This window comes from Balaenoptera borealis, assembly GCF_965194805.1.
Source record: "Balaenoptera borealis genome assembly, chromosome: 1".
NCBI classification, from domain to species: Eukaryota; Metazoa; Chordata; class Mammalia; order Artiodactyla; family Balaenopteridae; genus Balaenoptera; species Balaenoptera borealis.
The window spans coordinates 74,569,778-74,641,866 of record NC_138860.1 but is presented as its reverse complement, the minus strand read 5'-3'; the positions used below and the strand labels follow the sequence as shown (position 1 = coordinate 74,641,866).

The 72,089-nt window shown below is 36.8% G+C and overlaps 1 pseudogene across 1 annotated transcript; it reads left to right on the top strand.

Annotated features, from left to right (window-relative positions):
• Positions 1–34,352: 34,352 nt before the first annotated feature.
• LOC309618313 (transmembrane emp24 domain-containing protein 2 pseudogene) lies at positions 34,353–58,794 on the top strand (annotated as a pseudogene). Its single transcript has one exon. The product of its transcript is annotated as a transmembrane emp24 domain-containing protein 2 pseudogene (transcript).
• The last annotated feature ends 13,295 nt before the right edge of the window (positions 58,795–72,089 follow it).

Sequence of the window (72,089 nt, the reverse complement as noted above, 5' to 3'; positions counted from 1 at the left end):
ATATTTTTCCTTTTTCTCTTTCTGTGAGTGTGTATGTATATGCTTCTTTGTGTGATTTTGTCTGTATAGGTTTGCTTTTACCATTTGTCCTAGGGTTCTGTCTGTCTGTGTATTTTGGAGTATTTTTTGCTGTTGTTTTCTTTCTTAATTTTCTTCTGAGCCATGTGGCTGGCAGAGTCTTGGTGCTCCAGCTGGGTGTTGGGCCTGAGCCTCCAAGGTGGGAGGGCTGAGTCAAGGACACTGGACCACCAGAAACCTCCCAGCCCATGTAACATCAATCGGTGAGAGCTTTCCCAGAGGTCTTCATCTCAACACTAAGACCCAGATCCACCCAATGGCCAGCAAGCTCCAGTGCTGCAAACCCCATGCCAAACAACTAGCAAGACAGGAACACAACCCCACCCATTAGCAGAGAGGCTGCCTAAAGTCAAACTAAGTTCACAGACACTCCAAAACACACCACCAGATGTGGCCCTGCCAACCAGAAGGAAAAGATATAGCCCCACCCACCAGAACACAGGCACCAGTCCCCTACAACAGGAAGTCAACACAAGTCACTGAACCAAACTCACCCACTGGGGGCAGACACCAAAAATAATGGGAACTACAAACCTGCAGCCTATGAAAAGGAGACCCCAAATATAGTAAGTTAAACAAAATGAGAAAACAGAGAAATATGTAGCAGATGAAGGAGCAAGGTAAAAACCCACCAGACCAAACAAATGAAGAGGAAATAGGCAGTCTACTTGAAAAAGAATTCAGAGTAATGATAGTAAAGATGATCCAAAATCTCAGAAATAAAATGGAGAAAATACAAAAATAGTTAAACAAGGACCTAGAAGAACTATAGTGCAAACAATGATGAACAACACAATAAATGAAATTAAAAATACTCTAGAAGGAATGAATAGCAGAATAACTGAGGCAGAAGAATGGGTAAGTGACCTGGAAGATAAAATAGTGGAAATAACTGCTGCAGAACAGAATAAAGAAAAAAGAATGAAAAGAATTGAGGACAGTCTCCGAGACCTCTGCGACAAGATTAAATGCACCAACAATAGAATTATAAGGGTCTTAGAAGAAAAAAAGAAAGTGTCTGAGAAAATATTTGAAGAGATTATAGTTGAAAACTTCCCTAACATGGGAAAGGAAATAGTCAATCAAGTCCAGGAAGCAGACAGTCCCATAAAGGATAAATCTAAGGAGAAACACACAAAGACACATATTAAACAAACTATCAAAAATTAAATTCAAATAAAAATATTAAAAGCAGCAAAGGAAAAGCAACAAATAGCATACAAGGGAAACCCCATAAGGTTAACATCTGATCATTCAGCAGAAACTCTGCAAGCCAGAAGGGAGTGGCAGGGCATATTTAAAGAGATGGAAGGGAAAAACCTCTAACCAAGATTACTCTACCCAGCAAGGATCTCATTCAGATTTGACACAGAAATTAAAACCTTTACAGACAAACAAAAGTTAAGAGAATTCAGCACTACCAAACCAGCTTTACGACAAATGCTAAAGGAACTTCTATAGGCAGGAAACACAAGAGAAGGAAAAGACCTACGATAACAAACCCAAAACAATTAAGAAAATGGTAATAGGAACATACATATCAATAATCACCTTAAATGTAAATGGATTAAGTGCTCCAACCAAAAGACACAGACTGGCTGAATGGATACAAAAACAAGACCCATATATATGCTGTCTACAAGAGACCCACTTCAGACCTAGGGACACATACGGACTGAAAGTGAGGGGATGGAAAAAGATATTCCATGCAAATGGAAATCAAAAGAAAGCTGGAGCAGCAATACTCATATCAGACAAAAAGGACTTTAAAATAAAGACTGTTACAAGAGACAAAAAAGGACACTAAATAATGATCAAGGGGTCAATCCAAGAAGAAGATATAACAATTGTAAATATTTATGCACCCAACACAGGTGCACCTCAATACATAAGTCAAATGCTAACAGCCATGAAAGGGGAAATCAACAGTAACACAATAATAGTAGGGGACTTTAACACCCCACTTTCACCAATGGACAGATCATTCAAAACAAAAATAAATAAGGATACACAAGCTTTAAAAGACACATTAGACCAGATAGGCTTAATTGATATTTATAGGACATTCCATCCAGAAACAACAGAACACACTTTCTTCTCAAGTGCTCATGTAACATTCTCCAGGATAGATTATATATTGGGTCACAATTCAAACCTTGATAAATTTTAGAAAGTTGAAATTGTATCAAGTATCTTTTCTGACCACAAAACTATGAGACTAGATATGAATTACAGGAAAAATTCTGTAAAAAATACAAACACATGGAGGATAAACAATATGCTATTAAAAAACCAAGAGATCACTGAAGAAATCAAAATACCTGGAAACAAATGGCAATGAAAACACAATGACTCAAAACCTATGGGATGCAGCTAAAGCAGTTCTAAGAGGGAAGTTTATAGCAATACAATCCTACCTCAAGAAACAAGAAAAGTCTCAAACAACCTAAGCTTAGACCTAAAGCAATTAGAGAAAGAAGAACAAGAAAACCCCAAAATTAGCAGAAGGAAGAGATCATAAAAATCAGATCAGAAATAAATGAAAAAGAAATGAAGGAAACAATACCAAAGATCAATAAAACTAAAGGCTGGTTCTTTGAGAAGATAAACAAAATTGATAAACCATTACCAGACTCATCAAGAAAAAAAGGGAGAAGATTCAAATCAGTAGAATTAGAAATGAAAAAGGAGAAGTAACAACTGACACTGCAGAAATACAAAGGATCATGAGAGACTACTACAAGCAACTATATGGCGATAAAATGGACAACCTGGAAGAAATGGACAAATTCTTAGAAAAGTACCACCTTCCAAGACTGAACCAGGAAGAAATAGAAAATATGAACAGACCAATCACAAGTAATGAAACTGAAATTGCGATTAAAATTTTCTAACAAACAAAAGACCAGGACCAGATGGCTTCACAGGTGAATTCTATCAAACATTTAAAGAAAAGCTAACACTGATCCTTCTCAAACTCTTGCAAAAAACTGCAGAGGAAGGAACACTCCCAAACTCATTCTACGAGGCCACCATCACCGTGATACCAAAACCAGACAAAGATGTCAAAAAAAAAAAAAAAAAGAAAGAAAACTGCAGGCCAATATCACTGATGAACATAGATGTAAAAATCCTCAACAAAATAATAGTAAACAGAATCCAACAGCACATTAAAAGGATCAAACACCATGATCAAGTGAGTTTTATCCCAGGAATGCAAGGATTCTTCAATATACACAAATCAGTCAATGTGTTAATGTGTATTAACAAACTGAAGGATAAAATATTTTGACAAAATTCAACACCAATTTATGATAAAAACTCTCCAGAAAATGGGCTTAGAGGGAACCTACTTCAACATAATAAAGGCCATATATGACAAACCCACAGCCAACATCATTCTCAATGGTGAAAAACTGAAACCATTTCCTCTAAGATCAGGAACAAAACAAGGTTGCCCACTCTCACTGCTATTATTCCACATAGTTTTGGAAGTTTTAGCCACAGCAATCAGAGAATAAAAAGAAATAAAAGGAATCCAAATCAGAAAAGAATAAGTAAAACTGTCACTGTTTGCAGATGACATGATACTATACATAGAGAATCCTAAAGATGCTACCAGAAAACTACTAGAGCTAATCAATGAATTTGGTAAAGTAGCAGGATACAAAATTAATGCACAGAAATCTCTTGCATTCCTATGTACAATGAAAAATCTGAACTAGAAATTAAGGAGGTTAAGGAAACAATCCCATTTACCATTGCAACAAAAAGAATAGAATACCTAGGAATAAACCTTCCTAAGGAGACAAAAGGCCTGTATGCAGAAAACTATAAGACACTGATGAAAGAAATTAAAGGTGATACCAACAGATGGAGAGATATAGCATGTTCTTGGATTGGAAGAATCAACATTGTGAAAATGATGATACTACCCAAATCAATCTACAGATTCAGTGCAATCTCTATCAAGCTACCAATGGCATTTTTCACAGACCTAGAACAGAAAATTTTACAATTTGTATGGAAACACAAAAGATCCCGAATAGCCAAAGCAATCTTGAGAAAGAAAAATTGAGCTGGAGGAATTAGGCTCCCTGGCTTCAGACTATACTACAAAGCTACAGTAATCAAGACAATATGGTACTGGCACAAAAACAGAAATATAGATCAATGGGACAGGATAGAAAGCCAGAGATAAACCCACGCACATATGGTCACCTATATTTGACAATAGAGGAAAGAATATACAATGGGGAAAAGACTCTTCAATAATGGTGCTTGGAAAACTGGACAGCTACTTGTAAAAGAATGAAATTAGAACAGTCCCTAACACCATACACAAAAATAAATGCAAAAGGGATTAAAGACCTAAATTTAAGGGCAGACACTATAAAACTCTTAGAGGAAAACACAGGAAGAACACTCTATGACATAAATCACAGCAAGATCCTTTTTGATCCACCTCTTAGAGAAATGGAAATAAAAAAAAGATAAACAACTGTGACCTAATGAAACTTAAAAGCTTTTGCACAGCAAAGGAAATCTTAAACAAGGCGGAAAGACAACCCTCAGAATGGGAGAAAATATTTGCAAATGAAGCAACTGACAAAGGATTAATCTCCAAAATATACAACAGCTCATGCAGCTCAATATCAAAAAAACTAACAACCCAATCCAAAAATGGGCAGAAGACCTAAATAGACATTTCTCCAAAGAAGATATACAGTTTGCCGACAAACACATGAAAGGATGATCAACATCACTAATCATCAGAGAAATGCAAGTCAAAACCACAATGAGGTATCACCTCACACCGGTCAGAATGTCCATGATCAACAAATCTACAAACAATAAATGCTGGAGAGGGTGTGGAGAAAAGGGAACCCTCTTGCACTTTTGGTGGGAATGTAAATTGATACAGCCACTATGGAGAAGTATGGAGGTTCCTTAAAAAACTAAAAACAGAACTACCATGTGACCCAGAAATCCCACTACTGGGCATATACCCTGAGAAAACCATAAATCAAAAAGAGAAATGTACCACAATGCTTATTGTGGCACTATTTACCATAGCCAGGACATGGAAGCAACCTAATTGTCCATCAACAGATGAATGGATAAAGAAGATTGGCACATATATACAATGGAATATTACTCGTCCATAAAAGGAAACGTAATTGAGTTATTTGTAATGAGGTGGATGGACCTAGAGACTCTCATACAGAGTGAAGTAAGTCAGAAAGAGAAAAACCAATACCGTATGCTGACATATATATATGGAATCTAAAAAAAAAAAAAAGTTCTGATGAACCTAGGGGCAGGACAGGAATAAAGATGCAGACATAGAGAATGGACTTGAGGACAGTTGGAGGGGGAAGTGTAAGCTGGGACGAAGTGAAAGAGTAGCATTGACATATAAACACTACCAAATGTAAAATAGATAGCTAGAGGGAAGCAGCTGCATAGCACAGAGAGATCAGCTCGGTGCTTTGTGACCACCTAGGGGGTGGGATAGGGAAGGTGGGAGGGAGATGCAGGAGGGAAGGGATATGGGGATATATGTATACATATAACTGATTCACTTTGTTATACAGCAGAAACTACCACAACACTGTAAAGCAATTGTACGCCAACAAAGATGTTAAAAAAAACCCAAAAAACAAAAAATCCAAAATCACAGAGCTAGGAATTTATAGAACTAGAATTTGAACCAAGAATGTCTAGCTTCATAGCTGGCTCTAAGTCACTATGACCAGCTACCTCACTCAAATTTGTATGACATGCAAACCTGTAAATCACATATAGCATATTGAATAACCACCAAACAATGAATTATTAAAGAATGTGTCCACTCCTTTTCCTGCCTGTAAGCACTGTTAGGTTTGGATGTCCCTTGTCTGTTAGGTGGGGTTTGATCTTCTTACAGGTAAGCATTCCCCCAGGTGCTTTCAGACAGTGGTGAGCCACACTGATTTTCAGTAGGCGAAGCCCTTAACCCCTAATTGTCCTTGATATGCCTCAGCTCAGCCTTTGGAAAGATTATAGAAAACAAGAGGAGCTATAGCATCAGTTCGCTCAGTCAGGGTGTAAAACTATAGGGTCACCTTTCCCTGAAGTCTGGAGAATTAGCACTGTCCTGACTGAAGTTCTAAGCTTAGAGTCCAAGGTATTTCCTTGCATTTCCCCAGTGCCCTCAGCCAACTGCCAGAGTATATTTCGATTCCTATCTCGGAATTTCTGGAATAGCCTTTGCAGAGATCATTTGATATTGAGATCAAGCATTTCAAGAGAGGACAGCAATGAAATTCTGGTGGCCTTGCCATGTAAATGCTGAGCATAGTTTATTATTCACAATATCCACACTCATCCTATTGAAAATTAAGAGTCATGTGCTGCAGGGAGATCAGCTCGGTGCTTTGTGACCACCTAGAGAGGTGGGATAGGGAGGGTAGGAGGGATGCACAAGAGGGAGGGGATATGGGGATATGTGTATACATATAGCTGATTCACTTTGTTATACAGCAGAAACCAACACAACAATGTAAAGCAATTATACTCCAATAAAGGTGTTAAAAATAAAAAGAGTCATGTGTTGGAGTCTTGTTTTTTTAAACTCAAATATTGACAGGTGGTGAACAGGTGGATCCATGCAGCACTTGTCAGGGTTGTGTCTGAGCGGTAGGCAGAGGAGGAGTGAAGATCTGAGAGAATGATAGTGGCACAGTAGCTCCTTTCCTGTTGTTGTTGAGTGACACTTGGATATATCACTAAACATATAAAAATAGAAGTTCTGTGTCAGCCTTCTTGTACAGGGTGCTGTGCTGCAGCATTTAAATCTGGATGTCAGTATGCCACTATCGTTATTTATAGAGGAGACCCGTATTAACATTTTGAGAGCGACAGAGGAAGAGGGAGAAAGAAAAGTGCATGTGAGAGGGAAAGTGCTCTGAATATTGTGTTGCAGTAATTGAACATTTAACATTTATTTTGAAATAATAATTCATATTTGTATAGGAATGTAAATTTTGCAAGGCACTTTCACATACATCACCATATTGGAGTCTCATAGAGACTCTTTGAAATACAAAGTAGTATTTCTCTTACTGCAGATGCTCAAGAAGATGGAATGACTCCCAACATGTTGCTCAGCTGGCTGGTAGAAGAACTGGATTTCAGTGCTGCATCTTCAAAATGTAGTTATTCCTTCCCCGTATGTGGTTTATAAATTAGTAATGTCCCCATACAACCGATGAGGAAATTGAGATATGGAGTGATAATCTGACAAAACTAAGGCATGGTATAAGTATGGGGAATGTCATGAGGCATTATTCTGGGCACTGAGGATGCAGCAGTGAAAAAAATAGATAAAAAATCTTTGCTTTTGTGAAGCTAATGTCCCAGTGGTTGTGTTAGATGACCTTTGTGATTCCACAACTCCTTAATGCAAGTGGAGGTACAGAGCCATCTCATCATATTTTAATCGTCATTTGGAAATAATTAACTGGTTAAAAACTCAAAACAATAAAGCATTTTGTATTTTAAAACATTCAGCTAACTTATAGAAACTCTTAGTTTACTCTCAGATATTGACTATTGTAGAGATTCTGTAGTGGTATGATGATATATTTCACGTTATGTTCAAGTCAACACTACATCATAAAACATTTGTATATGTGCTCAGTGAAACTGAATGGACCAGAGGATCCCTGTGGACTAGTAATGAAATAACTCAATAGACTCTGCTAGCATGGCTAGTTGAACCAATAGCTAGAGTAGTCACCCCCAAACTTCTCTGTACCATAGAATCACCTGGGGGGATTCAAAAAATACTGACTCCTGTGTTCTCCTCAGTGAGTGTAATATAAATGATCTAGCATGGGATCAGAATGCTTAAGGTGATTCGAATATGGTGACATGTTTAGGAATCACTGACCTATGGATGGCTAATGAGATGATGACCATCACTTCCTTACCCGACAGCCATTCCTAATCACTTTCTTCCTTACCAACAGAACTTCAGTTTTGTTCAGGCACTAACTGACCACGCGCACAAAAAGGCAGGGACCCTTCCAGTTCAATGGGGTGAATCTTAATTGTCCTTAGCTGTATTCTCTCTGGCAATAATTAGTTTGGGGAGTAGTTATGCAACCCAACTCTAACCAATGTAATAGGGAAAAATATCTATGGGTGGGGGGAAATTATGGGAAAGGTTTCTTTGCTATTAACAAAAGAGACTTCTGTGAGGAAATAGTTCTCTTTTTTTTCTACCTCTGGACATAACTACGTGGAGGAGATATGGTAGCTCTAGAGACCTTGGGAGGAGCTAGACAGAGAAAGGATCAAGGCAGCACACTAACAATGGCAAATGACAGATGAAAAGAAACTTTTTTTAAATTTAAAAATTAAAAAAAATCTTTTTGAAGGATAGCTGATTTATAATGTTGTATTAGTTTCAGGTGTATAGCAAAGTGATTCAGTTATACATACATATACATCTATTCTCTTTCAGATTCTTTTCCCTTATAGGTCATTACAAAATATTGAATATAGTTCCCTGTGCTGTACAGTAGGTCCTTATTGTTTATTTTATATACAGTAGTGTGTATACATTAATCCCAATCTCCTAATTTACCTCCCCTACCTTTTCCCCTTTGATAACCATAAGCTTGTTTTCTATGTCTGTGGGTCTGTTTTCTTTCTGATAATCATTGTACCACCAAAAGTTAATGAACCCTAATACCAACATATCTCCTGACTTTTTGTTATTTATCATTTATGTTACTTTACTTGGAGTTTCTGGAATTTATATCCATATATACTAAATGATACATGAACTCTTAATTTTAGATTGAGTCTCATGAGAAATATAGTATATGCTATCCTAGGACAAAATGATGATTGATCTCAAATTTTTATATTGTCCCTGAAGAGAGATCTGTGGACATTTTGGGAGAAATTATGACAGTTTTCTTACATGGCCACAACTCAAAGATTATGGATTTATTTCAAAATTTCCTATTTTTTAAATTAATCTGCTTCAGACCTATCATATAAAATTTAGTAAAATTCTTCTTGAACCTCTTTATATTTTTCCTGTGCCATATAAAATATTAATGAGAAGACCAGAGACAGGAGAACTACAATAAGAAAAACTTACCCATTAGTTAGATTATCACTGACATAATGATATGGAACTTCTCAAAAAGGGTCCAAGTATATTTTTGGTACCAGCTTGTGGGATGGAGTTGTTGAGAGCAAGTGACAAAATGCCCTTTACTCTGCTTCCTAACAACTCTCCTCTAGAAAGAGAAGTCAAAAGAAAGGTATGTGGAGATTAATTGGGGCCTCAATCAATTTTTATGGGTGATAGCCCACTAAGTCCCTGTGATTTCAAATTCTGCTTTTCCCTTAAGGATTCTGTGATACCAGTTTTCTGTTTCCCCCTAGGATAGTTTTTGAAGCTGTTAATAATTATAAATAACATTTATTGTATGCTCACCATGTGCCATCCATCATGCCAAGCTTTTTATGTGCATCATCTCAAATAGTCCTCACCACTGACCTTTGAGGACCACGGGTCTTAGGGAGTTTAAGTGCCTTGTGAAAAGGTGCACAGTTACTGAGTAGAAGTGTTGGGATGGAAGCAAGCCTGTGCTCTTAGCACAGTATTGTCTTATATCCACTGTGGAAGGTTGTGAAAAGTAAACAAACTTGTCATCTAGCTCTTCCATTTACTACCAGTGTGACCTTGGCCATTTTCACAAGGTCCCTGTGAAGAATGAAGCATGCTCTTTGTAAACTGTCCAAATGTCCAAATGTAAAAAAAAAAAAAGGGTTCATAATGTCCCTTTTCCCAGTGTCCCTGTCCAAATGTAACACATTATTCCAACATCTTGGACATTGAGATGTGTTCAATGAACATTGATAGAGTCCCTACTATGGGCCAGATCTTTTGCCAGGTTCCGGGAATAAAACAATATGTAAGACACAAGAGTTCCTTCTCTGTCATTCCTGGACTTTGGTAGTCAGTGTGAGGCCACACTTCCCTTTGCAGACAGGCCCGGGGCTGTCCCATCTCTGGCTGTGTGTCGTTAAGCCATGCTGGTAAAAGCCTGATGAGAATTGATGCCAACAGCTGCCTCATGTTAATGTAATCAGCAAGAAGCCTGCACACCTGATGGTAGTTCAGAATATGAGGTGAATGATTAAAGTTTAAAAGGTCCTATACCATTGTAATACCGAAAAGAAACTTTGATTCATCATTCCTGATGTAATGTCATCTGTTTAATAAAGCCGTGTTTCACTCACAGCTCATTTTTAATAGGCCTATTTAAGTAATGGCATAGGAGTTGGGGTTTTTTTTTTCTCTTCCAAGCTAAGAGTGGTTTGTGTGGATTATGCTTGAAAACAACACAGTAGTTTAGGACTTGGATATTTACAATATCTTTCAGCCTTCAGCTGACTGGGTATTATTTATGGCAAACCCCTATACTTGGACAGAAATATCAAGCAAAGGCAAACAAGCAGCTGGATATGCTAACACACAAATAAACCATGTCTCCCTTAATTGTATTGATGGGAATTTATATCATGGGCAAATACTGCTATCTGTAAACTACTTTGATGAGCAGTGGTCAGAAGGCATGATGCCCAGGGTGGCATTTCATTCAAGCAAGGGAGTGGAATCCATTGGACCTGCTTGTCTTAAATCAGAGGTTTTCCACTGGAGACAATTTTATAGCCCAGGGGACATTTGGCAATTTCTGGAGATGTCTTTTGTTGTCACGACTGGAGGGGATGGGAAGGGTATTGCTGCTGGCATCTAGTGGATAGAAGCTAAGGATTCTGCCAAACATTCATTCTATAATACACAGGACCCCCCACCCCCCCGCCCCCAAAAGAGAATTATTTGGCTCAAAATGTCAATAGTGGTGAAGTTCAGAAACACAGTCTTTGATGGTTAGTTGTGGGGTGGGAGGGGTTGAGGTTGGAAAGGATCAGATCCTGCAGTATCTGGCTGATGTCTCATATAGGAAATTCAAGAAAAAACCTTGGGGAGAAGTGGTATAGGAGGTTTGAACTTTTAGGATAAGAAGACTCTGGGAGTTTTTGTAATCTCCTGTGAGAGTGAAGACGGGTACGATCTCATTTTCTTGGTCCTCCTTTTTTTGGATGCCATTACTATCTTCCTAACTGAATGTGTTGAAATAGTTCCTCTTCACTTATTAACTTGCATCTTCATGTAGGAGGGGCTCATGTTATGAAGTGAGGATGAGAGAGTGGGAGTGGCTGTAATCTAGAATTTATATAAATGTTGAAGGCGGAAATGTTGTAAAAGGTTATCTAATCCAAACCTTATCATTAACTGAAGCTCCAAAAAAGAAATTATAATTAACTGAAGCTCCAAAAAAGAAAATAACTTTTGAAGGTAACCAACAAATCATGATGCTCTAAAATTGAACACTTTATTTTGCTATCTTTAAGAACAATAGATTCTAATTCACACATCACTCTACTTTCTAAATGCAGCACACAAATTAACATCTTCTTCCCTAATCTTCATTTTGTTTTTCTTTTGCCACCCCTAAATTTGCCCACACCAAGATCTGTTTTCAAGTGTAATGCCACCAAACCCAAATTGCTCTTTGCCATTTTCTGCTACTTTTCTCAACAAATTTAACATTTGGCTTTTTATTCGTAGAGGCAATTTTATTTCTGCTCTGTGGCTTTCTCATTTTCTCTTTGTGTTCTTAAATGTTTTTCTTCTTGAGCTTAAGAGGTGCTCATTAAAGTTGGTTACCATGGTATAAACTTCAGTTCATTATGACCTGTTAGAGTCATAAGATGGAGAATTACTGAAGATTCTCAGAAAGATCAGGTATAAAGAAGAGTGTGTATGTATTCCTATAACTCATTAGATTGGTGAAGACTGAACTCTTGATTTTCTACCACCTCAAATGTCCCTTTTCCCAAGTTTTCCCATTTGACTAAAATGGCTATTGTACTCATCTAGATGCTCAGGCCAAAATCCTTGGAAGCATTTGTGACTTCTTTTATTCTCTTACTTCTCATACCCAAAGCAGTGATAAATCCTATTGGATCTACCTTCGGAATATACCCATAAACCATGCACAAACGAACGATTTTTTATCACTTCCACTGCTTGCATCCACCCAAGTCCAAGCCACCATCACCGCTCACTTCAAATACTGCAATAACCTCTCAACTGGTCTTCCTTCTTCTGCCTGGCCCTTTGTAGTCCAATCTCATAATGCAACCAGAGTGATCATTTAAGGTGTTAGTTCGTATCTTAAAATGTCTCCTCATCTCTTTAAAAATAAAATACAAATCCTTACCAAAACCTACACGACAATATCTACTTTTGCATCTGTGTGACTCTCTTATCTCAGTTCCCAGGACTTTTCCTTTTATTCTCTCTACTTCTCCTTTCTGTCCCCCAAATGTCAAGTGTGTTCTCATTTCAGGAGCTCTGCACTTTCTGTTTCTTATACCTGGAACATCCTTCACTACTCAAGCCACCTCATGGAGAGGTTTTCCTTCATCCTTCCATCTAAAGTAGTACATTTCATCCCCCACTCTTCCATCATTATATATTGTGTGATTCTGCTTTACATTACTTCTTGGCACTTACCATCTTCTGATAAAGTGTGTCTGTCTGTGTGTGTGTCTGAGAGAGAGAGACAGGGAGAGAGAGAGGGAGATCTATGAGGGCAGCGTCTGTGCCTGCTTTGTTTGCTGCTATAACTTTAGTACTTAAAATTGTGACAAGCACATGACAGGCACCCAGTAAATAGCTTTTGAATGAATGAATGAATACATGAATAAATGAATAGTTCTCTTTTATTGTTTAACTGCCAATCTGCCATGCTGCTCACAAATTCTTCAGCTTCACAACTGGGATAGAGATGAGCTGCACCCAATTTTTCATATTCAGTAGTAATAACTCTAACTTCCAATTCAATATTTTTGGTGTTCAGTTATTTCTGGGTCCCTGAAATTTGGAAGAGCTGATTCTGTGGTAAACTTTTGATTTATTTATTTATTTCCATGGATTGTCATTTGGCTGTGTCCATGAACATATATCTACTTTTATTTAATTCCTTTTTCTTATTTGCCTGAACTTCCTTGGGATTTTCTTATATATTTGTGCACCACCCACATATTTGATGACCCTGACCTTATTGTGCCCTATTCAAGGCCAATTATGATATTACTTAATAATCTCAGAGGTGCCACATCCATGCCCAAACTCCTTGCATTGACATTTATCATCACTCTTTTTTCAGTCTACATGGAAGCATTCAAGCCCATTTGAATTGGCAAAGACTGATATAAAATAGCTTTGCCACTAACATTTTGTGAGAGAGCCTGTCGCAAGTGTTTTACTAAAAGGCAGAGATATAAGATCCCTTGCCTTCCTTTCATCTGCTAATTTGAAATTACATTGTAAAAAGCTATGAAGTTTGTCGGGTATGATTTGTTCCTTAAATACCTTTGCTGCTCAATCTTCGTGAAATCCTTATTAGGATGCTGAATGATCCTTAAACAGATTTTTTTAAGGCACAGAAAGAGGATGTGTAAGAATAGCATATCTGATGAGCAGATTGACAGGTATCTGGGATAAGGGGATACAGAGGCCATGGAGGACTCAGTGAACTAACAAAATTCATCTTCAATTCTTGGCCTTAGTTAAAGCCCAGTTTAGGATTGGTAGGTTTAGAAGGGTCTCCTGATATCAATTACAGTGGCAAAAAAAAAAAAAAAATTATAATAATAGAAATATCTCAGATTCAGTCACTTCTCTTATTTGGAGGACCCCAAGTATTTATATACATTGTGTTTTTCATTCTTACAATATTTCTCTCTTCTGGTGTGATGCAAAAGATAAGCCACTGGATCAAGATTCAGAAGACCTTAATTCTAATCCTGGATTTGCTTCCAATGGGTCATGTGGTTTTAGATCAGTTGTCAACAAACTTTTTTTCTGAAAGACCAGATAGTAAATATATTAGGCTTTGAGGTCCATACGTCTTGTCAACCATGAGTCATAGTTGAGCAACTCTTACTTTAGGTAATTGATTCAACTTCTCTGGGCCTTACTTTCTTTGTCAAATATAGGAATTGAGCTAAAAAGAGTTCAAGTTATAAAGTTATTTGATTCTTCATCCAAGGACTCATCTGCCAGGAGTTGTTCTAGTGCTTGAAACTGTGATATGCTGGAAGTCTTATTAGCAACCCCAACCAGGGAGCAACTCTTGAGCAGGGAGCTTCCTTTGAAATTCAAAGACACAGTGGACTTGGTTCCCAGATGAGTGTGCCAAAAGTGTCAAGAGTCCCAACATGCTACCTCCATCATAAGATGAAGAGTTTTAGAAGTCCTCAGGGATTGGGGCAAAGGGATAATACAAGAAGAGCCCCTGTACCCTTTTTCCCACCCAAGACCCCTTCCTTACTTGATCCTATCCCAACCTCCACGCCATCACTTGGCCAAGTCCCATCATTCTCCAATCAAACTCATCAACTTGAACCAAGTCTCCACATGCTCAAAGAAGAAATCTTTTGGAGACTTCTCTACACATTAAATTATGAGCACAAAACTGTCACTCAAAATTTTCCCTTTGTGGAGAAGGTAGGAGAGTATGGCAGGAGCTTTTCTCACCTATCATTCATTTGGAACATAAATATCTTTGAAAATCAAAAGCACATAATTTTCTAAAAACTATACATTCTTTATTCTTCTCTAATATGTTGTTTTAGTTAAGGGACCACCTGGGGAACAGTCCTACTGGGAAACTTTGAGGAAATGTATTTATTACAGTCAGACCCATGTTAAGCAGCCAAGGGCTACTTCCATTCAAATTATGTCACATTTTTCAGTTTTCCAGACTCTTTCAGCTAGGGAAAAATATTCATGAAATCTTTCTCTGCACAAAGACGTTAGAATCTCTAGAGTAACCCTGTGTTTTGGTCATACAAAACTTCGGTGGGGAAGGAAGGAAAAGTGTTAATGGAGATACTTGAATATATAATACAAATTGCTATCACTTTCGAATTCCCTACTGGCCAGGTGCATTGCATGTAACCTCATTTAATCTTATGTTGATGAAGTAGTTAATATTCTTCCATTTTAAAGATTGGGAAACTAAGCCTTCGTGATTATCCAATGTCACAAAGATTTTAAATGATAACGCAAATTTTTAATCCCACATCTGTCTAAACCCAGTGCCCCCTAAACAATTATTTATACTGTTAGTTTTTCTAACATGATTCTAATGGGGGCTAATTAGATTTATAAGAATCTGATTTTTTTCCAGTGGATACCTATTGTAAAATGGATGACACTTTTGGTGGGAGGGATCTCAATAATAGAAAATGTCATTAGTTTAATAAGTGAAGGTGGTGACTCTGATCTTCAAATGAACAGTATCCTAGAATGGGCACACGCACAAGTATTTGGACAGTAATTCAAAAAAAAATTTGAATGTCATTAAAACTTTAAACTGAATGAGTTAGATGAGCAGTCTCCAGTACCACTAATGCATCAATTCACATATTAGGAAGCTGGTCCAGATTGATCTGCTACTATAGGGTAGAACCAGGACTGGACCCATAGCTTTTGATTCAAAATTCCAGTGTTCTTTCCACTGAAGCGTAAATACATATCTCTTACAAAAGGGATGAGAAAGAAGGTTAGGAAAGCAAAGAAATCATAATAGAGTAGTGTGACTCCCTAAAGGTTGGAAGAGAAAGCAACCCGAATGGAAGAATAGCCTTGGACTGAGAGACAGAAGGCCAGGCAATAATTCAGATTCACCTTCAATTGGCTCTATGAATTGTAGCTCCCTATGCCTCAGTTATTTATTTACTTTTTGTTTAGTTAAATCTTTAGTAAGTTTTAAGAGTTAGATTAGGGATAACAAACTGGTGACCTACAAACCAAATTGGGCTCACAAATGAGTTTTTTTAAGCTACACAATGTTTTAATTTTTTTCCAGCTTTTTTGAGATGTAATTGACATAATATTTTGTAAGTTTAAGTTGTACAATGTAATGATTCCATACATGTATATATAGTGAAATGATTGCCACAAGAGGATTAGTTAACACCTCCATCACCTCACATAATTCCTTTTTCCTGCAGAGGGTGGGTAAGAATATTTAAGATTTACTCTCTTACTAACTTTCAAGTATTACCAGTATTACTAACTAAAGTCACCATGCTGTATAATACATTCCCAGAATTTAACTTATAACTGGAAATTTGTACCCTTTGACCAACATTTCCCTACTTCCACCATCTTTTCTAACCTCTGATAACCACCATTCTACTCTTTGTTTCTGTGAATTCAGCTCATTTAGATTCCATGTATAAGTGAGATCATACAGTATTTATCTTTCTCTGTTTGACTTATTTCACTTATTTCACTTAGCATAATGCCCTTAAGGTCCATCCATGTCATCATAAATAGCAGGATTTCCTTCCTTCTCATGGCTGAATAATATTTTATTCTATATATGCCATACACACACACACACACACACACACACACACACACACACACACACTACATTTTCTTTATCCTGGCTATTGCGAATAATGCTGCAATGAACATGGGAGTTCAGCGATCTCTTCCAGATCCTGATTTTGCTTGTTTTTTTGTTTTGGATATATACCCAGAAATAGGATTTCTGGATCTTATGGTAGCTGTATTTCTGAATTTTTGAGGAACCACCAGCAGAGCAAAAGAAAAAATCAGCAAACTAAAAAGGCAATGTGGAATGGGAAAAAATATTTGCAAACCATCTATGTGATAAAGTTATCGATAACCATCTATAAGATTAATATTCAGAATATATAGAGAACTCATACAACTCAATAACAACAACAAAAAAATCTGATTAAAAAGATCTGAGTAGATATTTTTCCAGAAAAGACATATAAATTGCTAACACGTGAATGAAAAGAGAATAAACATCACTAATCATCAGGGAAATGCAAATCAAAACTTGATATCATCTCACACTTGTTAGAATGGCTATTATCAAAAAGAAAGAGACCACAAGTGTTAGCAAAGATGTGGAGAAAAGGGAACCCTTGTGCACAATGTTTCACCTTTTTAAATGTGGATGAGTTTAGGGAATTCCCTGGTGGTCCAGTGGTTAGGACTTGGCTCTTTCTCTGCTGTGGCTTGGGTTCAATCTCTGGTTGGGGAACTAAGATCCCACAAGCTGCATGCATGGACAAAAATTAAAATTTAAATTAAGAAAAAATGCAGATGAGTTTAAGTATGGAATGTACTCGCCAGTCCTCATCGCTCTCACTTGTTTTAGACCCCACTGACCACTTCACACATCTATGTTATCTGCCTGGCCACTTTCAATCCTTTACCTGTGACCAAGGTTTTCCAAACAGCTATTACAGTCTATCATTCTCTAACTTACCTGGTTGGTGAGAAAAGGTCTCAGGTCTAGATTCTAAGAATAAGCTACCTGGAAGTTGGTCTCACAGGAAAAATGTCTTCATTAAGAAACAGAAAAAATCTACTCTGAACATGCAAAATGTAGACATACTCTCCTACTAGTGGCAATTTCCAAGACAGGAAGGAAAGGACAGTGTTCCTGATGAAGTTGAAGCTAGAATGATGAGAAGCTTAATGGAATTATCCAAACCGGAATTTGGCCAAGATTTAGGGCTACCACCTGTGCAAATTAGGGTCACTAGACTGAGGAACTGAATGGAGTTTTCTTCTGATAAATGGGCATCCTGAAAGCTCAGCAATCTGGAGCCCACGCTGGGCAGATTTGACAGAACACTTTCCTTTGAGCAAGTGCCACTTAGCAAATATCCTCTTCAGAGAAGTTTCATCCTCATGGGTCAGGCCTGCTGACTTCAAGGCAGTGTGTGATTTTCATTTTCATTAGCTTTCTGTCAGTGAATGACTTCAAGTCTAGTTAAAAGGCCAAAGTACCCCTCCAAATTCTTGGGTTAGAAGAGCCTGTGGATCTGTCCTATCTTGCTTCTTACGTTTGTGTAGTTTTTAGATGCATAATCTCATTCAACCCTCACAACCAACTAATGAAGTAGGTAGGGGAGTAGCTTTCATCTCCAGTGTAAAAGTGAGTAAATGGGGACTCAGAGAGTTTCAGAGCCAAAACTCAATCCAGGTTTCCAAATTCCCTATGATGTTTCCATTGTACTTTGGCACAAGTAAATGATGTTGTTCCAAGCTTCATGGCAACAAGGCAGGCTGTGTCTACTGGAAGCCAAGGCAACTGGGATAATCTGAGCAAACAAACACAGTTAAATTAGTTATTGGGATTAGTAAACACTGCCACAATATTATGACCTCTTGTGACTGGGTTCTCATGACCCAAGGTGACTGGTCTATCATGACCTCCGTTCTTTTCTTTGCCCTGTATTGGTAAACCATGTGATTAATGATCCAATCACTAGTGCCAGAAACCTAGAGGTCATCTTCTCCTTTTCTTCCCACCACTTCATCTTAGTGGTTGCTGAATTTTGTGGCATCACCACTCTCTTATCTTTTAATGCTGTCTCCTCCTTTCTGCCCCACTGATCGTGCCCTTATATCAGACCCTGGTATTTCTCCCAAAGGCGGTTGAGATAATGTCTTAACTGGCCTGTGTGGCTCCTGACTTGTAATTGTACAGTCATTTCACTGGTGATGTCTTTCTTGATTCTCCCTTCCCTTCCCCAGTAGAGTGGACCCTCCTTAATTATTGCCCCCAGTCGAAGCCTGTACATCCAGGACAACATCTACAATATTTTACTGCAGATGTTATTGTTGTATATCTGTCTCCCCCACCAGATTATGAGCAACTTGAGGAAAGGGACTTTAACTTATTCCTCACTGTATCCTCTCTGGCTAGCTTTATACTCAGCAATAGTAGGTGCTCAGACCACATTTGATGAATAAACAACCAAATATTTAAAACACTATATTTCAGGCACTTAGATGTGAAGGATACAGTCACTGCCCCTGTGGAGTTTCTAGTCTGGTGCTGACATTTGAGCAGATAACCATGATCAAGTTTGATAAGTGCTTTCACAGAAGTATGAAGCGCATTCTGTGGGAAAACAGAGTGAGAACTGGAGTCTCTCTCTTTCCACCATTGGTCCAGAGGGAAGAAACCTGAAGGAGCATCTTCCTGGCAGGATCTTGGCTACCTTTTCTCTCCTCATTCCCCAGCTCTATGAAGCACGACCCGAGACACATCTCTAACAAGTTAAGCAGAAACATTTCTCTGGAACGTCAGCATCTACTTTGCTGAAGTCCATTAATTCTCAGCTTTAACACCCTTGGTCAGCAACAGCTCCGAACCTTATGGGGAAATAAGAAAAGCAGACTGTCTGGCCACAGTCACAGGAAGTATATTAATATTCCCCTTCACGGGTATCTCTCTTTCTCTACATCCTTTCTCCCACTGCCTGCACCTCACCCCCACCACCAAAATAAATATTTTCCAAGAATCTACGACAAGAGATTTGAAAGTAAATCAAAACCTGGACAGAGGGTCAACGAAAAAGGATAAAGCTGCCACTTATATGTGTCTAAGGCAGTAAACGGGGCAGCTTGTTATATTATTTACAGTATCCATAAAGACGAAACCCTCCTTGCTCAGACAAAGCCCTGAGCTTATTAATTGCCAGGGAGGTCTGTCCCACTCCTAGGGTTTCTGCTATTGATGGGGGAAGGTAGGGAGAGAGTTAACTCACTCTCTTTCTCGCTCTCTCTCTTTCCAAGGGAGCTTTTGGGACAAGCGGAAGGGTTTGTTAAACCTCCAGATTTCTCTGCATTATGTCCAGGTGGCATGACGTGTGAACAGACGAAAGATTAAAATCACCGAGGAAATCGCTCCGTCTGAGCCCAGATCACGACGCCTTTTAGTGACCCGGCGACCCAAATGCTATCTGTCAACTTGTCCTTCCAGCGACTTTTCACCCCATGCTCTGCGGCTGCTACTCCAGGAAAAAGAAGAAAAAGAAAAAAAAAAAAAAAAAAAGAAAAAAAATCAGGAGTTGGAAGGAGGGGGAAGGAGAGAGGGAGGAAGCTAAGATAAAATACTGCCTTATTACTAAGCACTCTCCAATGCAGGTCAACTGAGGGGCGCGGGAGTCTTTTTAACAAACCAAATACTTTTTCCAGACCCTCACTCGCAGTGTTTCCTCATTCTCTCTCTACTGAGAAGCTCAGCTCCCTCAGGAAATGTCACACCAAGTCATAGGACCTGGTCCCCCAACAAAAACTAGGTCCTAGAGAGTCCACTGAGGATGGAGTTTTTCCTAGTTTTCAAAAGTCTTTCCACAAAACCTGTCTGGCATTTGCTTGGATTCTTGATGAGTTCGAAGTGTCACCAAGTTTGCTCTAGCCTCCAGGTATTGCCAGAGTTAGGTTACTTATTTTGAGGGTGGGAGGTGGGTTTCGGTGAGATGAGAGAAAGGGGTGGAAACAGACACTATGCAGATATCTTATAATGTTGACCACTCAAATTAAGAGCCTGCTTATTAAGAGCCTGGCTGGGCAGCAGAGCCAGATAGAGACCTTAGATGCCTCCAACAACAGAAAGATAAGGCTGCCCATTCCTTAAAGGCACTAGATCGAATCATATGAAGTTACCTTTTTCTTTTCCAGGTCGAAATTGGCAATTTCCGTAGGGCTCAAACTAATCCAAAATCTAAGTAGCACCTAACCCTAATGAGGTTGATAAATATCATCTTCTTTTAAAGAAATGGTTCTGTTTTGCTAGCATCCCTGCTTTGCTAGCATCTTGAGCATGTGCTTTATCTCCCTATGGAGCTACTCAGCACTGGGGGGTCAACTTCTGCATTAAAATATGAAAGAAAATAGAAGTCACTTAGCACATTTTTAAACAGACCTCCAATATTTTTCTGAAAGACTTTGACGTGATATTTTAAAAATATGTGATTTTAAGGAGACTATGTATGAAAATTCAGGACTCCGTTAAACTTTCAGATGCTTAGGAATTTGCATAGAAATAAATGTTTATATGCTCTTTCACTTGGTGCTTTTTCTGTTCCAGGATTCCATCCAGGATACTACATTACATTTAGTCTCCTCTTGACTATGACATTTTTCTCAGACTTTTCTTGTTTTTGATGACCTTGACAGATTGAGGAGGATTGTTCATGTATTTGTAGACTCTGCATACCATTTTGTATATATATTTTTTAATTTATTTAATGCAAGAAACATTAAATAAATATTTCATCTGTTTTTTTCAGAAGCATTATTTTTAATGACTTCATAATATTCCACTGATGACTATGACACTGATTTTTTCCTAAAGAAAATAAAATGGCTTCTTACTGCATCTTTAAAACTGCTGGAGGTTAACATGGAAAGGACAGAATTCAATGAGGAAAAGTATACATTTAATCTACATAATCTTGTGGTGAACATTTTGCCACACCTGTTTGACTTCTGTCCCAGGGTAATGTATAAGTGTGGGCACACATGTACACACAAAAAGACACAATCCTGGGACATATTATCTTTAATCCAGACCCTAAATATCTATCCATCAGCACTGCTCTCCTTCCTTGCCTCCTATTCTCATGATTATAGAGTGCCAGAGTTGCAAAGATAGATTATTAGATCCTTCCCTGTTTGCAAAGTCTTAGTCTATGGAAAAATGATACTTGTTTATTTTTGTAGACTTGTTAAACTTCGGGACTTGAGGTCACTCCATTGTAGAGATGCTGGTTCACTTTCATATTAAAGGCTTGCAAACAACTGTTTTAAAATATTCTTACCTATTGGGTTTATATTATCATCACCATCCACCCAATTTCCTCATCTCACAGTAATCTTTGATGGTTCTCTCTTTCTCACTTTGCATTGTCAAGTTTGTCAAGTTTATCTCCTAAATATATTTTCTGTCACTCATCTCATTATTTTTACCTGCTGCCTTTGTTCTAACTGCTGTCATGTCTTGCCTGGATTATTATATCATATTTCTAATTGGTTCCTCCGCCTCTCCCTAGGTCCAAGCTTTCTTAGGTCCATGACAATATATATATATATATGATGTATACTCACACAGAGCTGGCTCTTCTACTCCCTTGCTTAAGAATATTTTGGTTTTCTCACAATGTCTTTTGTTGCTCAGATTCTGAACTTGCTCTGTATGTGACCTTGAGCAAATAACCTAACTTTTCTGTGTCTCAGTTTTCTCATCTGTACAATGAAGACCAGAGTACCTACCTGACAGTGTTATTGTAAGGATTAAATGTGACAATAAATGTAAAATTCTTAGAATGGTGCCTTGTCTGTAATACACACTCAATAAGTGCTATATATTATTTCTTCTACTACTACTACTGCTACCACCAGATAAAGTCTAAACTTCTCATTATGGCACTAAAATCTCAACCACAAAGTACTATCTCCCTACGTCTTGTATTCTTTCTTAGTCATGACTTTGCTTCTGAATTTCCTCTGCCTAAAACATCCATTCTCTACTGCCCCCTTTCCCACAGCCTCAACCTGTCTTTGATGAACAGATTAAAATGCCCTTTTTATGTGCCTTCTCCAAGTAGAGCTAATCATTCCTTCCACTTAGCTTTTTCTACAAGGTAAGGATCACTATCTAGACTTTATGGATAAAAAAAAAACTGAGTTTCAAGACAGATAAGTGATTTTCCCCACAACCACACAGCTCAAAATAGGTAATGAAGGTGAGATTCAAACGCAGGTATTTCTGGTACTCTGAGCTTTTCCTCCCCATCACCTATTTTCTACTTTGGAGTAATCCACAAATAGCTGCCCTGAATAGAAGGCTTTCATAGCTTTAGAGTCTGGTTTCAATTCTGTCATTGGGCCAAATATTCTAATTTTATTTTCGGAGAGTAGGGCAGGGGTTGAGCAGTGAGAACTCAGTTTCTTCATCTATAAAATGAAAATAATGAAACCATTTTCCTTTGAGTTCTTTCTGTTCTAATAGTCTAGGATATTGCCATACGCCTGGATACAGAAATGGAGATTACTTGAGATTTGCTTGAACTTTGGGCTGACCAACTTTTCTTTGTCACTCCTTGGTTCTGTTCTCTTATTCTCAATTTTAAATGATGGGTTTAACAGGAATATCACCTCTGGGGAGTCAAAGAGACGCTTCCAGAGCCAGGTCCTGTCAATAATCTCATCTAATTCCATTAGAACCATTTCTATCCCCTGCTGTTCTGATATTTATAACACCCCGTTCTCATAGCAGATTCAGCCTTAGGTCATTCCAAGAAACCACTTCACACCCTGCTGGTGTTTATCTGGCTCAAAGGATCAGTGCATAGATCTTCTTTATTCCTCCAAGTGAATTCAAACACTAGCCCTCCTGATCAGATAACAGGCAATCTGTATCTTGTCACTCTCTATCCCTGCACTCTCAATCAAGCTCCCCTCTCAGGACCCAGAGATAATATTAATTATAATCTCTAATTTAAAGGGGTTCCTGCATGAAGGTCTCTGTGCAAAGAAAGCATTTCTTTTTTTTTTTTAAGAAGGAAGAGCCATTCCTGGTTAAGTCACAGAGCCGAAGAGACTCTAAGTATGCTTTGCACTGCTGGTCCAGCCAGCAACAAGTGGGATACACAGGAGTTATGAACACAGATACTGCCTTGCACTGGAAGGAAATCTATAAATCCAACGTTTTCTGAAATGCCTTCTCAGACCATTCTGACCACAAGTAACTTTCTTGTCCTCTAAGCATTTAGTACATGTCTGTTACTGCCACTCCTCTTGCCCTTCTTTATCTTCTAAAATTATATTATATTGGAGCAAAGAAACCTTTGAATCAAGTCACTGCTCTGCCCTGTTTTACTTATGTGACTTTCCACCATTCACTCAACCTCTCTGAATCTGAATCTTCATGGTCTCTAGTGTTTAAAATGCAGATGACAAAAATTCAAAGTTCTTGGGCTGTTGTGAACATAATGTTAAACTAGTGCTTATTTTCTCATATATTTTAAACCTTCACTGAGGTCATTGACTATAATATTGTTATTCTTTAGAGTTTGAGTGTGATGCCTTCTTGAAATAATAAGTTAACTAAATATAGCTATTGCTCAAAAGGATTTCTGGTGCTCTTATTTTTAACCTAGGCTAGTTGGTGCATTGAAAACCAATGGACTTTTCAGCCTTGCCTACAGCCTACAACAAATCTAAGTAGAATGCAAGAGAACTAACAATTTACTTCCTCCCTATTTTCTTTTTTATCAATTTATCTTCCTCTTTGGTGCTTTTTCTCTTCCAGCTTGTTCATTTCTTCTTACTCTCTCAAGGGAGACGTCACCCTGCCCTCAACCTCCTGCACTTTTCTACCTATCAAATCAGAAGGTTTCCACACAGCAAAACAGAAAGCATGTTAGGAAGTGGTAGGTGGCAAAATACTTCCCATAAAAGGGTTAATAGACAGTAGTTAGAAAAAGTGTGTTATCTCTAAATACAAGAAAAAAATTACTAAAGTCTTTGCACCAAAGGGTAATCAGTGATCTTTACTTTCACATAGATTAACTCATTTAATTCTCATAAAAATCTATGAGAATCTTCCAGGTCCATAAGATAATGACAGCAGCCTAACTTAGAATCTCTCCACACAGCCTCAAAAAAAAACAAACAAAAAATACAGATGAACAAGGGGAGCAAATAAAATCACCCATATCTTGTCTTGCAACGTAACATAAAGACAAAGAACTTTGTAAACTTTAATTTACAACTAATTGAGAAAATAAGTGGGGAAAGCAGAGAAGAGAGAAGAATGAGGCAGAGTAGAATCGGAGAATATCATTTAAAGCTGACAAGCAGAGTAGTCAAAATTAGGTAAAGAAAAAAGAGACTCTGGACATTATATAAAGGCATCAGTATGAGGTAACAACTTGGAAATGAATCCAAGCCTTCTTAAATAACAAAAGAAACACAAAACAAAATACAATGTTAAAAAAAAAGATAGAGAGGAAAAAAAGATCACACAGTTCAAGTCACTTTGTAATGAAACTATATGATGATACAATAAAATAATTGATTGAGCTGAAATGAAACATATTATAATCAATAAATGCAAATAAGCTTAACTCAGGTGTTAAAAGAAAATATTTTCAAATTGGCGCACAAAGCAAAACCAACCTCTCTGCAGTACACTGGAGACACAACTAAAACAAGGAGGTGAAGAAAGCTGAAAAATAAAGAAATGAACAAAGGCAAATGAGAGGAAAATGAAAGCAGGACTGTGATTGTGTATCTGATAAGGTAGAATTCAGGACTAAAAGAGATAAGACAAAGAAGAAAACTTTATAAAGGTAATGGCCACAATTCACAGAAAAGATAAGATGGAAACTTTCTGCCTATCAGCCACCTTCCTAAAGCAGAAACTTCAGGAAATGCAAGGAGACAGAAGCAAACAAACATTAGGAGACTTTGGCACACCATACTCGGACTGAGAAAAATAAAATGAATAAAAACAAGTAAGGATAAGAGGACACAAGCAACATAATAAATAAGATGGACATATTTGCACCCTGATAATAGAGAATAGATCTTATTTCCTAATGCATATTGGATATTTATGAAAATTCACCAATTCTCCACATATTGGGTCAAAAAAATTCAATAAATTACATAGAATAGTATACAAAATATTCTCTCATTATTATGCAAAAATCTCAGTTCAAAAGAGGAAATAGAAAACTTTATAACAGACATTATAAAACATAATGGTTAAAAACATTATGTATCAGAATCTATATATCTTTTTATAGTTAAAGCTGTGATTGGAGGAAATTTTATAGTCAAATATATATATTAATAAAAATGAGCAATGAAAATATGAATTAAATATCTAATCCCAAAATTTGGAAAACAGAATAATTCAGTTCATAAGGAGAGCAAAATAGAGGTAATAAGAATAAAAGCAAAAAATAATGAAGTAGAAAAGAGAAAAATAGCCTTATCATTAAGTCAATATCTGGTAACAAAAACAAAAATAACCTATCATTCCTAATCTAATAAAAAAAAAAGTTAAGATTGTTTATGGGACGAGGGTGGAAGAAAACACAAATACACTAGATAAAAAATGACAAAGAAAACCATTGAAAGAGAGGAGATTTAAATAATGCAAAAGTGGATAATTCTCTAGAAAAACATACTTTACCAAAACTGACTCCAGTAAAAAAAAAAAGATAAAGAAAAAGAAAAAGACCAATTTTTATAGAAGAAATGGAGAAAGTTACCAGAGGTACTTTCTACTCCCCACATCTCACAAAACAGCAGGTCAAGATGATTTTACAGGGGAATTCTATGGAAATTTCAAAGTCCAGTACTATTTTTACAAAATCATGAAAAAAGAAGGAAATCACCCAAATCCTTTGGACAAAAAGAATGTAACATTATAAACAAAGCTTGATTTAAAACTTATTCTTCTCAAATCTATAGACAACTCTCACTTATAAATACTGATGCAATACTCCAAAATAAATATGAACACAGCAGCCAACAGTACATTAAGATAATAATATATGGGGACAAAATAGAATTTATACCAGAAATGCAAGATAGATTAATATTACAAAGTCCACTAATATATTTCACCCTATTATTAGCTCATTGGAGAAAAGTCATATGTTCATATTCATATATGCTGGCAAAGCATTTACAAAATTTAATTCACTTTCTCAATAAAAATACATAATAAAAGTAATCAAGGAATATTTTTCTTAACATGATAAAAGATATATACTCCATCCAAAAGATGGCATCTAAAATGGGAAACACTGAAATCTTCTCTCTGAGGTCTGGCACCAAAAAAGATGGCCACTTTATTATCAATTACTACAGAACTGGAGCTTTTAGATCACATATTCTGATAAAAGTACAAAAGCAGAATCACAAAAATTAGAAAGGATGAGTTAAAAATGCCTTTATTTGTAGATGTTATGACATGGTTGTATATATAGAAAACCCATGACAGTTTATTGAAATACAATACAAATCATTTAAAATTAGTAGAGTTGCAGAATAGTTAATTATATAAAAAGCACTAGTCTTATTTATTTATTTAATTTTTGGCCACACCATGCAGCTTGTGGGATCTTAGTTCCCTGACCAGAGGTCAAACCTGGGCCCTGGCAGTGAAAGAACCAAGTCCTAACAACTGGGCCACCAGGGAATTCCCTAAAAAGCAATAGCTTAGGTATACTACATTAACAGAATAAATGACAAAAAACCTATGATCATCTTAGTTGATGCAGAAAAAGCATTTGCAAGATTCAATACTCCTTCATGATAAGAATAGTTAAGAAGCCAGGAATATAAGGAAACTACCTCAACATAGTAAGGGCTATATATGAAAGGCTCACAGCTAGGATCATATTTATTGATAAAAGACTGAAAATTTTTCCTTTAAGATCAGGATCAAGACAAGGATGCCCACTCTCATCACTTCTATTCAACATAGGGTTGGAAGTTCTAGCCAGAGTAATTAGTCAAGAAAAAGAAATAAAATGTACCCAAATTGAAAAGGAAGATGTATAATTATCGCTCTTGGCAGATGACATGATCTGATATGTAGAAAACCCTAACAATTCCACATACAGTAAAAAACAAAAACAAAAACAAAAACTTCTAGAACTAACAAATTCAGCAAAGTTGCAGAGTACAAAATCAACACACAAAAATCAGATTCATTTCTATACACTAAGAATGAACAATCAGGAAAGGGCATTGAGAAAGCAATTCCATTTATGATAGTATAAAAAAGAATACAATACTTAGGAATAAACTCAACCAAGGAGGTGAAAGACTTGTACACTGAAAATGACAAAATGTTTCTGAAATAAATGAAAGAAGTCACAAATAAATGGAAAGAGATACCATGTTCATGAATTAGAAGACTTAATATTCTTAAGATGTCAATATTACTCAGAGATTTACATATTCAATGTAGTCTCTATCAAAATCCTAATGGCATTTTTTTGCAGAAGTGGAAGAAAATCATCCTGAAATTTATGTGGAATTTGAAAGAACACCAAATAGCCAAAACAATTTTGAAAAAGAAGAACATAGTTGGAGGACTCATGCATCCTGATTTCTATATTAATCAAAACAGTGTGGTACTGTCATATAGAGTGATATATAGATCAATGGAATAGAATACAGAGTCCAGAAACAAACCCCTTCAATAAGAGTGCTAAGATCACTCAATCAAGAAAGGACAGTCTCTTCAAACAAATGGGGCTGGGAAAACCAGATATTCACATGCAAAATGAAGTCAAACCCTAATTTTACACCATAAGCAAAAATAGACAAAAGGGACATCAAACTTAAAATGGGAGAAAATATTTGCAAATCATAGATCTGATAAGAGTTTAATATCCAGAATATGCAAAGAACTTCTATAATTCAACAACAAAAACTCAAATCATCTTATTAAAACATAGGCAGAAGACTTGAATAGATATTTCTCCAAAGATAACATACAAATGGTCCACAAGCATATGAAAAGAGGCTCAACATTAGTAATCATCAGTAAAATGCAAATTAAAAGCACAATGAGATGTCACTTCACCCCATTAGGAAGGCTACTCTGAAAAACAAACAAACAAAAAATAACAAGTATTGGTAGGAATGTGGAGCAGTTGGAACCCTTGGGCACTGTTGGTAGAATTTTAAAATAGTGCAACTGTTATAGAAAAGAGTATGACAGTTCTTCAAAACAATAACAACAACAAAACTAGAGTTTCATATGATCTAGCAATCACATGTCTGGGTATATATCTAAAACAATTGAAAGAAGAGTCTTGAAGAGACATTTGCATACACATGTTCATAGCAGAACTATTCACAATAGCCAGGAGGTGGAAGCAACTCAAATGTCTAACAATGAATGAATGGATAAACAAAATGTGACATATACATACAATGGAATACTATGTAGTCCTAAAAAGGAAGGAAATCCTATCACCTGCTACAACATGGATGGACTCTGAGGACATTTTACTAAGTGAAATGAGTCAGTCACAAAAGAACAAATACTGTATGATTCCACTTAGGTGAGGTATCGCAAGTAGTTAACTTCATACATGTAGAAAGTAGAATGGTGGTTAGCAGGGCCTAAGGGAAGGGGCAGAGGATAATTGTTGTTTAATGAGTATAGAATTTCAATTCTTCAAGATGAAAAGGTTCTAGAGATTAGTTTCACAACAGTGTGAATATATTGAACATTAGTGAACTATGCATTTAAAAGGATTAAGGTGGAAAATTTTATGATGGTTTTACCATAATAAAAAAAGTCAAAATTTTTATATATAAACATAATAACAAATTAAAAGAGTTAACAGAAGAACAAAAAAAATGATAAAATACTAAGAGTAAACTTAATTAGAAATGTTTAAAATCTATATGAAGGAAATTCTTAAAAAGTCATGGAGGATGCAAAAGTAGTTTTGAACAAATAATTATCCAATGTTCTTCCATAGGGCAATTCGGCTTCACAAAGATGATGCTTCTCCATGCTTCTCCCCAAGTTATAAATAAAAGTGATCTTAACAAAAACAGCTACACTTTTTTTTTCTGAAACAAGATAAGTTGATTCTACATTTAATATGAAAAAATAAGTGAGCAATAATAGCCAAGAAATACCAGGCAAATAATGATCAATGACTGAGGGCCAACCCTACAGATATTAAAATGTCCCATAAAGACTTTAAAATAAAGATAGTATGGCCCATGAACGGATAGACTGAGCAATGAAACAACAGAGGAAGTCCAGAATTAGACCCTGGAAATTTGGTAAATGGTAAAAGTAGTATATCAAATCACTGGAGAAAAATGACCTATTAATAAACAATGCTGAGACAACTAGATAGCTATTTCGTAAAAGATAAAATTGGCAAACCTTACACTGTTCATCAACCTAAATTCCAATGAATCAGAGATTAAAATTTTTTTAAATCTAAGTATTAGGAAACATGGGTAAATTCTTTTATAAACTGGGAATAGAGGAAGCCTTCCTGAATGTGACTAAAAATTTAGTTAAAGGACCTACAAACAATGACATTCCATAGAAATGAACATACTCTGGGCCCAAATATTAGTTTCTGGATATTATTCTCACTCAAGGGAATATGCACTCCTGGAGAAATGGCTGATTCCAGGCCTAGGTCAGGGAAAGTACAAAACGGACATTTTGTTTTGGGAGGAAAAAAGAAAAAAAGAAAAACAAAGAGGCACTCAAAAGGGGCCAAGTCCAAAAGCACAGAAGTCATTTTTAAGCTTGCTCTCATCTACTCCCCACCCTAGGCCAAATTTGGGAAAATCTAAGCAGAAAAATAATAATGACTCCAATTAGCCATAAAGTGTTGTAAAATAATAGGTAAATAAAAATGCACTAGTCCATAGTGATTCTCTCTGCTCTGTCCAACATCCCTCTTTCTCCACACAAAAGCAAGAAAGATTGATTTAAAATGTCACTTTTATCCCTAAAACTCCTCAATGATTCCCCTTTACTCTTAAAATCGAAAATCCTTCTTATGATTTCTAAGGCCATGTACTGAAGCTGAATCCGGCTTCTGTACCCCGACACCAAATTAATTTTCAGAGACAGAGTTTTGGGCGAAGTAGAAAAGAATAGCTTTATTGCTTTGCCAGGCAAAGGGGGCCACAGCAGGCTAATGCCCTCAAAACTGTGTGTCCCAACCTGGAGCAGGTAGTGAGGAGTTTTATAATAATGGTTTAAAAGGGCGTGATAAGCTTGTGGACATTCTTCTGATTGGTTGGTGGTGAGGTAAGTGGGAGTCAGCATCATCAACCTTTTGGCTCTAATCTGTCTGGGGTCTAGTGCTTGTGGAGAGCCTACTGTTAATTTCTCCCACCTGGTGGGGATTTCAGTATCTGCAAAAGAGCTCAAAGACATTGTTATATGTATGCATTGATGGGGAACCAGGACCTCGCCCTAAGGCTGCACTATTGTTTCTCTTGACTGTTCTTCCTTGTTTCCGCATCCCCTCCCTTCCCTAATTAGCAACTGTTTGAACCTGCCCGTTGGAGCTCAGGGGAGGTCCTGGAGGCTGAAGGAAACCTATTTCCTGTAATCAAGAAATGGGGGACACAGAAAGGCTTTTGTGCCCAGGAGCCCCCGAGGGTCCTGCTCGGTATCAGCCCGAGCTGAGTCTTGTTTAACTACAACTTGATCTCATATTTTCTCTCCCTTGCTCAGTGCATTCTAGCCCCACTGGCTTCTTTTCTCTTTGTCAAACACACCAAGCCCCTGTGCAACTTGGGAATTCTGTGCCGTATTTATTTCCTCTGTGACATTTTTAACAATCTTCAATTATCTTATTTTCTTCTTTGTTTATTTATATCTTACCTGTCTTTCCCAGGAGAATATAAATTCCAAAAGGGCAGGAAAGTCTGTCCTTTTCACTATCAGATTCCAGTTCCCAGTATAGTGAGTGGGAGATAATTGGCTCTCAATGAATATTTCTGAATAATGAATGGAGGATGAATGAATAATAAATAGATAAATGAAATAATTCTTCTGACTTCCAGTTCCAGTCTCTTTCCATGACAAGTTTTTATTTTTCCTTCTTTCTGTGTAGTTTGTCTCTATATGTATATAGACCATACTGCATACATTATGTAGCCTATATGCTTATACATTAAATCCTTCCATGTAGCTACCAATGAAATGAGTGTGTATTGTTATTGTTTTTCCGTTTAGAAGGCTAACACTGGAAAGGTCCTTAGAAATCCCATCAAATCCTCTTGCTTTACAGATAAGGAAACAAGGCCTGTCGTGTATAAGTTGCTCAAGGTCACACAGCTAACAATTGTTATACTTGAAATTACATCCCAGATCTACGCATTTTCTAGTTCAGTGACCTTTTAAGTACCTTTCCCTTTTCTATAGTATTGGTTTATTCCTCAACCCTCAGCTCCCTACCTCCTGCCAACATACAACTGGGAATAGGAGGAAATGGTATGAGTGGAAAATGAGGTCCTCATGGTGTCTTAGAATCATCAGTGCCCCAGGAGAGAAAGTTTCACTGAGTTAGTAAGCATCACCATGCTCCTTAGCAGCATTTTTGAAATCACAAATGTGCCCTCCCAATGAGATTGGCCTCAAATGACATTGTGTCTTAGGAGGCTGTATGCCAAGACATCCCCAGTGTGTGCATTTATGTAGTCTACTGTTCCCTAAGAACCACTTTGTCAACTGTGGGGATGGAAAAATTATTCCCGGAATTCCATGGCAACTATTTCCGAATTTCCCATGTTTGTTCAAATGATAAATGTAAAACCATTATCTATTTTTAAACTCTTTGGGCTTTATTGACTCAAAAGAACAGGAAAGCCCTGTCAGGACAATTCTGTTTATTGAAAAATTAAGGGTGGGGACATTGCATTTCTTTAAATAGTCTAAAAGTGTAAGGTTGTTTTTCTTACACAAGAACTGTACAGTTAATTGGAATTGAATGCCTTGCTTTCCTTCGTAAATGAAGCTCATTCCTAAGATTGAGATGCTAAATCTTAATCATGGGAAGTCCCTGGGGCAAGGATGTGTGTTGAAGTATAAGTAACGGTTTAGCAAAAAACTTACTATCCCAATGATCATGGGGTCTGTAAAGGGAACAAGGCTCTCTTCTGGAAGGAGGTTTACTTTGGTATTCATAAAGACCCCATAGTTCCATTCTGTCATCCACTTCTCCTCTAACTAAGCTTAGCATTCATTTATCCAAACTGTTGTGTAGTTTCAGTTATCCATATGGCATAGTACTGTTGGTTATAAAGGACACAAAAATGGGTAACACTCTCTCCCTTCCATGAAGAAGCAATTTAATAAAAGTTTAACCACCCTAAATTACTCACACTTTCTATTTACCTTTATTCAAGCCACGTGGGTGTGGGAAACTGAAATAAATTCAGAGGATCAGAGTTTGAAAGAAGTTCAGGAGTTATCTTGTCCACTGCTACTGAATATGAGGTCCCTGGGCCAGCAGAAGCAGCATTACCTGGAAACTTATAAGAAAATGTAGAATTCTTGGCTTCACCCTATATCCACTCAACCAGAATCTGTGTAATATGATCCCCAGGCAATTCCTGTAAACATTAAATGTGAAAAGTCTTGATCAATCCACTGATATCTTGGATTCATTCTATATTTACAGATATAGGGGATTGTAATTCTGTGATAAATATATATTCAAACTGATGATCTCCTCCTATCTCTCACTCAATACCACATAGTTTTATTCAACTTCAGCTACCCTTTGGTGAGCACAGCCTTACCTAGATTTCAGAACAAAGGATGAATCATTTGGAGCAATTCCTGAGTACTTGAACATTTAGAAAGAATTTGGGGGGCAGAGAGAAGAAAAAAAGGAGGGAGGGAAAAAAGAAATCTATCATAATTGCCTACAATTTCATAAATTTTTTCAACATAGACCAAGTATAATCTCTCCCATATCAAGAGATACATATCTTTCTAAAAAAAATGTGAGCCGTGGTATGACAGATTGGGTTAATGTTCTCAATTACTCCCTTCCCCATTCCTCTAGTAGGCTTATAAAGGACTTAGTGGAGGGTAGGGGAGTTGGGGGTGGAATGGCCAGGAATTTACCTTCCCAGACATCAGGCTTGGCCAAAGGATCTGGTTTAAGATCAGATTTGGCCAAGGAAATGTGTTTTGAGCAGTCATCACAGAGTTTTGGCCGGTCTTCTTGTTCTTTTCCTCTGCCTTGAGCAGAGAGGGACTTTTCTCTTACTCCAGATTCTGGGATAAAGAAGACACAGGGAGGAGAAGCAGAACAGTCACCAATACGTAATGTGAGTGAGAAATAAGCCTTTGTTGTTGTAAGCCACTGAAATTTGTGGGCTGTTTAACTTGAGGAAAGCTGAATAATGCACAGGGTCATCTGTGTCTTCTAGCATCAAGGGCCATTCTAACTATATTTACTTGAGAAGAAATGTTAAATGTAAAACAGTCTCTGTACAGGGAATTCCCTGGCGGTGCAGGGAGGCTCTGCCCTCCTATTGCAGGGGGCACAAGTTCATCCCTGGTCGGGGAACTGAGATCCCACAAGCCACGTGGTCAATAAATAAATAAATAAATAAATAAAAAGTAAACAGTCTCTGTGCTATCAACATTTATCATGTAGATAAACTATGAGGAAAACAAAATACAAATAATCTTATTTTGAGAGTCCATAGAAACTGATGAATCCTGGTCGCCCTCCTGGCCACTGCCTCGGGCTACTTTGTCAGCATCGATGTGTCAGCATCGACTCACATGCCTAGGAGTGCTTCTTCGAGCGGGTCACCTCGGGCAGCAAGATAGGCCTCATCTTTGAGGTGGCTGAGGCTGGCTGCCTGGACATCGACGTGGAGATTACAGGGCCGGATAATAAAGGAATTTATAAAGGAGACTGGGAGTCCAGTGGGAAATACACATTTGCTGCTCACGTGGATAGAGCAGCAGCATATAAGTTTTGTTTTAGCAACAGAATGTCCAACATGACTCCAAAGATAGTGATGTTCACCGTTGATATTGGGGAGGCCCCAAAAGGACGTGGAAACAGAAGCTCACCAGAACAAGCTAGAAGAAATGATTAATGAGCTCTCAGTGGCAATGACAGCTGTAAAGCATGAACAGGAATACATGGAAGTTCGGGAAAGAATACACAGAGAAATCAGTGACAGCACAAACATCAGACTCATCCTTTGGTCCTTCTTTGAAGCTCTTGTTCTAGCTGCCATGACATTAGGATGCATCTACTACCTGAAGAGATTTTTTGTAGTCTGGAAAGTTGTTTAAAAAACCTTTTTCTGATGATCCCAAACTCATAATTCACTGTTTATCAAACATCTTGGTAATAGTAATGTCAAAAAAAAAAAAAAAAAAGAAAGAAAAAGAAACTAACGAAGGTGCCTTGCATCCACCTAATTTTGGACATCAAGGAGACTCACTTGAAATTCAGAATGCAGATGTCTGCATGCCTGCAATGCACCAAATGTCTGAAAAATTGTTGATTTTGGGGGCTATTAAATAAATGTATCAGTTATTTTAGTGCTTTTTATGCCTCCAAGAATTATTATGGTTTTATCTTTAACACATTTCTTCTAAATTAAATATGTCACGATTACCCTGGAAATAAAGTTAACATTTTTCATTCACTTGGTGTAGGAGCATAACCAGAATATTAACATAAAATGGCACATTTTTTAAAAAGTTGAATAAATCATTTGTAATTCCTTTAATAAAAATTAAATGAGAAGCATCTGCTTTTATAGTAGGCTCGAATTTCTAAAGTTAACCTTATAAACAAGTTGATGCTTAATAAGATTCCCTCCCTATTCCAAGATCAATTTCCAGTGTTGATACAGAAAATGGCTCATATTTTTATATACCTTGACTGAATTAACATGGTTAAACATAAATAATATTTGATTTCTCTCAGTGACCCTTCATAATGTAGGAGACTATTTATTAGCTTTCTTATCCAGAGGAGAGCTCAGAGATTCAGCATGTACAAGGGTGTAACCACAACCAAACAGCTAATGGAGGAGTTTAGGCAGAACAATAATTCATTCTGGCAGCCTTTCCACACACAAGAGATTTGCCAAAGCTACCTACCAATTTACTTCATGTGTTGAAACAAATTTTTAAGATTTAAGAAGTTTTGTGCCACTTGGAATTTGTTGCTTTGCTTTTTATTTTTGTCTACTCTTTCCCTCTCTCCCTACCCCTGTATTTTATAATTCACAACTATCTAAAGTCTTGGGTATATTAAACAGTCTTATAAAATAAGTCCCTTGAACAATGTAATTAACCAGTAACAGAAAAGGTCCTTGACACAGCCTCTGTCTTAGCTGTACTGTTCTCTCAGGTCTTGCCTTGATTACCAGAATCCTTCCTTACCAGAAGAAATTACAAATACATGCTTACACATCTGGAATCTATTGACTGAGGATCATCTCACAACCTAACAAAGCCTTATTTGCAGACTCTGACAGTTTTCATTTTTCACATGCACATACCCTGCTTCAATACAAAGAGTCCTGAGTTTAACACTTTTCAGTTATAGAAAAAAAGGAATGAATAAATAAATGAATGAATGAATCAGTTGAATGAATAAATAGAATTATTGTGTGCTTGGGCTTGGTGCAATCCCAAAGTGGACTCTATTTGAGTCTTCTGTTATATGTCTACAGTGTTGCTTTCAACCTTGCATTCTCTATCAGCCTCTATTAAAGACAAAATATTCTGCCTAATTAAGACTTTTGTTAATTCAGTGGTTGCTGGATTAAAGTCCTAACTCCTACAAACTAAAGATCCTTGACTGCAGTTAGGCACAAGCTTTAATCTTGCTTTTGCCTTCTTCCAAGTTGGGGATAGGGTGATAATGATATAACATTTTCAGATGGTAGAAGCGAGTTCTCCTTTCATAAACATCCAAAGTGATTTCGTAGCCATAGAGTGTTTGCCCTGTATACCAGATATTTCACAACAAAGAAACTGAAGCCCAGGAAGTAATTGCCTCTGAGAGTAATAACTAACATACAGATATCCTGATACCTCATCTACTCTACTTAGTTCCATCCTAATTTGGTTAAAAATATAGTCTTGGTTTTAACTGAACTACTGTACATGTTATTCTGAGTGCCTACTATGTACAAGACATGTTGTTAGATATTATGGGTGATTCAGGGATGTACAACACTGATTCCTTCCTTGAAGAAGCTTATCAGCAAGTTAGGGAGGCTGTACCAGACATGGAAAATAAAGTGTTAGTGGAAGTCATAATAGGTGAGAGAGAATTAGTATACAGATAATGTGAGCTGCAGGTATTCAGAGAAGTAAGACTCATGAATGCTGGCATGGTCATAGTAAATTTCAAAGAAAAAGTGCTTTCTCCCTAATAAGAAAGCAAACAACCAGTTTTTTTTTTTTTTTAATGGGTAAAAGATATGAATAGACACCTCACCAAAAATATACAGATGGCAAATAAGCAAATGAAAAATGGCTCAACATCATATGTCATTAGGGAAATGCAAATTTAACATAATAATAAGATACTACTACACACCTCTTAGAAAAGCTAAATTGAAAACAGTGAAATCACCAAATTCTGGTGAGGATGTGGAGCAACAGGAACTCTCATTCATTTCTGGGGAGAATGAAAAATGGTACAACCACTTTGGAAGACAGTTTGGCAGTTTTTCACAAAACTAAACATGCTCTTACCATATGATCAAGCATATGTGCTCCTTGGTATACACAAAGGAGTTGAAAACTTATGTATAGCCACATATGTTTATAGCAACTTTATTCATAATTGCCAAAACCTGAAGTGATCAAGATGTCTTTCAATAGATGATTAGATAAGCAAACTGTGATACAATGAAATATTATTCAGTGCTAAAAAAGAGTGGGCTATCAAGCCATGAAAAGATATGAAGGAACCTCAAATATATATTTCTAAGTGAAATAAGCCAATCTGAAAAGGCTACATCCCATATGATTCCAACTCTATGACATTCTGGAAAAGGCAAAACTGTGGAAGCAATAAAGAGATCAGTGGCTGCAAGGAATACTGGAGGAGGTGGGGAGGGACAGATAAGTGGAACACAGAGGACTTTTAGGCACTGAAACTATTCTCTGTGATACAGTAATGATGCACACATACATTTGTCAAGATCTACAGAATGTTCAGCACAGAATGAACACTGTTGTAAACTATAGACTTTAGTTAATAATAATGCATCAATACTGGTTCATCAATTGTAACAAATGTACCACACAATAAAGACATAAATAATAGAGGAAACGGTGTTCAGGGGGGATGGGAGATGGGTTACGTGGGAGCTCTCTGTACTTTCTGATCAATTTTTCTGAAAAGCTAAACTTCTCTAAAAAATTGTCTTGTAATTGTTTCTAAAAAGTGGACTTGGCCTAGTTAAGCTTCATATAAGCCAGAGGGGTTAGATAGGGAGGTTCAGGCAAGGGACACAGCAGAGCACAAAACCTAAAGGGAAAAGGGTGCACAGTAGGTCAGAGAGCAATAACATCACCAGACAGGTCTGCGATTTCCTGTCCCTGCAGCTCTGAGTCTAAAGCCTCAAATTTGGCATCAACATAGCTGCATTTGAATCCCAGTTCTGTTGCTTAAGGGCTGTATGAGCTTCATTAAAGCCCTAAAGCTTTCTGAACTTCTATTTCATCAGCTACAACATGGGGAAAATAACATATTCAGAATTGCAGAAAAGCTCAAATAAATTAATGTACATGAATTTCTCTGTGAATTCTGAAGTGCTCTAGAAATATTAGTTGTTATTATCAAAGAAAAGAAGCCTTCCCACTGCTTTTATTGCTTTTATGGTGACCCTTGCTTGGCAACTGGCTGTCATATGACAGCACAGATCTGTCTTGTTGGAATGGAGTCACCTAAATCTACCCCTCTGTCATCTTTCTTACAATGAAGTTTCTCCTAAACACTACTTATTTGAATATTTGGCCAGTCTCTTGCTGACACACCAAGTTTCAGATAGAATCTGACATCACAAGAGCAGCTTCAGTGGTATGAAGTCCCGGAAATCTGAGATGGCTGTGAATAGTGTCTGGAGAAGATCAGGTCTGGGATAACAGTCTTTGAACTTGATGATTTTCTTCTGTTTACTTCACAGTTCCTTCTCCATGACACTGTACTCTCTATCCCAATCTCCCCTCCAGTAGTGATTTGGTGATATGATATCTTCTGCTCAAAATCTCTATTAAAGAGAAAATCAAGTTTAAAAGCAGCTAGAGACAGCTATGGGGACAGTTTTTACAGGTAATGTGCTCTTGTGGTTGAAGACCATTACATCAGGCAGAAGAGTTCCAAATAGCCCACACTTTATCTTAAAAAAGTAGCATGCCCATTACATGAAAACTAGACAGTGTATAATCATTCCAAATGGGGAATAAAGTTGTAGAGCTTCTTTTCAAAGATCTCATTTAATCTACACAAACCTTTGGTGAAGTGTGCTTCATACCAAATTTTAGAGAGAGTGAAACAATCTCAGGATTTTAAGTGGCACCCCCCAAGCTCAGACTCATTTCTGAAAGGGGCAAAACTCCATCTTATTGTGCTGCTGACTCTAAGCCTGATGGCATGTCTGCTGTAGCCATTCACTGTTACTTCCCTCCCAAATGATAGACACTGATGTTACGGTTGTGACAGTCACTTAAGAATAAAATCCCAGCCATTACATTGTTTCGGGAAGCCCTAAACAATGTAATTTTACATATTATAAAATTAAATTGAATTAAGAAAAAAGACCACAGTAGGGGAATATAGGAGTGAGACACTCACTTTTCCCGGGAGTTGGGGAGAGGCCAAAAAAGACTTCATAGAGGAAGTGACCTTTGAAGTGAATGCTTTATTGTTTGTCATTTTTCATGTATTTGTGTGTAATTTAGCTTAGTCCAAAAAGCTGAGTGAATGAATCCTTAAACTGTGATCCTCATGAATTTTTTGTCTCCAAACCCAGATCGTGGTATTAGCTGCACAACCCACCCAAATGAGATACCACACAAGAACGGACAGGCATGGGGAAGATAGGGAGACGGTGAGTTTCCTTGGTGGTAATCAATAGTGTGGCCGCTGGAAATTTTACCTCTCTAAGCATTATTTGAAACTGAGGAAGACTTGGTGATTTCAAAATCATTTTCCATATCAGGATTCTACACAGAATTGCCAATTGCCTATTACTCACATTGTGGGTATATTTCTTGAGCTGTCATTTTAAAGAGTCCCTCTTAAGCCAGCAAACAGCTATACTTCACAGTTAGAATATAAACCTAGATTGTGGAATTTACTAATTGTTCCTCACTGTTGTGGTCATTTAACCATAAAATATTCACCACCTAAGTCTTGTAACCCTTGGCCTTTCTTTCTCATGGGAAGGGGAGAGAATTGCTCAGAAAGATGACCTTCCCACTTGGGTCAACAAGAGCTGCAACTGGTTCTAAGGAGGGTGTCTTATTGCTGTCAAATTGACCGAAGTTGTCACAGGAGAAGCCTGCTGTCACTGTATCTTGCTCAGACCAGCCCCTTAGCTTGCTGAGTCAAGCTGTGCTGACTCTTAGTGATAGAATTTTAATGTGAGAGATGACAGAGGCCTTGGAGTTAATGTGTGCACGGAGGTGACAGTTTTGAATGTCAGCCAAAGCACAAAGGCCTGTCTGAAATTAATTTTGGGGGGGGTGGCAGAAAGTCATAGGAAGATGGAGAGACAGAGTATGATGGAGAATTGAGATTGGTTGAGTCAAATCTACTGCCATCTGCTACAGTGAAAGGATCATTGTTCACAGACACAGAATATTTGAGCCTGGGAGGAATTCACCTCATCAGATAACTCTGCTGGTTTAATTTTTGATCAAACTAGTATGTAACTTGCCACTTTTAGATCTCTATGATCCCGTTTCCCTTTGTGAAAATGGAGTTGGAAAAAGTGGACATGGATCTCCTGATGATATGATCTAGAATTTAATCATTTAAGGGGGAAATAACAATTTTCTGGTAATAAACAAGCCAAGCAATTTTATGCATCTTAATCTTCCTTTTACATTGTAACTTATTAAGAACTCTCAAAATTTCCCCATTATCTAGAGGAAAAAATTCAAATCTTTAATCTATCTGTGACAGGCAGAATAATGCCCTCTTAAAGATGTCCATATCCTAATGCCCAGAACCTGTGAATATGTTACATTACATGGCAAAGAGGAATTAAGGTAGCAGGTGGAATTAAGGTTGTTAAAATCAGCTGACTTTATGAAATAGAGGCTCTCCTGGATTATCTGGGTGGGCCCAATGTTATCACAGGTGTCCTTAAAAGTGGGAAGAGAGGCAGAAGAAAAGTCAGAGTCAGAGTGAGTTAACGTGAGAAAGACTCAACTGGCCATTACGGGCTTTGAAGGTGGAAGGGGCTATGAGTCAAGGAATGTGAGCAGCCTCTAGAAGCTGAAGGAAAGGAAACAGATTCTTCTTTGCTACTTCCAGAAGGAATACAACCTTGCCAATACCTTGATTTTAGCCCACTCATATAAATTTATGTTGTTTTGTTATTTTAAGCTATTATGTTTGTGATAATTTGTTAGAGCAACAATAAGAAACTAATACTCTTACCTTCAAGGTCTTTCTCAATGTTATCCAGATTTGTCCTCACTTACCCTAAATGAACCCTCCTTCTGAACTCTGAACATTGGCCTCTAAACATGCTTTGTACATTACACACTTTGTCATTCCATTTCTTGTGTCTGGAGTCAAACATGTTCTCCTCTAGGGTTGATGAGGACTAGACACACCCCACTGAGGGGCTAGCTAGTGCCAGGACAGAGGGATGGGTCCTGGGGCTGGTTATAGTGAGGTATGCTACTTAAAGTGGGTTGAGAGAGGAGCATTCGTGTCAGGGTCCTTGAGAAAGGGCAGAAGCCAAAGAGGAAAAAACAATTTCAAGGCCGAGTCCAAAGACCAGTCCTAGAATTACAAATATGAGACAAGACTGAGATTCTGAGGCCAGATGGCAATAGAAAAAAAATGCAAGGAATAAATGAGATGTTCTGGAATATCAGTATCAACAGCTTTTGAGGGGCCTATGGCTCACTCTTGCGGTGGTCGGTGTGTGGGGTTACTTTGTGTTGACTTAAAGGTACTGTTTATGTGCAGATATGAGTGCCCTCAAGCATCTTCCATCACCCCAGTTCTACCCATCCTTCAAAGCCTAGCTCACGTCCAACCTTCTCCACAATGCTTTTCCTGAATATTCCAGCCCTAGTTATCTCCTCTTTTACTCTTTATATTCCCCCCTCATTTGGTAGTTGCAATTCACAGCCTCATATTTTTAATTACACAAAGCTATTGTATGCATAACTGTAAAAATTCACACAATATAGTAAGAAGACATTTAAAACCATTCAGAACCTTACCACCCAAAGGCAACTACTGTTACATTTTGGTATTTATCTTCCTAGACTGATATTCACTACTCCCTGCAATATTTTTTATAACATACGCATATACACAAAAATATATTTCATATATATTCTCCAAAATGAAACTTATTGCAGGAAATTCTACATCATATAAATTACTTTTATCAGGTTTATTACATATTAAATTACACATAAATTATTTGACATTCACAATACCTGTAGTGTTATACTGACATATAAACTTTTTACCTGTATATATTTTTTCAACACAGTCAAATATAAGTACTTTGAGGTAAGAAAGAAAAAATTTACATATTTTTTTCCGTCTCCATTGATGCCTAACATAGTACATTGAACATTTTAGAGGCTAAACAAATATATATCGATTGACCTGAAAACCCTGGAAAATCTTCCTACCTAGAGATGGATAGTATTTGCTATTGATATGTTTTCAAATTTTTACAAAGGAATTTCAATAATTATTTTTGCACAGAACATTTTTTAAAAGTTGCACCACACTGCTCTTTTTACAGTGGTCAGGTTATTATAAATCTAGAGATTTGTCAATTAGCATCAGAATTACTTGTTAAAATGGGAAAGAAGATAAACAGAGATAGAATTCTTGTTAACTCATTAATATTCCCTATAATGAAAAATGTTGCAGGGAAGAAATAGCCACGGTAATACGTGTAATCAATCTAGCTGGGGAAAAGTGATGCAATTTGTTATCTTTATAGAGTTGCTCTGTTCGCTAGTCAGCTAGTTGGCATATTTATCAAATGCCTGGTTGGTGCATAATAGTGTACTGTTTCCCTGGACTTCATGTTATTTGTGTTTCATTCATTCATTCACTCATTCACTCATTCACTGTTCATTTTTTAACATGCTTTTTTGGAAAACCTATTATGTACCAGTCACTGTGATAGGTGCTGGAATAATAAAGCTCAGCAAGACAGTTTTATCCTCAAGACACGCTCAGTGGAGAGAAAAACAGACAATCATAAATTGATTTTGATGCACAAGCAGGAAGACTATCTCTACCCTCAAATAGTTTAAAGTTAAATAGAAAGAGGATACTACAAAATAGTGTAGTCTTTTTTTCGGATTGCAATGTTAGTCCCAAGAATGGCTGGTTTTGGCAGAAACAGAATCCTAAAATAGACTCGGTCATTGGAAAGACTGACAACTAAGGTGCAGGCTTTGCCCATGATTCAGAAGATATCAGAGCAGGTAGAAAGGTAAGTTGCAAACATTCATGCATAAAAGGCACTGTATTAGTTTACTAGGTCTGTCATACAAAGTACCACTGATTGGGTGGCTTAAACAATAGACATTTTTTTCACACAGTTCTGGATACTAGAAGTCCAAGATCAAGGTGTTGGCAGGGTTGATTTCTTCTGAAAACATCTCTCCTTGGGCTTGTAGATGGCTGTCTTCTCCATGTCTTCACGTGGTCTTCCCTCTGTGTGTGTCTGTATCCTAATTTCCTCTTCTCACAAAGGCACCCATCATATTGGATTAGGGCCTATCCATATACCTCACTTTAATTTAATTACCTCTTTCAATACCCTAAACCAAATTCAGTCACATTCTGAGGTACTGGGGATTAAGACTTCAACATACAAATTTTGGAGAGACAACTCAGCCCATAACAGGTACCAAGGGTGATACTAAATCCTAAAATGAAAGCAAATCAAATCCAGACACGGTAGCTAGTTGGGTGCTTTTATGAGCCTAGTTAAGGTGTGGCTTGGTTAAGCTGCATTTCACTTTATAATTTGCTTGCATCCTACTAGATGAGTGTTTATTAGTGCAAAAGAGTGTATGCTTGATTTTACCCTTTAAGGTTGCTTTAAACATTCCTTGTTGCCTTTGCCCACTGAAAACAACCATGAATTGCAGGAATAGGGAAGCTTGGGAAGGGGGAAGTCCCTTAAGCACAGTTGGAATGTGAAGGATTATTAAACCTAATTACAACTCCAAGGAGCTATCCTCACTGAAATTTTACAATAGTCCAATATTGGTACCCTAACCATGTAATTGAGTAAATTTTTATATCAGGTAGGATATAAAATGAAATAATAGAAATAGTATTAGATGAAGTAATAGGAAACAAAACTGAAGATAGACTAAAGAAGTATTTCTAAATTTCCCTGATGTTAAGACTCATTGCTTAAAAATCACAGTTTCTAGCATCTTGTCTTGGATGCTCTGTTTCTGGGGCTTAGGGTAAGACCCCAAAATTTGTACTTTTAAAATTGGTATCATAGGTGTTTCTTATGTTTATAAAAGTTTAGCAAACAAATGGAGTCAACAATGTCAGTTTGGATCCAAGCTCTTTCTCTCTGCTCTGCCACCATTAGTTTGTTTATCATCAGCGTGGCCACGACACTCTCAGTCACAAAATGGCTTCTGCAGTGATAGGTGTCACAGTTAAAAGCAGAAGAAGAACTGTCTTTTCTGGTATGTTGCTTTGCTGAAAAGGAAGGAAGGAAGGAAGAAAGAAGGAAAGAAAGAGAGATAGAGAGAGGGAAGGAGGGAGGAAGGAAGGGAGGGAGGGAGGAAAGAAGAAAAAAGATGAAAGGGAAAGAAAGAAAGAAAGAGTGAGAAGGAGGGAGGGAGGGATGAAGAAAGTAAGGAAAGAAGGAAAGAAGGAAGGAAGGAAAAAGAATGAAAGAAAAAGAAACAAAGAAAGGGTGAGAAGGAGGGAGGAAAGAAGGAAGGAAGAAAGAAAGAAAATGAAAGAAGGACAGAAGGAAAGAAAGGGTGGGATGGTGGGAGGAAGGAAGGAAGGGAAAAGAAAAGAAGAGGAAAGAAAAGAGAAAGAAAAGAAAAGGAAAGAAGGAGGAAGATGAGGAGGGGGAAATGAGGGAGGTGGTGATGGAAAAAGAAAGGAATTTAGAAGTTCTCCAGTGTATCTCTTTAACTGTTTCATCACCTGCCTACCTTTAAACCATGGAGAATGGAATTACCATGTTTCATTTGGATTTACCTTTGAACTGATGAGTTTACTTTCTCTAAGCATATATCTTTGCAGAGGTGGATAACAAGAAACAAATAGCAAGAAAGAGTGATAGAATATTTGTTGGGCAAACAATAGTGTCTGCTTCAAGTATGTACAGGCAAATATAATAATTTTACCAGTCAAAGTAGAATTAGAATTAGATAATTAGGGTTGTGAAGAAATAGCTAAAATTTACTGTGCTTATTGTGTGACAGACCCTGTGTTCTAAGGGGTTTATGTTGATTAAATTATTTAAGCCTCACAACTACTATGGTATAAGTGCTGTTATTATTCCCACTTTACAGATGAAGAAACTGAAGCATAGAGACATTAATTAGTTTATCTAAGATCATATAGCTCTTAAGTAGCTGATCCAGGATCTGAACCCTGGCGTTCTGGGCTCCAGAACTATACTCTAAATAGTGTTATATTCTATATGAACAGATAATAAAGCAGAATCCCAAAATACTTAAAGTGCTTGTGTGGAAAATGGTGAAGGCGGCTTGGTGTTTGGTTGCATGGTTGACTTTGATTAAGCACCTTCTATCTGCAAAGAACTATACTAGGAACTAGGAAATTTCAAAAACAAGTAAGGAGTGATATGACTTTACTCAAGGAGTTTACAATCTAATGGAGGAAATAGATTGCAATCAATTAATTCTAATACGATATAAAGTAGAATATAGTGAAAACTACAAAGGACATGTTGGATTGAAGATAAAAGAGCAGTTAATTCCTGTTAGATGGATCAGAAAAGATTCATGGAGAAGGAAGGTTTTGCGGATGTGGATGTGGGGGAGAGAGGAGGACATTCCAGACTGAGAAGAGGTAAGAAATAATGGAATTGAGTGCATGTTATGTTGTATTCTGTGAATAGACTGACGTGGCTGTAATGCAGAGGACTTGAGATATACTGGAAAGTGAGACTGTAAAGATACTAAATTTAAAGAAGATACCATGTCATATGTGAAATTCACCTTCATACTTAGAGAACCATAAGATTATTGGGTAAGGTTGTTATGAGGATGTTGGGAGATTTATTTTGACTCTTGATTTCTGTCTTTTGATAATACTTAAGAAAGATGTTCTCTCCCCTCCTCTACTTAAATAATTCATCTCCCACCTTTAGGGTCCATTTTAATCTTTTTTCTTGCTCATTTGGCCTTTATCAAAATCTGTCTTTCATTCCACTTATACTACTGAGTGATTGTTTTATCTTTTCAATTAGAATGAAATCTCAGAGAAGACAGATTATATTTTCAAATATTTTGGGAATCACCTACAATGCCCGACCCAGTTTTCTTTATTTAGTATCCAATCAACCCATGTGGAATAATGAGTCACAATAGAGCATTCTTTTTAGGACCTTTCAGGAATTTAGGTATCTTTTTACAGGGAGTTTGAGAGTGTTTCTCTTAGCCTTCACCTGGAGAGCTACTCATGGGTGAGTTTCACCTGATATAAAATGACTTATCTACCAGTTTTTACATTTTCCTCTGAAGTCAGGTACAGAGAGGGCCAGGAAGTCCTTCCAACATCTCACTGACAATCTAGGGTATCTGTCAATGCTTCCAGCATCTTCATTTCTGACTCTCTCAAGGGTTTTCTTCATCTGTTACCATTCTGACATCTGTTGCATTAATAACTTTCCTTTGAGGTGTCCATTCCATGAGCAGGCCTGGCTGTGCACTTCTTCCCAAGGCAGTTGCTTCTTTGCTTGCATCCTTGGTTGTTTTCATGCCAGGTAGCTCCAATTCCTTAATCAAGACTTCTGCAATTAACTGGTATTATGTCATCATCCCTTTCTCTCAACAGTGTTTAAATTAATGAGGAATCTTTTCGCTCAGACACTTCATATCGTTATTTCTTATCCTCTGACCTTGACTTGTAGTTTTTCCTTTCAGAAAAAATAAAACAAACACAAGCAACCAAAAACTTCCCTGAGATGGGTGTTTCTGACCCACTGGTTATAGAATAGAAAAGATACTACAGAACCTAGGGGCTCCTTCAATGGGTGTTCCTTGCTTGCTGGGCTTTACCCAACAAGGTCTTCATTGACATTCAGGAAGTAAATGACATTGCAAACCTCTTGATAACCCCACAGAAAACTTCTGTATTTATAGTAAACATTCTTACTCATTCATTTCCTACTTGAAAAATTTTTTTCCAAATTAGCCCCAAGAGTAAGCTTAGTGAGAAGTTATTAGGACAAAAGTTTTCCAGTGTAATCTTAGAAAGCCAATTGGTATTAATTCATAGAGGTCTTTTTATCTTCCTATGTGTTTCATGAAAGCAGGGACTATACCTCTGCTATTTACCATTGTAGTCTCGGTATCCAACAGTGCTTGGAAAGGTAGGTCAGGAATACAACAAGCTAAAATTCAACCTATTTTTCTCTATTCTTGATTTTATGACAGGCATTACTAATCTATTATAGGAGTCTTTCTACAGACTTGTCGCCTCTCAACATTGCCCCAAGAAGCTTCTGCAAATTGATTGGAGTTGCCATGCAGCAAAAGCCCATTTACCATTCTCATAGTTAGCACTCAATAAATATTTCTCAATGATTGAAACAATATTCTCCCCTATGCATGACCCCTTCAACATCATCTCTGATAAATTACTATCCTGCTCCTATTTAAACACCTCTACATGATGAAGAACATGTTATTCCATAAGACAGGTTATCCCACTGTGATATAAATTAAATAGGAAGTTCTTTATATTTTGAAAAATCTGGCCTTTTCCAATTTATTAGTCCATTTTTACTAATATAAAGACCTATTGTTGCAATTGGCTAATGCTTTTGTAAGGATTGGTCTCTATTTGAATACTGTAAAAGATAACCTTATCTAGTTTTCTCAATTAGTCCTTCAAAGGTGATCATAATCAGCTCTAATTAATTTGACATTTTCTTTTTAATATCTAAATTAAAACATTTTAAAAAACTAACTGCTGAACAATCAACGACAGGAAGACACTGGAACTCACCAAAAAATTACCCCACATACAAAGACAAAGAGAAGCCACAATGAGATGGTAGGAGGGGTGAAATCACAATAAAATCAAATCCCATAACTGCTGGGTGGGTGACTCACAAACTGGAGAACACTTATACCACAGAAGTCTACCCACTGGAGTGAAGGTTCTGAGCCCCACCTCAGGCTTCCAAACCTGGGGGTCCAGCAACCTGGGGGTCTGGCAACGGGAGGAGGAATTCCTAGAGAATCAGAATTTGAAGGCTAGTGGGATTTGATTACAGGACTTTGACTGGACTGGAGGAAACGGAGATTCCACCATTAGAGAGCACACACAAAGTAGTGTGTACATAGGGACCCAGGGGAAGGAGCAGTGACCCCATAGGAGACTGAACCAGATCTACCTGCTAGTGTTGGAGGGTCTCCTGCAGAGGCAGGGGATGACTATGGCTCACTGTGAGGACAAGGACACTGGCAGCAGAAGTTCTGGGAAGTATTCTTTGGCGTGAGAACTCCCAGAGTCTGCCATTAGCCCCACCAAAGAGGAGGTAGGCTCCAGTGTTAGATTGCTTCGGTCAAACAACCAACAGGGAGGGAACCCAACCCCACCTATCAGCAGACAAGCAGATTAAAGTTTTACTGACCTCTGCCCACAAGAGCAACACCCAGCTCTACCCACTACCAGTCCCTCCCATCAAGAAACTTGCACAAGCTTCTTCAATAGCCTCATCCATCAGAGGGCAGACAGAGGAGCAAGAAGAACTACAATCCTTCAGCCAGTGGAACAAAAACCACATTCACAGAAAGATAGACAAGATGAAAAGGCAGAGGGCTATGTACCAGATGAAAGAATGAGATAAAACCCCAGAAAAACAACTAAATGAAGTGCAGATAAGCAACATTCCAGAAAAATAATTCATAAAAATGATAGTGAAGATGATACGGGACCTCACAAAAAAAATGGAGGCAAAGATCGAGAAGATGCAAAAAATGTTTAAGAAAAACCTAGAAAAATTAAAGAACAAACACTTAGAAGAATTAAAGAACAAACAAACAGAGATGAACAATGCAGTAACTGAAATGAAAAATACACTAGAAGGAATCAATAGCAGAATAACTGAGGCAGAAGAATAGATAAGTGACCTAGAAGACAGAATGGTGGAATTCATTACAGCAAAACAGAATAAAGAAAAAAGAATGAAATCACATGAAGACAGCCTGAGACCTCTGAGAGAACATTAAATACAACAACATTCGCATTATAGGCTTCCCAGAATGAGAAGAGAGAGAGAAAGGATCTGAGAAAATATTTGAAGAGATTATATTTGAAAACTTCCCTAATATGGGAAAGGAGGTAGCCACCCAAGTCCAGGAAGTGCAGAGAGTCCCAGGCAGGATAAATCCAAGGAGAAACATGTCGAGACACATAGTAATCAAATTGACAAAAATTAAAGACAAAGAAAAATTATTGAAAGTAACAAGGGAAAAATGACAAATAACATACAAGGGAACTCCCATAAGGTTAACAGCTGATTTCTCAGCAGAAACTCTACAAGCCAGAAAGGAGTGGCATGATATATTTAAAGTGATGAAAGGGAAGAACCTACACCCAAGATTACTCTACCCAGCAAGGATCTCATTCAGATTTGACAGAGAAATCAAAAGCTTTACAGACAAGCAAAAGCTAAGAGAATTCAGCACCACCAAACCAGCTCTACAACAAATGTTAAAGGAGCTTATCTAAGTGTGAAACACAAGAGAAGAAAAGGACCTACAAAAACAAACCCATAACAATTAAGAAAATGGTCATAGGAACATACATATTGATAATTACCTTAAACGTGAATGGATTAAATGCTCCAACCAAAAGACACAGGCTCACTGAATGGATACAAAAACAAGACCCATATATATGCTGTCTACAAGACTCACTTCAGACCTAGGGACACATAGAGACTGAAAGTGAGGGGATGGAAAAAGATATTCCAAGCAAATGGAAATCAAAAGGAAGCTGGAGTAGTGATACTCATATCAGATAAAATAGACTTTAAAATAAAAACTGTTACAAGAGACAAGGAAGGACACTACATAATGATCAAGGGATCAATCCAAGAAGAAGATATAACAATTATAAATATATAAGCATGCAACATAGGAACACCTCAATACAGAAGGCAACTGCTACAGCTCTAAAAGAGGAAATTGACAGTAACACAATAATAGTGGGAGACTTTAACATCTCACTTACACCAATGGACAGATCATCCAAACAAAAAATTAATAAGGAAACACAAGCTTTAAATGACACAATAGACCAGATATATTTAATTGATATTTATAGGACATTCCATCCAAAAAGGGCAGATTACTCTTTCTTAAGTGCACACGGAACATTCTTCAGGAGAGATCACTTCTTGAGTCACAAATCAAGCCTCAGTAAATTTAAGAAAATTGAAATCATATCAAGCATCTTTTCTGACCACAATGCTATGAGATTAGAAATCAATTACTGGGAAAAAAACATAAAAAACACAAACACATGGAGGCTAAACAATACCTTATTAAATAAGCAAGAGATCACTGAAGAAATCAAAGAGGAAATCAAAAAATACCTAGAGATAAATGACAATGAAAACATGATGATCCAAAACCTATGGGATGCCGCAAAAGCAGTTCTAAGAGGGAAGTTTATAGCAATACAAGCCTACCACAAGAAACAAGAAAAATCTAATATAAACAATCTAACCTTACACCTAAAGGAACTAGAGAAAGAAGAACAAACAAAACCCAAAGTTAGTAGAAGGAAAGAAATCATAAAGATCAAAGCAGAAATAAATGAAATAGAAACAAAGAAAACAATAGCAAAGATCAATAAAAGTAAAAGCTGGTTCTTTGAGAAGATAAACAAAATTGATAAACCATTAGCCAGACTCATCAAGAAAAAGAGGGAGAGGATGCAAATCATTAATATTAGAAATGAAAAAGGAGAAGTTACAACACACACCACGGAAATACAGAGCATCCTAAGAGACTACTACAAGCAACTCTATGCCAATAAAATGGACAACCTGGAAGAAATGGACAAATTCTTAGAAAGGTATAACCTTCCAAGACTGAACCAGGAAGAAACAGAAAATATGAACAGACCAATCATAAGTAATGAAATTGAAACTGTGATTAAAAATCTTCCAACAAACAAAAGTCCAGGACCAGATGGCTTCACAGGTGAATTCTAGCAAACATTTAAAGAAGAGCTAACACTGATCCTTCTCAAACTCTTCCACAAAACTGCAGAGGAAGGCACATTCCCGATCTCATTCTATGAGGTCACCATCACACTGATACCAAAACCAGACAAAGATACTTCAAAAACAGAAAATTACAGACCAATATCACTGATGAATATAGACGTAAAAATCCTCAACAAAATACTAGCAAACAGAATCCAACAACACTTTAAAAGGATTATACACCATGATAAAGTGGGATTTATCCCAGGGATGCAAGGATTCTTCAATATATGCAAATCAAACAATGTGATACACCATAATAACAAATTGAAGAATAAAAACCATATGATCATCTCAATAGATGCAGAAAAAGCTTTTGACAAAAGTCAACACCCATTTATGATAAAAACTCTCCAGAAAATGGGCACAGAGGGAACCTACCTCAACATAATAAAGGCCATATACGACAAACCCACAGCAAACATTATTCTCAATGGTGAAAAACTGAAAGCATTTCCCCTAAGATCAGGAACAAGACACGGATGTCCACTCTTGCCACTATTATTCAACATAGTTTTGGAAGTCCTAGCCATGGCAATCAGAGAAGAAAAAGAAATAATAGGAATACAAATTGGAAAAGAAGAAGTAAAACTGTCACTGTTTGCAGATGACATGATACTATACATAGAGAATCCTAAAACTGCCACCAGAAAACTGCTAGAGCTAATTAATGAATTTGGTAAAGTTGCAGGATACAAAATTAATGCACAGAAATCTCTTGCATTCCTATACACTAATGATGAAAAATCTGAAAGAGAAATTATGGAAACACTTCCATTTACCATTGCAACAAAAAGAATAAAATACCTAGGAATAAACCTACCTAGGGAGACAAAAAACCTGTATGCAGAAAACTATAAGACACTGATGAAAGAAATTAAAGGTGATACCAACAGATGGAGAGATATAGCATGTTCTTGGATTGGAAGAATCAACATTGTGAAAATGACTATACTACCCAAAGCATTCTACAGATTCAATGCAATCCCTATCAAATTACCAATGGCATTTTTTACGGAACTAGAACAAATCATCTTAAAATTTGTATGGAGACACAAAAGACCCCAAATAGCCAAAGCAGTCTTGAGGGAAGAAGACAGAGCTGGAGGAATCAGACTCCCTGACTTCAGACTATACTACAAAGCTACAGTAATCAAGACAATATGGTACTGGCACAAAAACAGAAACATAGATCAATGGAACAAGGTAGAAAGCCCAGAGATAAACCCATGCACCTATGGTCAACTAATCTATGACAAAGGAGACAAAGATATACAATGGAGAAAAGACAGTCTCTTCAATAAGTGGTGCTGGGAAAACTGGACAGCTACATGTAAAAGAATGAAATTAGAAACTCCCTAACACCATACACAAAAATAAACTCAAAATGGATTAGAGACCTAAATGTAAGACTGAACTCTATAAAACTCTTAGATGAAAACATAGGAAGAACTCTCTTTGACATAAATCACAGCAAGATCTGTTGTGATCCACCTTCTAGAGTAATGGAAATAAAAACAAAAATAAACAAATGGGATCTAATGAAACTTAAAAGCTTTTGCAGGAGAAAGGAAACTACAAACAAGACAAAAAGACAACCCTCAGAATGGGAGAAAATATTTGCAAATGAATCAACATACAAAGGATTACTCTCCAAAATATATAAACAGCTCATGCAGTTCAATATTAAAAAAACAAACAACCAATGAAAAAATGGACAGAAGACCTAAATAAACATTTCTCCAAAGAAGACATACAGATATCCAAGAAGCACATGAAAAGCTGCTCAACGTCACTAATTATTAGAGAAATGACGTGGATGGATCTAGAGACTGTCATACAAAGTGAAGTCAGAAAGAGAAAAACAAATATGTTATATTAACGCATATATGTGGAACCTAGAAAAATTGTTCAGATGAACTGGTTTGCAGGGCATAAATAGAGACACAGATGTAGAGAACAAACATATGGACACCAAGCTGGGAAGTGGCGGGGTGGGGGGGGGGATGGTGTGATGAATTGGGAGATTGGGATTGACATATATACACTAATATGTATAAAATGGATAACTAATAAGAATCTGCTGTATAAAAAATTAAATAATATAAAATTCAAAAATTCAAATAAAAACAAGAAACAAACAAAAAAACCCCAGGTGACTGCTGTCATCAGAGATTAAGTAAAAAGATATTGGGAGACACACACACACGCACACACACACACACACAAGACATTTTAATGGTAACCCCAAAACACACATACTATAAAAAGTGGAAACAGCAATATGAAATAAAATACATAGACAACAATATACATAGACAAATGTCATGAGGTTCTAGTGTTTAATACCCAAGATCTTTGCACTAGGCTTTGGTCAAGTACTCAGCCATAGTGTTTGGTGTAATGTCTCTGCACAGATTCTGCTCTTACCTTCTTTGGTCACCCTGGTTGTTAGTGTCACCTAGAATCATCAATATTGGACAGGTCACTTTCTACTTCAGAGATGCTAAGTATGAAAAATATTTAGTTTCTTTATCAGCAATCACTCCATATTCTGTCCTTATAGACCATCTGACCTGTCTACATGGAATTCATCAACAGCATTTCCATGGATCACACATTCTCCATTTCTGTTTCAAATTGCCATTGCCCAGCTCTACACAGCTTTCTTTGGGCCATGAGAATGTTGTTGCAATGACAGGGACTTTTTAGAACTCTCTATCTTCATGTGGGGAAAAGAAATATCTCTGTACTAAAAACTGCCTGGAATATTCCCCTATTTGCCCATAGTGCTTTCCTCTTTGTTTTCTTTAGCTTGGTAAAACTGACCCTACTGAAAATAACCACCTATCTTTGAGAATCAGGGAAATGAGCAGAGCTGGAGCTTTAGTTTTTAAAACTGTTTCATTCTATGTAAGTTGGTTATAATTCTTTCTTTAGTCAAAGTGCTTTTATTGACATTATTCTTCTTTACCTATCATGGCTAATGGAGAAGGGTGGGATTTTGCTGTCATTGCTAAAGAAATAAAGAATAGAAATAAAGAATATATTTTTATGCACTGATCTTGAATCCTGAAGCCATGTTAACTCATTTATTATTTCTAATAATTTTAATGATTCCTTAGAATTTTCTATATACTAGATCATGTCATATGCAAACTGAAATAGTTTTAAGTTTTCTTTTTCAACCTGGATTTTTTTTATGATATTACGGTTATGTAGGAGAATGTCCTTGTTTTTAGGAGATACATGTGTTTTTATGTTCATTTGTCTCAGTATTTTCTAATTCCCTTTGTGATTTCTTTTTTGATCCTTTAGTTATTTAGGACTATGCTATTTGTGAGTTTCCCAAATTTTCACCTGCCATTGTTTTCTAATATTTTTCTGTAGTAATCAGAGAACATTCTTTGTATGATTTCAATCCTTTTAAATTTATTGAGGTTGTTTTATGGCCAAACATATGGTATGGAGAATACTCAACGTGTGCTTTGGAAGAATGTATATTCTACTGTTATTGACTGGAGTGTACTACGGATATTTGTTAGGTCTAATTAATTTATAGTATTGTTCAAGTCTTCTGTTTTCTGTTTATCTTCTGCATACTATTCTTTCCACTACTGAAAGTGAGGTACTGGTGTCTCCAACTATTATGGTTGAATTGTCTTTTTCTCCTTTCAATTCCATCAGGGTTTCTTCATATATTCTGGATTTCTGTTGTTTAGGTATATATATGTTTATAATTGTTAAAACTACCCAGTGAATTAAGTCTTTTATCATTATAAAATATTTTTCTTTATCTCTAGCAATATTTTTATTTTAAAGTCTATTTTGTGTGATATTAGTATAGATATTTCAGGTCTCTTAAGGGTGCTGTATATGTGGTATAGCTTTTCCATCCTTTTACTTTCAAACAATTTGTATCTTCAAGTCTAAAACATGACTCCTGTAAATAGTATAATGTTGGATCTTGTTTTCTTTATCAAATCTGACAATCTGACTAATGATTGTATTGTTAAAAGTTTAGTATTGATACAGTTGGATTTACATCTGCCACTTTGCTATATGTCTCATATATTTTTTATTTCTTGTTTTCTTACTGCTTCCTTTGGCATTCATTAGATATTTTCTAGTGTAACATTTTAATTCAGTTAATACTTATAAAATTTTTAAACATTTTTAAGTTGTTGCTCTGGAGCTTACAATATATATCTTAAGTTATCAAAATCTACTTCAGATTTATACTAATTTAATTTTACTGTGATATAGAAATTTTACTCATATATCTCCATTCTCTCTTTTTCTGTGCTATTATTATTACATGTTATGTCTGTATATGTTACTAACCCAAACATATGTTGTAATGATTACCACTGTATTTTTTTCTTTTAAAGAAGCTGAGAGTAGAAAGGCAAGAAACTATATTTTCATAGAGTGTTCTATTAACCTTTGTATTTACTACTTCTTGTTCTCTTCATTCCTTACTTTGGATTTGAGTTACCATCTATTATAATTTCATTACTTCAATACAGTTTTGTTCCCATCTATCTCCTTTGTGCTCTTTTTACAAATACATTGCGTTTCTATATGTTACAGTCCCCAAAATACAATTCTATGCATCTTGTTTTATGCATTTACCCCTTAAATAAAGCAAAAGAAGAAATGAGAATAATTATTTTTTATACTGTCAATCATAATACGTACATAATTACCTCTTCCAGTGTTCTTGGTTTTTTTTTTTTTTAATTTTTGGCTGTGTTGGGTCTTCGTTTCTGTGTGAGGGCTTTTTCTAGTTGTGGCAAGCGGGGGCCGCTCTTCATCACGGTGCGCGGGCCTCTCACTATCGCGGCCTCTCTTGTTGTGGAGCACAGGCTCCAGACGCTCAGGCTAAGTTGTTGTGGCTCACGGGCCTAGTTGCTCCTCAGCATGTGGGATCTTCCCAGACCAGGGCTCGAACCCGTGTCCCCTGCATTAGCAGGCAGATTCTCAACCACTGCGCCACCAGGGAAGCCCGTGTTCTTGGTTTTTATGTGCACATTAAACTTATTTTCTGATGGTGCTTGATTTCAACCTGAATAATTTCCTTTAGCACCTATCGTAATGCAACTCTACCAGCAACACAATTTTCTGTTTTTATCTGGGAAATTTTCCCTTCATTTTTTAAAAATATTTTTACTGAATGTAGATATCCTGGTTGACACTTTTTCATTTAGCACTTTAAATATGTCTCTTAACTGCCTTCTGGTCTCCATTGTTTCTGGTGAAAATCAGTTGTTAATCTCATTAGAGTTCCTTGTATGTAGTGGGTTATTTTTCTCTGCCTCCTTTTTTGTCTTCATGTTCACATATGGTGAATATAATGTGTCTGGGTATGGATCCTTTTGTGGCTAGCCTAATTGGAGGTTTTTGTGCTTCTTGGATGTGTAGACTAATGTTTTCACCAATGGGACGTTTTCATCATTGTTTACTCAAATATTTTTTTCTACATCTTTATCTCCTTTTTTCTGATTCTTCCATTATGCTTATGTTGATGCACTTTATTATGCCTTGCATTTCTCTGAGGTTTTCTTCATTTTCTTTATTCTTTTTTTCCTGTTATGTGGATTTCATAATCCCTATCAATCTATCTTCAAGTTCACCAACTTTTTCTTCTGCCAGCTGAAATCTACTGTTGAGTCCTTTAGTACATTTTTTATTTCAGTTATTGTACTTTTCAATTTCAGAATTTCCATTTGTTTCTTTTTAATAATTTCCATTTCTTTATTCATATTTGCTATGAGTTATTGCCACCACCCCTTCCTTTAATTTTTTAAAGATGGTTTCCTTTAGATCTTTGAACATATTTATAATAGCTCTTTTGAAGTATTGTCTGCTGTGTCCAACTTCTCATCCACTCCGTGGCAGTTTTTGTTTTTTTTTTAAATTAATTAATTAATTAATTTATTTATTTTTGGCTGTGTTTGGTCTTCATTTCTGTGCGAGGGCTTCCTCTAGTTGCGGCGAGCGGGGGCCACTCTTCATCGCGGTGCACGGGCCTCTCACTGTCGCGGCCTCTCTTGTTGCGGAGCACAGACTCCAGACTCGCAGGCTCAGTAGTTGTGGCTCACGAGACTAGTTGCTCCGCGGCATGTGGGATCTTCCCAGACCAGGGCTCGAACCCGTGTCCCCTGCATTGGCAAGCAGATTCTCAACCACTGTGCCACCAGGGAAGCCCATCAGTGGCGGTTTTTATTGCTTGTTTGTTTGTCTTTCCTATGGATAGATCATACTTTCCTGTTTGTTTGTTTTTTTTAATGTCTTTTTTTGTTGTTGTTGTTGTTGAAAAGTGGACATTTTAGGTATATTGTAGCAACTCTGGATACTGATTCTTCTTTCTATAGGGATTGTGTTTTTGTCTGCTTGATTTCTTTTTTTAATTAACTAATTAGTTCTGTGACTCAGTCAGACTAGTTCAGTGACATCTATTTCCTCTGCAATTTGCAAACTCTAATGCTTGTCCTCAGAGTTTGCAGCCTTGGGCATGAGGAAAATGTTCCTGACCAGCAACAATGACTGTGGCTTTAGCTGTGCTCTCTTTGATTTTCTCTTTCTCTAATATCCCTATTAAAATGTCATTGTTCTTTTATTACATTCACTCTCAGCTGTTAGCCTCCATTAATGGCTAACTGATAGTTCTATTGTTTTCAACAATGCCCTGGAGCAAAAAATTTTTTATGCAGTCAGTTCCAATCGAAGTCTGGTCCCATGGCAGGGATAGACTTTGAGGTTTGCTCTGATGTTCCCATGGGCAAAACCACTGCAGTATGGAGAAGGAGATAGGGAGGAGTTGGTGGGGAACTCTTTATTGACTGCTCCACTTGGATCCTCCCTATAGTAGGAGCTGTGTGTGTGTTTGGGGCTACTGGTGCTGCCACCATGCTGCAGCCAGCTCCTAGTATAGATTTTCCATAGCATAGGCCAGAGAAGGTGGAATTTCCTGATGTTTAGCAGCTGCCACATCTAACCACAATGAGTCTTCTAGCCTAGAATGATCAGGGAGATGGGAATTGCCAACCAGCTGCTGAGCCACTGAGCAGCTCTTTGACAGCACAGAGTATGCAGGAAAGAGGAACTTCTTTCTTTACTACCTGCCATGCTCAGATCCTCCCTATATAATATGAGTTTAGGGTCAGGAAATGAATGCAACTTGGGTGCTCTTCAGCTTCCTGACATAGGGCTTCTACAGCATAGAACTACAGAAAATGAGATCTACTGATGTTCATTGGCTGCCAAAAGCACCCAGATTAACTTTCCCAACCTGGGGAGTTGAGAGAGATGGGAAATGCCACTTAGCTGCTAAACCTTCTAAAATAGTTCTTCTATGAGGCTTAGCTGAAATGAAATATCCTCCCATTGTTCTTACAAGTTTCCATAGTTTTTTTTTTTTTTTTGAATAAACAATTCTCAATTTGTTGTAAACCCTTTGATCAATTCCAAGATTATTCCACTTTGATTGATTGTCTTTGCTAATTTGACCAGTTTAATAGCTTCCTCTTCAGGGGGAGGTTTCCCCGAGCAACACCACCATTCTGGAAATCTTATTTCCCTTTTCTTTTCTCTTTAATTCTTTCCCGAGTCCTTTCCAATTCTACATATTGTTGAAAACCTACTAAATTTCTAATAAACTGTAACCCCTTTTGTGAAGTTCTATCTAATTAAATAACTTATTACCCAGTAATCATCCATAATAAATACTGAGCACTTACTATTGGTAAAAGACTCCTAAGAGCTATAGAAGACATAAAATACTTAGATATAATTTTCACATGTAAGGCATTTATAGACTAATAACAGGGTAAAGTTAGATATTATAGCATAGTTATTTAGACTAAAGCCCTCTGGAATCAGACTGATTGGGGTTTATACCTTTGTTCTACCACTTAATAGCTGTGTGATCTTCAACAACTTGCTTAAATTTTAAAAATCTCTTTCCTCATTTACAAAGTGGGAACAATAATAATAGTGCTTCATAGGGGTGCTATGAGGGAGGATCAAACAAAGTAGTTCCTATAACGTAGCTAGCATATCCCATAGTAGGGATTTGCACTTGTTAGAATTTCATACATGTTAACTGTTAAAACAATAATAATAATAATAATAAAGGAGTAAGTAAAGAGAGAGAAAAGATTAAATTTTATATGTATTCCAAGGTAAAAAATATTCCACCAGCTGAGAAGTGATCATATATAATGCTTTCATTCTTTGAAGAATTGCATCATAGCAGGTACTCAATAAATGGATGTTGAATTGCATTGGAGTCAGTTGGCATTATATGACTGATCTTATACTATGTAGTAAATTTCAATATTTTCAATTGTCCTTTTAATCAATAGGGGAATATTCAAATATATCATCCATGAGGTGAACTAATTCTTTTGTTTTTAAAGAGAAAAGAATAAATTTATGTGGAAACACATTGAAATAGATATTGGGTTTCCCAGGTTCATGTTCCTGTATTGCTAATAACTATCCATGTGACCTTAGCAAATCATTTCCTTGTCTCCTTCATTCTCAGTTGTCTTATTTGTTAGATGAAAGTTGTTCCCAACTTTAGTATGTATCTCATCTATCTTTAAAATTTGCTAAAGTACCCAGGTTTCAGGTAGTAATCTAATTATACTGGGGAGAATCAGAGGTGGTTTTGTTTCTGTCTTGACAATTGTAAGTAGTGATGTAGCCTCTTCTATGTTGACAATTGTAATTTATGTCTTATCTCCCTTTTCATAGTTTTTCTGGGTAGAGGTTTATCAATTATACTGATCATTTTAAAGACCAGCTCATTAGTTTTACTAATGAATATATTATTTACCTTCATTCAGACTATTTCTAGCATTCTTCATTTCTTTGTAGAGTTTCAAGTTCCTCTTTTGTATTGTACTCCTTTCGCCTGAAAAACAATAAGATTTCTTGTAGTGCAGACCTGCTAGTAATAGATTTTCTAATTTTTTTTTTACAAAAATGTTTTTATTTCTTCTTTATGTTTGGAAGACATTTGTACTGAGTATAGAATTCTTAGTTGACAGTGTTTCTCTTTCAGCCCTTTAAAAATGTCATTATATCATTATATTCTTTTCTAGATTGCATAGGTTCTGAAGAGATATTTCCTGTAATTCTTTTCTTTGTTCCTTTGTATACGATGTTTTCTTTTTTGGGGGGGCGAGGGGGGCTGGCTGTCTTCAAACTTTTCTTTTAATTTGTGTGTTTTAATAATTTTGAATATAATATGTTGACATGTGTATGTGTTTATCTTGTTGGCGTTCTCTGAGGTTCTTGGATCTGTGTTTGGATGTTTTTCATCAGTTTTGGAAAATCCTTGGCCTTTATCCTCTGAAAAATTTTTTTTGCCTCATTTTTAATTTCCTCTTCTTCTAGGATTTACATTAAATATATATTAAACTGTTTGATTGTATCCCATAGGTCTTAGATGTTCTATTATGTTTTCATCTCCTGTTTCAACTTTGTATTTCATTATTTTATTTATCAAAATCATGTTTGTATGATTTTATTTTTTATATTTCATCTATTGAAATTCAAGTTCACTTTTGACCCTGCTAAAGGCATTCTTTATATATGTTACCATATTTTTTTCTCATTTGTTACATTGTCATTTGGGTTTTGTCTCATAATATTCATTCTCTTCTGAAAATCTGTCTATGTATGCTGTTCACTTTTCTACTAGATCCTTTAATATATTAAACATAGTTACTTTAAGTTTCCTGTCTGATACTTTCAACATGTTGGTCATAACCATACATTTTTCTATTGATTGCTATATGTCTTAAAAATGTGTTGTTTTTTTCTTGTTTACCTTGCTTATTTTTCTTGCTCATAATTTTTGGTTGAAAACCAAACATCTCTGTAGAAATTGAGTTAAACAGTATTTATTTCTGGAAATAAGCACACATCTCTTTCTGCCAGACATTTAATACAGGGGATTGAGTCAGTCTAGTCAGTCATTGATCTGAGCTGGGTTTTGTTGTTGATATTGTTACCTTGAATATACCACCAGCTTCAAATTCCTCTAACTTGGTTTGTGTTCCATGGTAGTTGGGTGGGGGAGCTTTATTATTGGAGGATTTTTCTCATGTTTCCTGTTCTACTCTCTGTTTTAAGCCTTCCCTCTGAACCTTCACTTAGGAAGAAGTTCTCTCTCTATGCTCTTGTTTCTCCCTTTGGTAGCCTGCTGATAAATCTTACTCATGTGTACCTGAGGGATTTGAGTTGTTCTCTTTTGTCCTGGTTCAGCCTCAATTTCAGATAAGCACCATCTTCCTCTTCTTGGTGTCTTTTTCTTCCTCATCTTTCTGGTCTTTCTCAGTGATCCTTCCTTTCCCTAGCAACAGGGGGTTTCAAATGTTCTGTTCCCATGACAATTTCCTGCTTTTCCTCTAGGGGAAAGGATCTGGGTAGAAATCTTTTTCTGTGGCTGTTGCTGTGCCCCACCTTCCAACTGTACCATGAGGAAGATCTTCTCAGGGCTCTCACCTTGCCCCAGTCTTCCTTGTGAGCACCCAGTGAGGTCCATGGAGAAGACCATGTGAGTGATGCAAACTCTCCTTGTATTTTGGCAGCCAGGAGATTTATACTCTCACTCCAGCCCACACATGACTGTCAGCAACTGGCTAAAAAAATTAGGCTGAATTCTTCTTAGCAGCTCATGTGGTGTCTAAGGTCTCTTTCACCTATGCTCTATCAGTGCTTGGGTCCTATCTTTCCTTGGAGGCATCTGTCTTCCCTTCAGTTTCAAGCAGCTGATTGTCCTGTGACCTCAGCTCTCTCATGTGTTCAAGAAAAGTTAAGATTTTGTAGATTATCTGGCTTTTTCTTGTTAAGATGTTGATTACATTTTTCTATATTCAAAGGGGAAACTGGAAATTTCTTGTGTGGCTTTATGTCAAGTCTGGAATAAATAATTAAGAATCAGTAGGTATCAGGAATCTTTAAAGTAACAAAGAGTAGATAGATAAAAGGCTCATGAATTAAAGAAAATTAGGGGACATTTCTGCATTTTGTTTTTGTATATATAATTTTCCAAGTTACCGTTATACAAATGTATAGATTTTCTACATGTACTCTATGACCCTTAATCTTTATAATAATTTAAAAGAAGAAATATATATAATGCTCAATTTGCAGATGTGAAGGGTCAGATTGTCTTCAAATGACTTTTCTAACATCAATTATAAAACAATTAAGAGACCTAGTCTCGTGCCTGACACATAATAGATGTTAAATAATAAATGACAGAGAAGATGAATAAACGACAAGGGTTAAATGAGAACTCACTTCTCTTGCCTCACAATCTGAAGGAAAATTTTTCTTGATAAGTTTAACACATCTGTAACATTTGTAATAGAAAATTAGTGCTATATGATTTGTAGATGCTGTGAAACATCTTCCTAATTTGGGAAAAAAAGGTACTATTTACATAAAAAGGTATTTACATATATACTTTTTAATTAGATTTTTCTTTACTTTTTCTTTCAACGGACACCCAATTTGCCACATTTCTCAGTGCCAATGTGTGTAACTCTGTCACTGCCCTTATTCAATTATAGGGGAATATTTGCTTACATGGCTGTCTCACTAAACTACAAGCTACCTAAGGAGAGAAGCCATATTTGATTTATCTTTATAACACCACCTTCCAGAAAGTGCATGACACAAAGTAGACACTTGATCAGTGTTGAAATAAACGGATTCATATGTATTAAATACATTGCAAAGATGATAAATTAAAAAAAAAAAAAGTTTCCTCTTTGGGTGGGATCTAACTGTCCTGTGAGAGGAATCTTCCTAACTGAGCTTCACAGTGGTGGATCACACTGATGGTAGCTGTGAGCTAGAAGTAGATATGAGTTGACCAGAGATGGCAGCAAGGAGGGAAATCTTGGGAGGTTATCGATTTATCATAATCTTCCTCAGCCCCACTCCATTCTAAAAATATGGAATAATGATATTTTCTCAGTCTTACAATTTTTATAAATATTATTTTATACTTTCTATCAGCCACATCTTTCTCCTCCATTTTTAAGTCTCTCATATATAAAAATCTCAGCCAAATTATTACTGACTGGAGCAGCTAATAAAGTCCTCCAATCAATAAATTACTTCAATGCCTACTAGGTTATTGAGGGCAACTGGGAGTGGTAATATCTTATTCCTCAGTCTTTGTTTCTTGTTTTAAAAGAATGAGTTATGTGTCATTAGGTGGGGAATAGGGTTGGTACTTTCCCAACTAAGAGTTTTCACTTGACATCCAACATCTGACACTGGAACTTGACCTTTTTCAATTTAATTAATAATTGAAGCATGTTTTTTCATTTTCTTTATACCAGACACTTTCAGCAAGATCCTGGATCTCACCTGTGTTTCCACATTATCATGATTTGGGCATTTTTAGTTAGTGAACAGTTGGCCTGGAAATTCCATTTTTATGTTAGAATTCACCAGTGACATTTCTACAACAATCTGTATATTCAGTTAGCAGGTGAGGGGGAACCAGATTACTGGAGCAATTGATTAAGTCAAACCTCAAGTACATGTCTTAAAAAAAAACCTGGTATGCAGAGGCTCCTAGAGAATTTATAAAATGCTTAGCCAGCAACTTGAGACATTGTCTGAGTAAGAACTTTGTACATAGGCAAATAGCTTGGACACTGGAGAGTTATAGACACAGGTCTTTGAATAATCCTCACATCTCTTGCTATAGAAAAATATTTTTTAACAAAAGTTATTTCAACTTCAACATTTTTGTGTGTCTACAAATCAGTGGGTCAAGATTTTATTACCATGAACTGACCCATCTTGAATATACACAGACAATAGTTTACTTTTAATGGATAGCTGAGGATTCTCTATTGAATTGATTTTAATGGAAACAACTATCCTGACTTTTGATTCATTTCTCTGTGTGTAGAAATTAGCCACCTCATTAAAGGCTGTGATTGTCCAAAGTCTTGGAGCAACTTGACCACCACTGTAGCTTCTGAATCTCTCTGTCTCAGATAAGCAAATATGATGACTCTAACAATAAATGCATTTGGCGAGCTCTCCAGAAAAACCTAAGAGTGATAAATCCCGCCTAAAAAAAAAGAGTGTAGAGGAAGAGAGGATATGATTTAACTGTAGTCAGGAACCAATCTTGTAGATGAAAACAGCTACAAATGTGTTTGAAAAGTAAAAGAGTGAGAACAACTAAGACCATGGTCTCACAAGAAAATACGATTCTTATTGCATAAACAGAAGAGACAAAGGGAGAAAAAGAGGGGGAAAAATAATATTAAAGGGGAGACAGAGACCAAGAGAAACAGTATTTGTTAAAGTTCAAAACATGACATTCACAAGTGTTTATAAACTCAATAACCATCTATTGAAATATTATTATGTGCTGAATATAGCAAAAACAGAGCAATACCAAAAACCTTAGTACTTATATAATTATTTATATGTCCTCAAAATACCCTAATTTTTTCATCTCTCATTTTTTTCAGATGAAGAAGAATATAATAATAGCTAATAAAATAACAGTTAACATGATGGAGAGCATACTATGTGGAAGGACTTTATATCCATTCAATCCACACAATGACCCAATGTCATAATTACTTATGACAATATTTTCCTCACGTTATGTATGAGGAAACTGAGTCTTTGGGAGGTTAAGTGGCTCCCAGAGGGCTACAAAGAGCTGGACCTGGGACTTGAATACAAATGTGATTCACTTCAAATTTTCTAATTTTAGAGACCACAGTTTTAATCACTGTGCAATACTTCCTCTCAGAGATGTAAATATTTAGAGACCTCACCTAAAGTGATACAGCTAGCAAGTAACAGAGGCAGGGCTTGAACACAGATCTAAATCCAAAGACATATTCATTCATGTTATAAAGTGGCACTGCAAGTTGAAACCTAGTACTATTCTATCTTAGGCAAGAAACTTATCACCCCAGAACTGATTGGAACAAAAATATAGCTCTACTTCGGGGAAGTTTAAAGAAAAGGTGTTACAGGCAGATTTTTATTGTAGGGACTCCATAGAAATTACTTACCTAACTCTCCTTTCACTCCTAAAGAAACAAAAAGATGAAGAGAAATGAAAATTTTCAGAATGGTTACATTTCCATGTTTTAAGTGTCTTCTTTTGGGAATTTGAAAACTTATCATTCTTTAGAATATGCTATTAGAAGAGTAGCATCCCTTGGAGGTCTAATTCCTTAAACCTTTATCAATTACCATTTTAAACCAGATTATAACAGCTGGCTGGGAAGAAGACTTGATAGAAATAAGAAGATATATGATATACAGCCTGTGAGAAGCCTCTGAGATGGTGAGAGGATACCAGCCAATCTTCTTTACTTCCAACTAGTGCTGCCTAGGACCTCCTCTATCCAAAGTGGAGGGCTTAATGGAGCAAAGATGTACAGTCTTTGGTCTCCAAAATAGCTTTGGGAGTCAAGATTTCTTATTGACTAGGAACAGACCAGGTCTTCAGATAGGGCCAACACCAGCCTGTCTGGCACCTTTGTATAGCACAGGGAATGGAAGACACATACAACACAATGCTGCTGACAGATAATATGTGAATAATTTGGTTAGGATAGAGGTAACTCCCTAACCTATAGGTACTAAACTGATACTGGAACAATCATGTCAATAGATGTAAAGGTACATCTGGCTCACAGAAAAGCAATTTTGCAAACATATTTTACATAATTATGATCTTTACCTTGTTTTTTTCTGATCTGGACATGTTTCATCTTGCCCTAGTTCACCGAACCAAGTCAGTGCCACCATGAATTCAGATTGTGTGGACTCTGAACTTATGACATGTAATTCTAACTCTTCTCTTGGTCTTTTGTAAAATGATGCTCTTTTTATCTCCCCAAGTCTCAAGATGCTCCTTGAGGAAGAGCTCCTGGGGAAGAGTATCACTAAAATAAAAAAACATGTAGATATGACTGTAAAATAGTTCCAAATCTATATTTTTGGTAAATAAAGGATTTTTAAAAACTCTCTCATTAATTTGGCCCTCAGAACAATTTTGAAGGTCAAATTAATGAGTGAGTTTTTTTAAAGTCCTTTATTTACCAAAAAAAAAAAAAAAAGTTATGAAGAACCTAGGGGCAGGACAGGAATAAAGACGCAGACCTAGATAATGGATGTGAGGACACGGGGAGGAGGAAGGGTAAGCTGGGACGAAGGGAGAGAGAAGCACTGACATATATACACTAGCATATGTAAAATAGATAGCTAGTGGGAAGCAGCTGCATAGCACAGGAAGATCAGCTCGGTGGCTTGTGACCACCTAGAGGGGTGGGATAGGGACGGTGGGAGGGAGACATAAGAGGGAGGAGATATGGGGATATATGTATATGTATAGCTGATTCACTTTGTTATAAAGCAGAAACTAACACACTATTGTAAAGCAATTATACTCCAATAAATATGTTTAAAAAAAAAGAAAAAAAAAAGATTACATATAAGATTTCATGATGTCAATAAAATGGTGGGAAGTTTTTTGGTAAAAAAATAAAATAAAATTAAAAAACTATCATTAATTTGACCCTCAGAACAATTTTGAAGTATAAGGTAATATCATGTCATTTTACTACTATGAAAACTAAAATTCAGAGAGGTGAAATTGCTCTAGCAAGTCAAGAAGGATCGTTCAACTCCTACTCAATGGGCGTTGCATTGCATCATGCTGCTTCTCATTTGAAAATGAGAAAGATGGGGCTCAAAATACTCATCAATGTGGTTCGTGCACCTTGCAACTCTTACTCTTCTCTTTCCCTCTTTTTTTTTCTTTTCTTATACCTTTTCCTTCTGCCTTTCTTCCTTTACCCCTTCTCTCTGACCCTGTCATTATTGCTGGTCATGAATACAAAAATCAGATGGATAAGCCACATACTATGAAGAAGCCCTGAGAACCGTTGTTTTCTTACTTTGGAATTTTTTCTTAATGTTCAAAAATAGCCTTAGATTTAAATGATATGTTCTTTAGGATCTTTGTGCACAGTAGCCTGGCAAAAGTTGGCTTCAATAAATTTTACAGAATTAAATTGAATGGAATTAAACTGAGTAAAGGTCAGACTTGACACTTAAATAGAAATTCAACATCAGAAGTACCAGCCAGCCTGAACATTGCCGCAGAGACAAGCTGGCCCCAGCTTTTGCTAATTTGAAGAGTATTTTAATCTAGTTTTGCATATGTTTTCAAAAATCAGCAAAACTGCCAAAATTCTGTTGGCCTTGTTCTTATCCAGTTCACTAATGCCAGTCCCTCCCTTTCAACATTCCTATCCCATCAGTTTCCTAACCTAAATGGACCAACATTTGCCTTCATGAAAAATCAATCTGCAATCTGTCTCAGACCAAATCCTATAAAACTCAACAGAAAAAGTAGAGAAAGGATGGTATGAGAGTAGTTGGTATAGTTTAGATCTATAGGATCTAATTGTCTCATGCTTAACAAGTGTGTGTTCTAAGTGCATAGTATGTGATATGAAGAACAGGAGGAGGGAGTGAGAGGAGATTAAGAGGAGCCATAGAGGGATTAGAGGAGTGAAGTATCTTTTTATATGAGAGTATGTGGCCTTTTCACATCTAATTCAATCTCCCCCTAATCCAAATTCAATATTAAGATTCATTTTAGATCCTTGAAATAAGCTTTATAGGCTAGTGTTGTTTTGTTTCTTTGTGTTTTTTTTTTTTTAACTCTTATTGAGTCTGTTCTCCTATTACTTGTTTTTTGCCTTACTTGGACTAGGGTGCTGGAGCTAAACCTTGATGGGTGGCTTTGTTGTGCTGTGGGGCTAGATCGTGACTTATTCCTCCTGCTCTAGAGGAGATGGGGAAAGAGATGGAGGAATAATAATGCTTTCATAGATGCCTAAGATCCTTGATGAACCTCATAAGAAGATATGAGTCTTGAGTGCAGGACATCCTGAGTTTCTGGGCTAGCTAGGAGGAAGAAGATAGGAAAAGCCCAGATTATAGAGCACAATGCTGACAGTGATGTGTGAATCACTGTCTGGGACCAAAGCCAGGCAGGAAAAGCAAGAGTCAATGGTCCAAAGGTGCTGGAGAGAGAACAGGAATCTAACATTCAAGTGAAAATGAATGAAATATAGTCACATATGCAACAACAGTAAAAATTATTACCATAAACATTGCAGGAAGAAAAGTCACAGAATAATACATATGATTTCTTTCATGTAACGTTTACACCATGAAAGCTAAAACCATATATTGTTTAATAATATATATAAAGTTGAAGTAAAATAACAACAACAAGGCAATGATTCCAAATAGCAATTAACTGTAGGGTGAGGTGGAGTTGGAGAAAGTCATACAGGTAATTTTTAGTACATTGATAATATCCTATTTTTAAGCTAGGTTTTGGGTACATGAATTTTATTAATATTATCTAAACTATATATGCATATTAATGTGCTATTTTGTATGTAAAAATATGCATGCATGTTTGTATATACACACGTGTATGTTTGTGTATCCAAGAGACTGAGAGGTGAAAGTTTATTAGTCGCACTTAAAGTGTTTCAGCTGGGAAGTGGAAAAGAGGCTGCAGACTGGGAAATGCCCTGAGCCATAGAATATAGTTATGGCTCCTTTCATAGGGAAGTTAGGATTTTGTGCATGAGCAGGAAGAGAGCTGTTATGGTCAATGACCCATTAAGATCATAAAACATGCAGAGAGGAGGAGGAGAGCCTGAAGGCAAACAGGAAAAAAAAAGAAAGTAGAACTAAAATTTAGAAAATATTTTGTAAAAATAAATGTCCCTCTAACCCTCCCATCATAATGCACTCTAAAGATAAATAAAATAGATGTTTAATTTATAATAAAGCCTGTAGGTCTGTGGCACTTGGTAAGTACACTGAAAAAATATATAATTAATTAATTACTATTTGTGCATTGAATGTTGATTGAGACTTTTTTCATAACACAAACTGGTTGAGGTATATTGTATTCTGGAAACTCACCATCAAGTTCTCAAGAAGACAAGAATTGGGGAACAGTTAGCATTAAGGTTTGAGACAGGGATCTGTGGGAACCTGGCCTTAATCCTGTTGGCAGATCTCATACTTTGTGTAAGGAATATGGCAAAAACAGACTTGTTTGGGGTAAATATTGCTATTGGATTGAGTGAAGGGGTCCCATCCAACAGGCAGGGAACAGGAGTGCCAAGAATTGTACAGACTCTGGGATTATACCCTACTTGTTAACAAATTAGACTTCTATAGTTTCAAGGATGCTTGTAGAAGACACGAAACTCCTGGGTCAGAGATAAGACTTTAATATTCACAATAATGATATTTGCCACAGTGTCAGCATTTGTGCTGAATTCCATGATGTCCAAATCCCACAGGATAATGCAACAGGGTCAGTGTCACCTGCACATACAGAGGGGTTGTATAATAGGAAAGAAATTTTGAGCCTAATCCATTTGGGCTGATACAGCACAATATCATAATTTGTGGCTTATGAACAACAGAAACATTTTCCACGGTACTGAAGGCTAAGAAGTCCATAATCAAAATGCCAGTAGATTCAGTGTCTGGTAAAGGCCTATTCCCATTTCACAGATGGCCATCTATTTGCTGTAAGTTCACATGGCAAAAGGGACAAGTGAGCTCTCTTGGCCTCTTTTATAAAGGTACTAATCCCATTCTTGAGGGCTCTGTCCTCATGACCTAATCATTTCCCAAAGTGCTTGCTTCTTAATTCTATCACCTTGGGGGTTAAGACTTTAACACATGAATTTTGAGAAGGAGACACATACATTCAGATCAAGGCAAGAACTAATGGGAAGAAATAGGAAAAAAGAAATTTCTCAGAACTAGAGAGGAGACAAATAGAGGACTAGAGTTATAAAAATTGCGAGAACCTTTGCCTGTAGCTTTGGGGTACCATAGGCTGTAAAAATACCTGTAGGCTTCATGTGATTCATATGAGGAAGCTGGATCTAAGACATCAGGGTTCCCAACTTCAGAACAATTTCCTGTCCCCAAACAAGCCATGGAGAAAGCACAAGTACTGAACTCAATTTGACCATGAAGGCTGGGCCAGTGGATATCTCAATGCTAATCAGTTTGACCTAATAGCTGGAGGACATTTGCCTAATTTGCCCTTCTGGGTAAGATATCCCAGGACCTTTGCATAGTCTTGGATATTTGAAGGAATATAATAATGGCTGAAGTTTGATTTCTTCCTGTCCGAGGGCTGGGAGCTTGGAGGTCAGGTTTAATTTAAAGAAAATAAAATCAGTGAACATTTATTGCTTGCTGATTTGTGGTATAAGAATTATATTTATTATATAGTAAGAAGCTCACATAGAAGGAGGAAAAGAAAGTAGGTAGAAAATGTTGTAACTTTAACAGAGGTATACACTGCTCAAACCTCTTTCTCAAGATTATATGTCTATTGTTAGCAAGTTATTCCAGATGCATACAGATGAGATTCCAGGGCTTCTTGTATATTGCCTAACCTTGTCAGGGTGATTAAGACTTAGAATGGACTTGAGATAATGAACTTATACTTATCCAACTGTAGGAAGGCAAAAATAGGGAAGGAAATGATTAAGGCAAGGAATGAAGGATTTTCCCCTGTGGCTCTCATGCCTACCAACAATTTTAGATCTGGATTGTCCGAGAATTGGCTCACAGATGTTTTCAGGGAAAAACTGTAGTTAGCACGGGTATGAAAAAGCCAGACTGTTACAGCAAGCAGGTAGCTAGATATGATCAGAGAAAGGAGAGCAGGGACCAGGTGGCAAGAAATCATGCATCTTGTAAGCAGTGGGGCTCCATGGGCAGACAAAGAAAAGCAGGAACCTTCAGACTGACAGGAAACCACATATTTTGGGGTGATAAGTGTCCTGGAGGCAGACAAAGAAAAGTGGGAAAAGGCAGGAATCTCCTGCGTCCAAATGTAATCTGTTGCTCATTGTGCTCTCATTACAATGAAATTAGCCTTGCAGATAATAAGTACCCATCAAGCACTGATGCCATGACACTTCTGATAAATGCTAAACAAAGATAAAAATCTCTCTTACCCTGGGGGAATGTGGAGATGGGATGAAAATCTGGAAATACAATCCCCAAACCCTTCCTTCCCAGTGAATATTCTGCCCCTTCATTTGCATGCCCCTCATAACTGGCTTGCCAAAAAAAACCCCAGGGGCAGCTATCCACTCTCTCCCTCTGATAGTGTATTCTTTCTTAAATAAATCTTCACTTTACTTTCTTGACCTCCCTGTCTCATCTCTGAATTCTTTCTGTGACAAGGCAAGAACCATAAATTCACCAGGAACAAGATTCCTCTTCAGATGTTATCATCTGATGATTTAAAACATTTTGGGGCCACAAATGCTTTGAAATTCTCAGAAAGCTATAGTCCTTCTTTTTGGCAATTGCATAAAATTTTACCCGAAATTCTTGGATTTTGAAAGTCCTTTGAAACCCATCCATGGACCTCATTCAGTAAGGCTTCTCAGACTTTAGAGTGTCTTTGAAACACTTTAAAGTGCTTGTTACAATGCAGAATCACATGCCCTACATCCTGAAACCCAGAGTTCATTGGGTCTAGAAGAAATCTGAACCTAAATATTTCAGAAATAATTGATAATTCTGATGCAATTGTATCATGTACTACACTTTG